Source organism: Rhea pennata, chromosome 19 (genome assembly GCF_028389875.1).
Source record: "Rhea pennata isolate bPtePen1 chromosome 19, bPtePen1.pri, whole genome shotgun sequence".
NCBI classification, from domain to species: domain Eukaryota; kingdom Metazoa; phylum Chordata; class Aves; order Rheiformes; family Rheidae; genus Rhea; species Rhea pennata.
Genome location: NC_084681.1, coordinates 11,545,609 through 11,597,662, shown reverse-complemented (window position 1 = coordinate 11,597,662; position 52,054 = coordinate 11,545,609). Strand labels below are relative to the sequence as shown.

General features: G+C 47.2%; 2 protein-coding genes across 2 annotated transcripts; one reads left to right on the top strand and one right to left on the bottom strand.

Annotated features, from left to right (window-relative positions):
* Positions 1-5,622: 5,622 nt before the first annotated feature.
* On the top strand, positions 5,623-32,014 carry LOC134149076 (bMERB domain-containing protein 1-like). Its single transcript, XM_062591871.1, has 7 exons — positions 5,623-5,719; positions 15,333-15,453; positions 22,095-22,168; positions 25,832-25,946; positions 26,976-27,049; positions 27,766-27,921; positions 29,567-32,014. The coding sequence occupies exons 1-6, from the start codon at positions 5,644-5,646 to the stop codon at positions 27,882-27,884; spliced, it is 579 nt and encodes a 192-aa protein (XP_062447855.1). The 5' UTR covers positions 5,623-5,643; the 3' UTR covers positions 27,885-27,921; positions 29,567-32,014.
* Positions 32,015-33,484: 1,470 nt separating this feature from the next.
* On the bottom strand, positions 33,485-44,669 carry CCDC42 (coiled-coil domain containing 42). Its single transcript, XM_062592117.1, has 8 exons — positions 44,542-44,669; positions 42,290-42,445; positions 41,840-41,945; positions 41,592-41,696; positions 40,789-40,986; positions 39,828-40,049; positions 38,273-38,431; positions 33,485-37,794 (listed from the first exon to the last, which is right to left on the bottom strand). The coding sequence occupies exons 1-8, from the start codon at positions 44,667-44,669 to the stop codon at positions 37,705-37,707; spliced, it is 1,164 nt and encodes a 387-aa protein (XP_062448101.1). The 3' UTR covers positions 33,485-37,704.
* Between the last annotated feature and the right edge of the window lie 7,385 nt (positions 44,670-52,054).

The window sequence follows — 52,054 nt, the reverse complement described above, 5'->3', positions numbered from 1 at the left end:
TTTAACAGGAGTTGCACAGTGAAAACTGATTATAAAATCACTTCAGATTTTACTCTTTGCCTGTTTCACTGTGAACCTTAAACACATTTCAGATGCTTTTATGTAGAAATACTTTTTTGTCTTGTACCTCGGTATCAGTTCATGATCAAAACTGAGCTGTGTCACTCTCCTCTGAATTCAGTTTGATTAAAACGAGTTTGGGAGGCTCTAATTAGAGTGTTGAGGAACTTGTTCTGAACAATGACAAATCTTTATAGCTCTTACAGTTTAAATTGTGCCTAGATCAGTATATGTGTGTTTCAAAGGATCTAAATAAATCTGTTTTAGTAACGAGACATCATTCACCAAAATTGAAGAAGTCCGCTTATATATGCTCACTTTGCTCATAGTGAAACAACTTTTAGGCCTTTCAGGTAGTTACATTTGCTGATACAACTGAAGTGAGCTCTTAGTAACTAATTGCATCAAACACCTTATATTGCTTTTTAAACTTTTGTTCTTAAATTATAAGGAAGCTGCCAAAATTCCAGATTATAACTTTTCCTCAGTTATTTTATGATGAGATTTTGCATATGTTTCCTTCAGAGCCTATCTGTGTGAAGCTCACATCTGTGATTGATTTAAACAGTATGTCTCTTTTAGAATATGAAATTAGGTAAAGCTCAGATGTGCACCGATCTATAAATGGTAATTTTTCTTGTGTGTCTGATTAGAATACCAAGATCATCCAAAGTGTTCTCAAAAGGTTTCTGAAATTCAGCAAGCTTTCACAGTTTTTTTTCTTCATAGACTGTAGTGAAATATAACAAAAAAAAATTATAGGAAGGTTTTTGTATTTTTGTAATGAGTCTTTTCTCACTCTTGAAGCAGGTAGATATCTTATGGTCCGTTTAAATCGTATTTAACTGTAGTTTCACAAGAATAAGAGATGATGATTTTGATAGTAGTAGAGTACTTCACATGTTCTGAATCTTAAAAGCTAGAGCTCTTGAAGTGTCTTCTCCTCCATGGTGGAGCGTAATGTCATTAAGGCATGATCTATGCTATCTCAAGTGCTACTTCAGACTTTGTATAGTTATCACTACAAATCTCCATATTATGTATTAGTAAAAATGTTTCTGTTTCTTTTTGTCTATCTGTAAAATACGCGCAAGATTTTACCAGTCAGATTTGAACTTGTAGGTAAGATTACATCATGACACCAAAATTCTGTGCCTTCAGAAAATGGGTACTGTATACACTTCTTAGTGTGTTAAGTAGCTCCTGACCATTACTAAGGTGAGTGCTAAGTAGCGCTAATGCAGAAATGAAAAAAATCTATAATAGATGTGTCTATCTTGCAAGAGCTTAATGCTCTTTAAAACTTGAAATTAGCATAAAACTTGAAATTAACTTGGCATCTGTATCACCACATTTTTCAAGAGAGAACTAATGTAAAGAAATGTCTGCTCCAGTTCTGCTCATTTAGATGGTACGTTTTCAGGGAACAGATACACTTTTTTCTGCGTGGTTTTTCTCTGAGGCCACTGGTTTGCTGTAATACAAGTCACTTTTCTGGCCAAAGGCAGTTTCCGTCTTCAAATTAGGTGGATTGCTGCTAGAACCAAAGCACAAATTTTAGTGTGAGGCAACTTAAAAATTAACCTTTGTTTCTCTGTAATACTTAGAAATCTTGCCAAAACAAAAAGCAACAGAAAACAATGTAGATATCTTGCGATGACTTTACCAGTACAGCAGATGGGGAAGTTGTCAGTACAGCTGCATTTTTTAAAAAATTTGAAAGACATTCCCATTCCTAATGAGGCTGAAAAGTCAAAATTCCAGAGATAATTACAAAGCTCAAAAAAGTAGTTATGTGTTAACACTTTTTTTTTTTTTTTTTTTTTTTTTTTTTTAGGGGGAGGTGGTCAACAAAAGGAAGTTTTGAGCCAGAAAACACAATCACATGTTAAAATAATTCTGATTTTAAAATGTGAATAGAGAAATGTGATCTTGAATTTTTGACACATCCTAAGGTCAAGAAACTTATTAAATAACTCCAAATCAGTTCTACAGATAAAATATGTTTCTCTCAGGAATCGTCATTCAGTTTCTTGGGACTAAACTGAGAAAATCTTACCTTGCCAAGTGACAAATTGAAATATTAAGCTTCCTCTTATGATCAAGATGGGACTAATTGAACTGGTAGTGAATGGCTCTATTAGCATCGCCTTGGAAGTGTTTTTGAAGACTGATTTTTGTTGTATGTGCCTTAGGGGTATATATGTTGTCTGCTGTTATCTACTCAAATCATTTCTTTAAAGATCTCCAAATGACCCTATCTTAATGCTCTCCAAGCTGCAGTTTAGTTTTCCTAGTATTTGTCAGGACCTTTCAAGTACCAGAGAAATTGTATTATTATTTTTTTATACTGATAATGTTCTTTTCTTAAGTTTATAATGCATGTGCACCTTCTGATCAAGACTTTTGATTTCTGTGTAAATAAGTGTGTGCAAGGAAATATTGATGCTTTTAAGAAATATTCTTCTTGTACACTGAAATGTTTTTATTAGTGACTCTCATTTAGACTAATGTGAAAAGATCTGTTAAAATTTCTTAACCTTGGATTCTTGGAGTCAGAGTATAACTGGGTGAAGGAAAAACCACAGACTTTACCTGTGAATTAGTTTGTACAAGACATGCTGACTGGTACCAGTCATACCAAGTGGTATGCCAGATTTGTGTTTACTTCTGTAAAATGGATTTTTATGTAATGATGACTTTAAGTATGGCAGACTAAATAGCATATGTTAATTGGATTGTAACCTCTGTATGTGACAACTGTTAAATTTAATCACAGATTTTTTTAAGAATAAAACAAGTATATAGAATGTGTTAAATTTAGCTTGCAGCCCACAGCAGATCTAGCCAGTCATGATGGAAGTAATCCCGCATAGTATTCAACTGAAGAGTTGATTAAAATATTTACACATTCATTTTGTCTACATTGTGGCACAATCAAAACAAGGTGAGTCACCTGAGATCAGAGTTCATAATTGCATTGATGGTGGATGCTCATCATTTAATGAGATGAGTAACAAGTGGTGGGCTATTCTTACATTTCAAACATTTCTACATTTTCAAGTGATTGCTATGGTGCTGCTGCAGCTGCTCATGATTCGTGTTCTTGGAGATACTGCATCTGCATTCCTAATCCAGATCAACATCTCTTGCATCTTTTGTCTTGCATAGAGTCTTAATTTTTATTTCCTTTTTTGTTGCTCAAAAGCTTGTGTGCAATAGTTCTGAATTCAACAACGAATAAACCTCTGTTTCCTTTGAAAGTGTTCTGTTTTAAAATATTTGACTGAATCAAGACTGAACAGCTTTATCTGATTTTTGTAGATGAGAATTCCAGGATTTTGCTTAAATTTATGCCAGTTGCAGGAAAGGCATTTTATATGGATTGTGCTGGAACCTGTTTCACTGAGAAGGGTGGCAGTTAGATGGACAGGAAAATGCTACATGATACCCACAGCTCAAACCTATACATCTGCTATCACATTTGGATATTCTTATGCAAAGAATGTGCCTTTGAACCCATCCTTTATGTTGACATACCTCTATTTTGCTCACTGCAAGCTCATTTTATTGCATACTTTGGTATCAACTTCTAGAAATCTTGTTGTAAGCCAGGCTAGTGGGGACAGGTAGATTGCATCAGCAGCTGTAGGATCAGAGACCAGAATCTAGCAGCTGCTCCACCATGCCAGTGCCTCACCACAGAGCTGCAATCGTGCTTTGTGCTCCCTGGCTCTGTGACTGTGTGTGGTGTTTTCCAAAATGTGATGGAGGGTGTCTGTCCCTGAGCCCTGGGGAGTGTGGTGAAGTCCCTTCTGGAAGGTGGTATTTCCTTGATTCAGTCCCACCTCTCATTTTAAACTAACACTGTTGTACAGAAACTGGGGACATCAGTGCCGCTCTCAGGCACGTCCTGGAAAATAAACACATCCCCTCCGTGTTTTTTAGGAAGAAAATGTTGAAGTGTGGGCCTTCGAGAGAAGGTAACAGATTATGAGCTCTGAAACCCTGAGAGTGGTAGGTTTTAAACCGCATAGCCCCTCCCCACCTTATCTGTATTGTGATTAAACTCGCTGTTGTTTTCTTGTAGAGGAGATATTTCTGATGGAAGCTGTAGCTGCCCTAGGTATCTAGCTCCGTCTGTTTGAGGGCCCATTTGCCCGCTGCATGCTGTGCTCCATGGCCATGTGCCTAACCCCATAGCATTCCCAGTGTCCCACCCAGCTTTGGCAAAGCCTGTTCATCTTTATTCACAGGATTGCAACCAGCCTAGGTGCCATACGTGTGCCTTCTCTGGATGGCTTAGAAAATGCCATTTCTACACTAGGTGTCTGCCGACACTGGAATAAGAAGATGATCTCTCTACCTTTTATGTCAGTATCCTGTAGGACATGCCACATTTCTTAGCATCATCATCTGGTGTGATAGACAGGGATAGTTACATTTTTTATTCTATAATAAAATTATTTGCCCTCTATATAGTAGAGGGCTGAGAGTTGAAGATGTGACAAAGATCTCGATGTTGGAGTTGTAGCGCGTGTAGCTGGAGCCTTCTCACCAGACTCTCCCTCTGATGAATTTTCTTGCAAGTGGTTGCACAGGCCACCTTCAGTCCAAGGCAAAATGCCCGAGCTGAACAGTGAAGATGGAGTGCAACCCTGTGGGCAACTCTCGAGGTGAGCAGGGGACTGGGGGCATTGGCAGGAGAGGAGAGTTAAGGCCATGGTGAATGTGGCCTTGTTGTCATCATCTGCACTTCAAATGAATTTAATTTTATTTATTTAAGGACAGTCTCCTGGCACTGTTCTGGAGCTCTTTTGGAGCTGTGTTCCTCAGAAACAGGAGCAAATGCCTGGCCAGCATCCTCCTGCTGAGACATGTCCCCAGGAGGGGCTGCTTCACGGTTTGTTTTGAAGATGGGAAGCAATGAAATGGGCCCTTCTGGGAACAGGCAAAGGATGAATTAGGATTGGATTGTTTTTGCGCTAATGCTGTTGAAGATCATAGCATGGAAAAGACTGATCCTTTTGAAGAGGGGCGGGAATGGGCCATGGGCAGTTGTTGTCTACAGGATCGGCCATGACAGCGTTCCCGGGCTTAGCTGAGGCTCACACAAGCGTCGCGTCCCCAAATCACAGCACTGCGTAGCTCCCGCTACCACCGGAGCGGGAGATGGGCTCAGAAGGGTGCTGCTGCTGGGAGAAGCCAAGCCGCGCTGCTCCGCTCCCCCAGCAGCGGGAAGGCCGAGCTGGGGGCCTGGAACAGGAACCTGGGGGGCCACGGAGGTGCGAAGGCCGCGGGCAGCGGGCAGTTCCCGGCACGGGAGACGTAAACTGGTGCCGGTGCCACCCCAAGGCGGTGGGGAGGAAGGGCCGGGGGGGCGGCGGTGGGGGGCGAGGGGGGGCCGGCGGGGCGGGGGGCGGCCGGCAGGGGGCGCTGCGGCGGCGGAGCGCGGGCGCCCCCCGCCCCTCCCGGCTCGGCTCGGCTCGGCTCGGCTCGGCTCGGCTCGCTCCGGGGGAGCCGCCGACGGCGCGGGCGGCGCAGGGCGGCGCAGGGCAGGGCTGCCCGGCGCCGGGTCGCGGCATGGAGGGCGGCCGGGCAGGCGCCCGGTACGGATCGCTCGAGTCCACCCGGTGGCCGCCCGCCGGCACGGCGGCAGGTGAGGCGGCGGGGCGCGGCGGCGGGCCGGGGCCGCGGCCCGTGCGGCGGCGCGGGGCGGCTGCTCCACGTCCAAACTTTGCCCCGGCTGGCTCCGGGACTCCCCTCCTCGGCCCCGGTCCCGGAGCCGCCGGACCTGGCCGGGAACGGGGAGCTTCATTCGTTAAACGGAGCCCCGCGGGGCTGCCCGGCACCGGGGGGGACCCTGCTCCGAGGCCATCGGGCGTGGAGCGGGAGGGAGGGAGGGAGGAGGTGATGGAGGGGAGGAAGGACGGAAGGAAGGGGAGGGTCGAGGAGGGATGTGTGAAAGGAAGGGTGTCTGGAGGAGAGGAAGGACGGAGGGAAGGGAGTGGATGGTGGGGAAGAGTGAATGGAAGGAGGGATGGCTGGAGGGAATGACTGGAGAGAAGGTGGGATGGAGCCCTCCGCAACGCCGCAGCTGAGGCTGCCCCGGGAGAGGCTCGGAGCCGCCGTGCCGTCCTGCCCGGTTGCAGGCAGGACCGTGACCGGGAGCCCGAGTCGCGGCTAGTTCCTCCCGCATGAACCGGGGCGGGCAGACGGCGGGGGGGGGGGGGGGGGTCGCCTGAGGCAGCAGTTCCCAGCCCTAGGTGGGAAGGAAGTGGCCCGGTGCTGCCCCGGGGAGGGGAGGATCCTGCAGCCCCGCTGCCAGGACATCCTCCATCCGCTCTCCTTCCCATCCCTCTCGGTGCCCTCCAGTCCCTTGTACTAGGCAGGACAAGAGAAGGCAGCGGGAAGACAAGGACAAGGCAGGGAGGAAGCTCCAGCTCTGCCCAGCATCCTGCTTGGTACTGCGGGGGGGGGGGGGGGGGGGATGGCTGTTGTCTTCTCCAAGATGTGTGTGGGGACAAACCCCATGGATCCTGGTGTTTTGGCACCTTTGCACCACCTTCCACTAAGTTCCCTGGCAGTGCTGGCACCAGAGTCCTCATCAAGGGAACAATTCAGTCTCCTGTTGTGGGCTGGAGGGAGGCAAGTCAGCTGGGGGAAGCCAGGGAAAGGCAGAGATGCAGGCTTGGGGGAGGCTCCCAGTGGGGCTCCATCCAAGACAGGGGCTGCTCAGCTTCATGGCAATCTACCCAAACTTTTAGTCCTCCTTTGTACCTTCCCACACAGCAATATATATTCCCTCCTGTTTCCCCCTCGGAATACTCTCTACCTGGAGACCCCATCCTTGGGAGAGACCAGGGCTGAGCACTGCTATCACCTGGATCCTCTGTTCCCAGCAGCCAGGTGACACCAGGGTTGTCCAGGGAATCCTCAAGCATTTGCTGAGCTCAGGGAGCTGGATATGGCCTAGGCATCTCCCCTTGGGTGCCTCCATATGAGGATATTGTGGCACTGATGTTTGCAGGTTCAATGCAGTTTTATAAACTTCCAGCCGCTGGGGGGGGATCCCCAGGTCATGCAAGAACATGGCAGAGATCGGTGTGTTTTTCAAATGTTGCCCCATGTCACTTTGCTGCTTGCTGCCATCACAGGGAGTCTCAGGCTGAACCTGTGGAGCACTGAGCACACGTAGCCTCTCACCTCCTTGTCCTACTTGTGCTTGGGGGCCTGCTGTGCTTGGGGGATGCCGCTCTACCTGTTGATACCCCAGTGGGTGACCCAGGCGAGCACACGTACAGCAGCAGGGTGTTGTGGAGGGGCTTCACCCCTTGTCGTACACCCAGCAAGTCATTCAGCAGCACCTCACCGGAGATCTCTGATCTTTTCTGTGGCTATCTGTCATGGCAATATCTGGCAGTCCCATTGGCACCAGTTGTTTCAGAGGCTGTACAAATACTTAGCCAGAGAAATCCTCACTGGTTGCAATGGGCCAAAGCTGTGCTTTTCTCCCAGGTTTGCTAGTAGAGAGAACTGTGGCACTAGAAAGGGAAACGGTGCTATGGTCTGCAGGCTGCAGGTAGCTGTGACCTCTTCCATCTGAGCATGAGCCTGTCCTCCAGGAATGGTGTGCTCTGGCTGCATATTGACAGCTCTGGAGTCCCCCATCCCCTCCTGCCAAGTAGTGCAGGTGGTGGGGACTTGACTGCCTCTGGAAAAGTTACCCTAGAGTTGGGCAGAGTTTACCATCATTCTCTTTGTCAAGCTTGTAAATCGAGGGTTGATTCAGATTGGCTGAATGCCGCCTGCCCGTGTTTTTTTCTCTGGCAGTGGAAAGCACATGGCTAAGTTAAGGGCCTCTTGGGATGGAGCCTAAGCAAAGAGCTTTGACCCCCCTTTCCTCTAGGGTGCTGTCAATCAGTTGCCCAACTCTAATCATGAAATAAATCACTGGAAACTCAGCCTGTGCTGGTTGCTGCTGTGACTCATCTCAGGCTTGCTGCTAGCTGTCTAAATGTTTTCACCAAAGCCATATGGAGTGAAAGTCTCCAGCTATTATACTCCTCATTAACAATACTCTCTTCCCCTGGGCCATGTGTGATGATTAGAGCATCTCCAAGTTTAAATCAAAGCTTTCTTCTCTTACTCGTTTGCTAGGTTGAAATGGTGCCTGTCGGGGGATCCCTTTGCTCTGGCAGCGTGGGGCTGATTTCTGTGCCCAGCTCTGCTGTCACATGCGCAGCTGTCGGAGCAAAGAGCCCTGGGCAGTGTGAATGTACAAATGGGTCATCCTTCTCCATCCCTGAAAGGAGGCTCAGGACTGTGAGCTAGATCACAGCTCTAATAAACTTCCCTACCATAGGTGTTTGTTGGTACCAGGCATGTAGAGGGAAGTGTAAGAATCCCATTTTCTGCCTTGGCAAAACCATCTCTAGGGAGATCATTTACTTAGCTGTCTGCCTGCAGAACTTACCAGGTTTTACTCCCTCACATGCTTCAAGTGTCTGTGCTTGCCTCTGGCCACTGCCATGTAGTGTCACTTCCATCACACAAGGTTGATGGGTGCTTGGTGTCCTTTGGTCTTGCGGTTATCACAGGAAAGATGTTACTTGGCCCATGCCTGTAATTGCTGGTGTTTGGGAACTCAGCATGAGCCCATATCTGCCTGGAGAAAGCATTTCCTGAACTAGCAGAGAAGATCCATGCAAATCCTGATCAGTCCTCCCAGGCTGATCTCATTACATAGATTCGTAGAAGAATTTAGATCAGGAAGAACTTCTGGTCCAGCCCTCTGTTCAAAGCAGGTTTCATAGTTACATCAGGTTGCTCACAGCCTTGTCCAGAAGATATCTTATACAGAGGATGGAGATTCTACCACCTCTCTGGTCCCTGTTCCAGCGTCCAATCATTCCTACTATCTAACTGTAATTCCCTATGTTCCAACTTGTGCCCATTGCTTTTTGTCCAGTCCTTATGCACCTTTGGGAGGAGCCTGGCTCCATCTTCTCTGTGTCCTTTGGTAGTTCAGGAGAGCTATGACAGCCTCCTTCATCTTCTCCAGGTTGAACAAATGTGCTTTTCTCAGCCTCTCCTTGTACATCCTCTGCTCCAGCCCTCTGACTTCAAGCAAATGTTCAGTTCTTGACAAGGTGATCCTGTGGTCTGGGGCAGATGCTGGCAGATAGAAGGGGTCTCCATCAACAAGATCATCTTTACATCCTATCAGCAGTCCTCAGGATACTGTCTTTTAGTTACCTGTACAGTTCCATCTGTTTCTCATGAGCATAATGGATGGTTCTCATGCAGTGGCATAGCTGTGCCCCCTTGTCCAGGTATTTCCTACACCCTGCAGCATCTCTCCTGTCTTACCCTTCCAAGCTTTGGGACCAAATTCAGTGGAACAGATGCCTTACATAGGACAGAGCTTCTCTCAATATCCAAAAAGCAACAGTAGCAGCTCAGGGGGTTTATGATCCCTCAGACTTTTTCCAGCATTCACCGAAGATACAAGAGGCAGCAAAAAAATGCTTAGGATAGTTTTAAAGGAAGCAGAGGGAAGAGGCTGGGGCTGGATGAGGCCAGAGTGGCAGAGGCAGAATAATGCTCCCTCCTGGGGTTTGTGGACTGAGCTAGAGGCTGAGAGCAGCAGGAGAAGGATGGGCCTGTAGGACGCCTCAGCTCATGATAGTTGTCCGGCACACACTTTCCTCTGTGTTGCAGAGCAGCAGGGTTGGTGTAAGGTTAGGGCAGCAGCTCTGCAGTTTCAACCCTGCTCTTAGCCGTTGCAGTGTGGTTTAACATACCATGTCCTCCTATATTCCTGTACTGTGGTGACTCCAAGGGGAGATTTGTTAATCACGAATGACAAAAATATGCACAACTTTTCTATGACCCTGACTACTCTGTTGTCCCCATGCATGCTGAAGGTCTTGAAGAAGAGGGCTTCAGCTGCACAGTCAGGGCAGCTCCCAGTCATACCAGCCTCTGGCAGGTGGCCCATTCCAGGAGCAGGATACGCATGACCAAGGGAGTGCATGAGGTGCCTCTCTGTCACATCCCTCTGGCTTCAGCAGAGGAGCCGAGGTGGGCAGCCGAGCTGTGAGGTGGGCTGCCAAGAAATGCCCTATGTTGCTCTTCCAGCCTCCATCTGTTGCTCCTTTGAGAGCTTGGCATGATCAAGACTCATGTTTAGAGGAACAGCTCTAGTCTGTGGGCTCCATCTTCAACTCCAGGTTCCCTCCCCAGCTGCAGGTCCTCTCCACAGCTTACTCATTCTGCAGGATCACTTGCTTGCACCGTAATTCCTCTGATTCTGCCCTGCTTTAACTAGCTCCAAGCAAGAGACTTTCTCTTTAGAGTTTCTTGTCCATGAGTTACTACTTTGGTGAACATTTTCCTGGCTTGCCTGAACACAAGTCTTACCCAAAGAATGCAGAGTGCCACAACCCCAGTCACACCGTTGACCTCAAGGCCGAGGCAAGGGCTGGGGAGCTTACAGCTTCTTTCCTGCCACAATCATAGGCTGGACATTGCCTTGTTGCATGGTGTGGACCTGCCCACCATCCTCATTTTGGGGGATGCTTCTGATCTGCAGCAGGAGCAGCAGCAGGAGAGGAGACCAGGAAGGGCGAGTGCAGCTTTTCGTGGGCAGGGTGGTCACAAGGCAGACCTTGAAGGGTGTGCTAACCTCCTTGAGTCTCAGAGGGTTACTGGTAGGATGATCAGGATGCCTGCGTTGCTTCATGCATACCGGGAGCTGCCCCAGCTTTCAAGCCAAGTGATGCAGTGATTACGTGGGGCTGTGAGGGGATGAGCTTCAATGTGAGCATGGCATTTGAAGTGGTAGTACCTCAGGCTGCTGGTGGCTGTCAGCACATATTATGGGTGCTTACCAGTGCTGGGTCTTGCTTCTTGTGGTGATTTGGTGCCACAGCCAGTTTCCCAGCCACACCATGTCCTCTACCTCTTTGAGAGGGAGACTGGGGACAGCACAGAGCCAGGAGCTTTCTTGCTGTTGTATGCAGCTGCCTATGGACTGAAATCACTTCCCACCCTGCTGCTGCAGATGGAGGAGAGCAATCCAGCACTGCTACATCCTCCCTTTGTGTGCAAAATTGAGGAATCGCCTCTCCCATCTGGAATGGCTTCTGCTAATGAGGTCATGGGATGAGAAGGGAGAAGAGGCGACGCTGACACCTGTTTCAAGCCCTTGAGTTCACGCTTTGGGAAAGAGCTGGCTGATAATCTGAGCCAAATACTTCTGCTACCAATAATCAGACTATTCCAGGTCATTCCTCCACCCAACACAGCCCAGAAGTGACAGCCCACCCTTCCCCAGATCCACTCCTGTGCTCCTGTGCTACTATGAGTAATTAGATTTGTCCTTAGCTAATGAAAGCTGCAGTAAACTCATCTTTGCTTACTGGAGCATCTGTAAAATAATCAACCTTGTCATTTTAGCCTGGTCATAGAAATGACACTTCAAGAAATGCAGCTTCTTCCTGACAGGTCTAGAGCTGCACTGAAGCACAGCCTAACCCCAGGGAATGGCTGCTTGAAAACACAAGCTGGCTGTACTGTCTGCAGCCACACGTATGTCATTACCTACTTGTCTGTCACATCTGCAGGGAGAAGTACCCGGGAACCACAGCCGGTGAGCAGATGGCTGAGCCTCCTTGACCCTGGTGCAAGGCCCTGGGTGGTCAGGGGGTGCTGGGTGTGAATATATCATATGGTGAAATATCCAGGGTCACGAGGAGCTCCAGAGCAGCTGAATAGCAGTGAAGCTTGGAAGCCATGGGCTTTCAGCATCGTGGTCCCCTAGCAACTCTGTCCAGACCCCTAGCAACTGCAGGCTGGTCCCCTAGCAACCACATCCCAGTCCTTAGCAACCCCATTCAGGCCCTTAGTAACAGGGCTAAGGAAGGGTTTCTCAGGGAAATTTGCAGGAGATGGATTGAGCGAGATCTGATGGAGGGCAGTGAGTCCAACCCCACGCTGCATCTGATCCACGTAGCCATCAGTCCACCACCCAGGGCAGGCGCTGGGTCCCAGGAGCACAGTTTAGGATAGGAGAGAGTCGAGGGCTCACAATGCTGGTGTTGGGTTAAATGTGGCTTGCATGGCTGGGAGAAGTAGGAGATAATCTTTAATTAACCCTAGTGAATTCCTAAACCAGAAACTGCAGAAAACTGTTCTCCAAATCAGTCAGGCTTATCTAAGCCACTCATATTTCCACTATTAAACCTTCTCTGCCAGTTGCCTTGGAAATGTGCCTCACTCTGGGAATGAGTTCTCAAACAATTTTAAATGGTGAGTAGATGACCAATATGTGCTAGCTCTTTTGCCATGTACCTTAATGCTGACCTAACTGTTCCTGCCCTGTAACTCTCAGCCCTGATCTGCTTCCTATTTGGGGTTCCCAGGTCAAACACTCCAGCTCTGACATCTCCAGTTCCCACAACTTGGTTGCCTGAAAAAAATCTAGCTTCCAGGGGTGGTACTCTTTGGCAATGTCTCCCCCCTGTCCTTGCATAGGCAAAGTCCCAGAACTCTAGGGAAAGCAGAGTTTCAAAGGGGAGAGCTGCCCCATGGAGATTCAAAGGAAGCAGAGTTTGTCCCTGATATATGATGATTTTTTAATGTTTTCTCACAACCTGGCTTTGCTGAAAGTGCTGAGGTTCCCCCTCCTCCCCACCATATGCATACACTGCAGGAGAGCCAGATTAGCCCGCATGTGATAAATATGTTACTGCACATCATTGATAATAAGTCCTTTGATGTGTTTCTGAGAGCCAGATATGACCGGGAGGTGGGAGCTGGCCTGGAAGGGAAACCTCAGATATCCTTGTAAAGTGAGCCGCAACGTGCTTGTGTACATCTGTGTGATAACCTTGTGTAAATCAGTGTGACAGCCTGGTGTAAGTCAGTGGCACATCCTTCCACTTAGGACAATGGCAGGAGAGAGGGACAGCCAGATTGGAGTGGTGCATCAGGATTGCTGGGCTCTCATCCTGTCTGTGCTGGGCTGGCTGAGCCCACCACTGCTCTCTTCTGAAATAGAAATAACAGCTCGTTTTCCCCAAATCTTGTTGGGAAGCTCAGATATTTACAGGTTGCTGTGGATGAGGTTATGGAAAGTGTGAGGTGTTTGACTGCTATTATGAGCTACTTACAGCAGGGTGGTGTCGTTTTTTGTGGGTTTTTTTATTTTATTTTATTTTTTTTTTTGCATGGCATATAGCACTGTGCATCTTGAACCCTGAGCAAATGACATCTCCTTTCCCTGCCTCAGTTTCCCCAAGTGGATCGTAAAGGTGATGCTCACTGCTCCAGAGGGTGAGGAAGCTGAACTAGCCAGTCTGGGCAACACACATGGGCCACATCTGGAGTATTATATCTGATTCCGGGCTCTCTAGTGCAAGAGAGACACGAAACTACTGGAGAGAGTCCAGTGTAAGGCTCTAAAGATGATCAGAGGACTGGAGCATCTCTCTTCTGAGGAAAGATTGTGAGAACTGGGCCTGTTTACCCTGGAGAAAAGAAGATTGAGGGGGGATCTTATCAATGCCTATAAGTACCTGAAGGGAAGAGTGTCAAGAGGATGGGGCTAAACTCTTTTCAGTGGTGCCCAGTGGCAAGACAAGAGGCAACAGGCACAAATGGAAACACAGGAAATTCCACCTGAATATAAGGAAGAACTTCTTTACTGTGAGAGTGACAGAGCACTGGAACAGGTCTCCCAGAGAGATTGTGGAGTCTGCTTTGCTAGAGATACTCAAAACCTGCCTGGAAGTGATCCTGTCCAACATGTTCTAGGTGATCTGCTTGAGCAGGGAGGCTGGACTAGATGATCTCCAGAGATCCTTTCCAGCCTCATTCATTCTGTGATTCTCCCAGTAAGTTGGGAAGGATGGGGACTTCATCCAGCATGTGCTAGGAAGGGAACAGTTGTGATACCTTCATCTCCATGACTCTTTAGGGAACCACTCAGTGCTCTGCATGGGGCCAGAGTTTGGCCTTGGCATGTTTTAGAGAAGGGTGTGTGCACAGGCTTGTGTCTCTGGCATCTGTACATGTGCTGGAGATGCCTTAGGACTTTGGAGGGTCCAGCTCTAACGCATGCTGGCTGTTGCAGACAGGTGAGCTGGGCTCCCGCATTGATGCAACCTTTTAAACATACCCGACAGCAATAGTTTAGCAGCATGTGCAAAACAAGCACTGCCAAACCTTCCCTGTGGAGCAGCCCAGCATGGCATTTTGACCTCACTTAGTTGGTCTGGGACATGGCTGTTCCGAAAACTTGCCTCTTAAAACTTCTCATCTCTTGTAACTTCTTCTGGTGCTGGCAGGGACCAAAGCAAAGGGCAGAGTGTCCTCTGCTTTACTCATCTCAGTTTCTGCTGCTCATTCCCAGCATAGCTGTGTTAGGCATAACACCAGCAGCTTTAGCAGTTCTGGATCACAGGAGATACACGTTCCTCCCTTCAGCAGTTTTTAACTCCCTTGGCTTCCTGCTGTTCAGCAGGGAGGAAGACCCCAGGAATTTCTAGGCTTTTTAAGCAGTCCAGAGTCTGGCACAGCATCAGTGTGGGCACGATGTGCTGCCATTGCAAGCTGGTGAAAATGGTGTTTGTTTGTCAGGCTTGGAGGGCTGGAAGCTCAGACAAGGTTGCCTGCTGGCCTCCAAGGTGTTCCTTCATGCAGACGCTTCATGCATATTGCATGCATGTTTGGAGCTGTGCACAGCAAGCCAAGTTAGTTCTGATACTAATGCAGCAATGAACAGATCTGTTTCAGAACCCAACAGTACATAAGTCAAGGTGAAATCCAGTTGCCTTCATCTCTTTGCTCTTGTGTATGACAGTGACTTTCCCTGTGGGCCAGTGTCTCATCTTGCTTGTACCCATGCAAATATGCAGCGGCACTGCAGAGGTCATTGGAGTTGCATTAGGCTTGGAGCTGGCTGGGTGCTTTGCTTGCCACCTTGGCTGGGCTGTAGAGGTCTTCTCCCAGCAGTGATGGGTCCCCAGGCCCTAATCTCCACTGTGCTGTCTCCTCTTGTGGCACTGACAGGGCAACCCTCACCTGCCAGCAAGGGGCCTGGAAATGAGTTTAAAATTGTGCATGTGTTTAATGGTTTTGCTGATCTGGGGCATGGATATGTCATGTTTACTGGCAGGGGTCCATGACAGCTCAGCCCGCACTTTCATCCTCAGCATCAGCTTAACATCTCCTGCTTGCTAATGTGGCTCCTGTTTCATTGGCAGAGGATGAGATTATTTCCATGGCTGACTCAACCACAACCATTGATGATATTGAAGGGGAGCTCTTCAAAATCGAGAGGATCAGAGAGATCCTGGTGAGAAGGGAGTCAGAGCTGCGATACATGTGAGTATCCTGCCCATCCTCCCTTTCCATGGTCATCCCAGCGTTTTTGTCTGCCTAATCAAACATGAATCTTCCTCAGGGAAGGGCAGAACTAGGATCATTTTCACCTGGAAAAACAGCTTCTCCCATGGTGGATAATCCTGTCTCAAAATTTAATGCTCAAAAACATTTTCACTTATTAGCATTAGGTGCTGAAAGCCATTTTGTTGGCTGAATAAGGTGGAAGAGCTGTGGTCACCACCCAGACACACTGGTAAAATAAGTCCCAGAAAAGGCCTCCTTTTGATTTGTATGGTTGGTAAAGGACTCATCAACTGATCTAGGTAGCTCAGTCTGGGTAGCGCAGTGCTAGGTAGCAGGAACTGAAGGCAAGCACCAGGATGTTAGCCACTGCACAAGAGCCAAGGGACTCCAAAGATGCCGTTAGGTTGGTTTGTCCTCCTTTGTGGTCACTATGCAGTCCTCATGGCAGGAGCTGTCTTTGCGTCTGCATGTGCTGTGGCCTGTAAATCACCGCAGATCACTTTCCATTCGAAAACCAACTATCCTCCTAGCCTTGCTCTTGGAAGAGTCTTGATAAAATCCTTGTTATGAAGTGGCACAGGCTCAAAGATACAGAGACTGATTGTAGGCAGCGTCCCATGCTTGGAGGCAAATGGGAAGGACTCACCCCTCCGAGTTTGCAAGTCAAATCTGCCAAAGTTGCAGTCACTCACCTTAGGCCAGAGCAAAGGGGAATCCTGTCTCCACAGGGCTCAGGAAACAAGCTGCAACTGGGGGAAGCAGTGGGCAGTGAGTGAGACAGAGCTACTCTCCAGAATGCAAGGGCAGTTCTGCACATAGCCGTGGCATTAGCTGCTGCATGACCCTGTGGCATCTTTCGGGCTGCAGGCAGAGTACTGAGAAACACTCACAAATTGCTTCAGCCCCCTGGGGTTCTGCTTCAGCTCTGGGGACTCTGGGCAGGTGGAGCATGCTGGGAGGGGGATGGAGAAGCAGCCTGGCCATGCCGCATGCTACCAAATTGCATTGATGCAGGAAGGTTGTGCTGGTGGTGCAGGGCTTGGAGTAAGCGGTATGGATAACATGACATTGTGATGGTTGGAGCCAAACAAATTTCTGTGCAAACAGAGTTTATAGCACAGTTTCACTGAACTAAAACGTGCCGTATTCCACCACAAGCACCCCATTCTCAACTGGTTCATATTCTTCTGCTGGTGCATAGCTCTTGTCTTGGGAAGGGACCTGAGGTTTAGGTACTGAAATTGCTCGTTGTTGAATATCCCCATAGCTGCAGCTTGCTTTCCCCTGCAGTGGCAGTATTATGCATCCTCTTAGCTCCTCTTTTACTCTTTCCTTAGTTACTGGGGGACAGTTTCTCCCTCATTAACAAGCCTCAGCACCTGGTGCCCATCTCTGCATTGCATCCTGCTCTCCTTGCCCTGCACAGCCTCTGCAGCCAGAAATACAGAGAAAGATTTTCTTTAGGGCCCATTTCACTGGTCAAAATAGTCTTTGAGTAAAAATCTAGAGTGCTTTGAGATTTAAGGCAATCAAATAGTGTGTTGCAGTGGTACCAAGGGGCACTTAGGAACGTTTTCTTTGGATGGTCCATGAGGAAAAGGGCTGATTTACCCAAGCTCTAGGTTATCAACACAGTCATCTCTACTGAACTTTTCCATTCTGGATCGTCCATGTGGGAAATTTGGGTCAAAAGCAGTGCTAAGGTCAAGCCAGCCCTGCCTAAAAGGCAGAAATAAAGCCAATTTGATGCAGAGTGGTATTTGCAAGAGAAAAGCTCACGAAGCAAAGCTGTGATGAAGCCCAGGCTGCACACCCCCTCTGAGACCTCAGTGTCTGCACTCCTATGCTCTGGGTTGCCAGACGGAGACAGCTCAGAGAGGAAGGGGGAAAAGGTTCAAGGGTCCAGAAGAGTCATTTGCAGCAGAGGTAAAAATATAGCCCTTGTTTCTGCCTCTACTCTAAATGTGGCTACAGACACCGCTGGAGGGATGGCCCAGCTCCCCACGTGACTCTGCTTCAAATGTACAGGGTCTCCAGCTTGTCCAGATCCCGCCATGGTCCATGAGTGGCCGCGTCGGGTGCAGGCAGCCTGCCAGACAGAGCTCTCACATCTACTGCTCTGCCTTTACAGCTAAGAGCGCGACGGGAGGGCTGACGGTTCCTGGCTCCCACCACAGCTTTGTAGGGCTGCACTGTTACACTCAAAATCCTGATATGAGCAAAAAGGGAGCACACCATATATACAAAGCAGAGAATTTATTGTTAGTCTCATCTAAAATCTAAACAACCTAATCAAACTGCAACAAATGTTATTAGTTGAGTTACTATAACGCTAGCGTTCGTAGTCTCAGTTAATGCAGAAAAGCTTCATTAATACAATTAAATTGCTATGACCAGACCAGTCCTGAGATCTCATGCTGTCAAGTCAATACAAAGCCTGGGATTTTTTAATGGTAACAGCAAAAATCGTATTTACTGGGCTGCAGCACTTGACATGCTGCTTGTCTAATCTGTTTGTATCTCCTCCAGTGCCTGGACCACAGGGAACACAAGAACCTGGTAATGTCCACATAAACCTGTTATCTCGGGTAGCTGTGCACTGAACTGTGATTTAAAGGTGTGATTTGGAATAGGGTGATTTGAAGTGATGACCTCTCTGAAGCTCAGGTTCCCCTGAAATATATTGCTGAATGGGATTTTTGGAAGTCATAAGAAGTGAGGTGCTTAAGTGCTTTCCATGGCAACTGGTACCTAACTCTCAAAGGCGCTGTCAACAATCACATCTACTGTTTTTTCTTATCCCTTTTTTTTGGTGCACATTTGGGAAGTAGAAGGAAATCACCTACTGAAACTGTGTACCAGAGTGGATATGACTGCAAAATTAAGCACTTGAAAGTTAGGAGTCCCCAGAATTATGTATTTGAGCTGTTCGCACGCGTTGCAAGGAAGTAGAGCATTGCTGCCAGCTTTCCGGAGTGCACCGCTGGGGAGGAGTGTAGCTTTGCAAATCCATGAGAGCTGGGTCCTTTGGTTGTTGAAAGAGCCCTGAGGATTGCCTGGGCCTTGCTCAGTGCTGGCTGAGGAACACAGGAGGTGAATGGCTGTGGGGAGGTAAGACTTATCCAAAGAGCTAAGTCACTGCTGAAGAAAAGGGATCCCCCAGGACCGGGGTGCTTCAGGATAGGGTTAAAAGCACAGGGATCTCTGGCTACAAAGGGGCTTTTTTTTTTTATTTTTTCCAATGGGAGAAAAAACCCCAAAAAACTCCTTATATTTAGAGGAGGACTGCAGGGTGCAGGCTGGCCTGGGGAGATGGACATCTCTAATGACCAGAGACATGCAGTGCCTGTGATGCACTGCCATATGGAGATGTGACCTGGCTGGTCAGTCAATAACTGTCAGTATTTTGTTCCTGTTAGAAATGTCAGACTAAAATGTTCCAACATTTCTGAGATGTCTGTGCTATGGAAAACGTTAAAGCTCCCAATATTCCTCTTTCTCAGAGCAAAAGGAAAGGGCAACATTTCCTGTGGGAGAATCGTCTGAATACTTTACATGCTCTGTGCAGGAGTCTGGTCCCAGGGCCATATGAGGGATATCACGGCCAGGGCTAATGTTGCAAGGTTTATCTCAAGTGGTAGAAGCAAACCTAGCTCCAGCAGCAGCCTTCTGAGTGCTGGTCTTTGCAATCTCTCCCAAGTTTTATTTAAATGAGAACTTTTGTTACTGCTTATTTATAATTTCTATTATCATTTTTTAACAAGCTTTCTCTCCAAATTAACTTTAATAATATTTCAATTATTTGCTTATTTCAGTTTTACTAAGTGAATTGCTAATAAGCTTTTCATATTTTTAAAATAAGAGTGATTACGTAAAGTAAGCTTAGCTGCATGTGTACAAGTTTGTGTGCAGTAGACACATCCTGTGCTTCTTGAGAAGTGGGATATAAAACAATAGTGAGAATACTGAGGATGGAGAGGCCATCTGTAGCAGTACAGCTCTGGTAGGATTTAACCTGGGGTTTTACGTGGACAGGGGACTAGAGAAGGCAGAGCAGTGCAGACTAGTTACTGTGGATAGGACATAAATCCTTTTGTGCCAGAGCACCAATGAATTTCTAATGGATGGGTCCTTGGGTCCTGATATGCCTTAGGGTATACCTGAGAGCATCCCATCCTCAGGACCAGCCAGGACCCAGATGGAGGTGTGAGTGGGAGGACTGAAGCACGGAGCTGCTCTGATAGCCTGTGCAGGGAATGAGCTTTGGGCTGTACCTGCTTTCTCCTTCAAAGTGCACTGCCATGTTCCTGCAGCCCTGTAGCAATAGACCCTTTGAGGGAGGGACAGTCTGTTAGATGTCCTGTAAAGACCTCCTGTTGATACTCTTCATGCAAGCTGAGGGCTTTGTGATGATGAAATGAGGAGCAGTGGATGGAAGGACAGATTGGCACACACAGCAACCAAATGTTAGCATGGGTGAACCTGCTCCGTGCCTAATACAGGACTTGCACTAGTCTCTAAAGCAAGAGAATTTGTAGTATGCAAACAAATGAAGGCATTATCAGATGAAGCTAAAAATGACAAAGCCAAAAGGAAATCTTCTCCTTTGTCTAGGATGTTCTCCTCCTACAGCGATATCTCACAGGGTCCCTCTTCGTCAGTCTGTTTATTTTCACTTCCCTAATTAACATTTCTGGTGTTCTCCATTCAACTGACAAAGCTGCAGGTTTGAGTAGCTCCCAGCAAATATGACTCATCCAGGACAGAGTGAATGGTGTGACTCAGTTGAAGTGCTGGCAGGATTATTGAAGATGCAGAAAGTGCTCTTAGCAACACACACTTCAAAGTGAACCACAGACGCTTCTGTCCAAGGTGCCACCAGCTCATAAGCCACAGATTGTGTAGTATGGCTTATCATCACTCACAACTGTGAAGCTTGCTACCTAGAAATCTCAACTGTGCTCTTGAAGCTTGGATGCTTTGCCATGTGTCTTGCAAAGCATGCAAGGAGTCCTTCTGCATTCAAGGCTTAGAAAAACTTGTGAAGCTTGAGCTAAGATGCTGGAGTGCCTGGTAGGGCTTAAAAGGAAATATGACCCTTGAGTTGCCTTTCTTGGGGTGGAAAATGGATCAGGTGATTCTGTGTAGCTAACATTTGGAAAAGCCACTCCACTTTGAGGCACAGTGAATCCTGAGGGGCAAAGCAAGGAGGTCACTAATGTTGGAGACTGCTGTCATGAAAGAGGTCAGGAGGTGGGGAGCAGAACATTACAGGGAGACAGGGGTTAGTGCTGAGGACATTTGGAGAAGTGGCTTGTCTCATCTGCTGCAGTGTCACCTTCCTGGGGGAGATGCTCAAGGATGGCTTGTTTTGTGGTGGAGAGAGGTCTCAACCAGGAGCACTGTCTGCTGTTGAGGTTTTCCTTACCAAGAGGGAGTAAAGCCCTTCAGACTGAAGAACTAGTGCTCCCTGTGGCCAGACACCATCATTCTTAGGTCTTGTCCAAGTGGGGCTTTAGTGAGGGCACAGACATACTGTATTTTTTGAGATAAATCAACAGATAAATTCAGGTGAATCTTGTCAGCCAGTCCCAGTGAGCAGCCAGATGCACTTGAGCCGATACACTCGTGGAGAGAGCCGAGCCTCTGTGATGCCTTCTCTTCCTGAGGTGACATTAAAGCTGCCTTTCCAGCACACACAAGGCTGTGCATCCCCCAGCCACACTGTCAGCAGCTGCCGCTGACATTTGAGTCTGGATCCTAGGGGCCCTCCTAGGGCCCATCCTGATTGGTATTTCACTGCTGTCCCACGCTTTGAGCCACAGATTTCATTGCCTATGGCTTTAGCAGTCTCCTGTTTAAATGACTTCGTTTCTTAATGGGCACCTGCAAAGTTTACACATTGTTCTCCCTGTGTTGTGTTTCTTTTTCCTTTTCCTTTTCCTTTTCCTTTTCTTTTTCTTTTTCTTTTTCTTTTTCTTTTTCTTTTTCTTTTTCTTTTTCTTTTTCTTTTTCTTTTTCTTTTTCTTTTTCTTTTTCTTTCTCTTTCTCTTTCTCTTTCTCTTTCTCTTTTTCTTTCTCTTTCTCTTTCTCTTTCTCTTTCTCTTTCTCTTTTTTTTCTTTTTCTTTTTCTTTTTCTTTTTCTTTTTCTTTTTCTTTTTCTTTTTCTTTTTCGCTTTTTTTTTTCTTTTTCTTTTTCGCTTTTTTTTTTTAATTCTGCAGAAATCCAGTATGAAAATGTAAGACCCTTTTATGTGGCAACAATTTCTGTTTGCTTTTGGATTTTACTATTTGGGGACTTCATTTATTTATTTATTTATTGAGAAGAAACACAGCTGCTATTGCATGGTGAATGTGCCAGGTTTTAATAAGGCATCATTGTCATTAGAGTGATGAAATTTTCGCTTTGCCAACAACCAGTGACACAACCCATTTAGTTCTAATAAAAGCTCTGAGATGAAGTGAGCTATCATTCCCTGTGGGAAGGCAGGTAAATCTGTGCTCCCTGATGCGTGTATTGAGCTGACTGCCTTCTGAGGTTGTTGGGTTTTCTCTGGAGGTTTTACACCTTTCCTCTCTCCATCTTTCCCTCTGTGGTTTCATTTGTGTCTCTGCAGGATGGATGACATTCAGCTTTGCAAAGAAATCAGCCGGCTGAAAAAGGAGCTTCAAAAACTCATAGCCCTTCCGGGTAAGGCTTTGTAAAGTTTCAGAAAGCTGCACACTGCATTTACAGTCAACAAAAGTTTTCTGCGACATTCAAGAAGCTCTTGAATAACTCTCATTCTGGGATGCTCCTGGAGACACAGGTGCTGCAAGCAGGTAGTGCATAAACAACAAGGAATGTAGTTCCTGAGGTCTGACCTGAGATCTTTCTTAGGAGCTTGACTGCTTACAATACTGCAAGGAGTCCTTGCCCCAGCCTGGACTGAAGGGTAGAAAGGAAACAGAATAGGAAAAGAAATAGGAGTCCTTTGAGAAGGAGCATGGGTGTGATATAGGAGGAAGAAGGGGAATGGTTGAGTTAGGTGTCAATGAATGCCGGCATGGTGGGACCTGCCATGTCCACTAAGGAAGGTCCCCAAATGAGTCCAGAAAAGAAGAACGGGATGTCTTCAGACTATACCATAGAGGGGCTTCTTTGGAGGTGATAGGAGGGCAGATGCCATCAAAGGCCTGAAATACTTGAACAGCAATGAATTCTTGCTGTGGCCATGTCAGAAACATCTGTCACCCACTAGGCGGATGACAGCTGCTGCCTGGACAGGCTGGACTCCCACTGACAGCCAGGGTAGGATGGGTACTAGGGGCATGTCATGCCAAATGGACTTGGAGATGTCCCTGATTTAGGTCAGTTCTGCACTCAGGATATGGAAAAGAGGCAAACAGTTAATGGTAATGTGTGAAAGCTTCAGCTGGAAGGAAATACTGCTTTCTTCCTTCATTGCCTTGACCAGTGCCTCAATGTCCCTGTAACAGCCAGCAAACCACATTTCTCCCTTCACAGCCCAGGAAAGGTCAAAACTAGGGTTCTAAAGAATCCTCTTCAGCCAAAATATTCAAATAAAAGCACACAACAAACTGCTCATGGTTTGAATGAGAATGAGCAAGAAAGATTTTCTCTTGAATTGTTTCCATGACTTTTCCTAAGGCTATGCCTCCTCCTGGGACATCCATGTTCAGCCCACCAGTAAGGACTTTACCTGTGTTTCTAGGACGAGATGGACGACATATTCCTGCTTATTTGTTCCCATGAGTTTGGGCATCCAAGCAGTAAGATCTGGACCTCAGTTGTTTCCACTACAAGAATCTCTCTGAAGATCTTGAACTTACTGAGACCAGTGAGTGTTTAGCGGGGGGGAATGCCTGAATCTAGACAACAGGCCAGATGTGCACATCTGTTTCCTAGAGCAGCAGCTCAGCTGATAGTTTTTTTTTATGAGATGTTATCTCAAAGCGAAGGACATCAAGAAGTCTTGACCCTTTCTAATGCTTTAGCGGTGCTGTGCCATGTGTGCTTATGAATCATCAACATGCAGACTGAAACAGGTGAGAGACTGGCAGCTGCTTAATAAGCATATCTCAATCAGTTTTAATACATCCTGGCAGTATCCAGAGGGAAGTTCACACTGGGGAAGTGAGGATTCGGGCGTAAAGGTAGGACCTACTTGCAAAGTATAGATCCACATCTCATGTGAGTTTTTAGTTCAAACACTTTCTAGTTCATAAAATAAGAGTTGACCTAAATGGTAGCTCAGAACTAGAGATAAATTGGAACTTCTCTGAGCCTCGAGAAATTTGACTGTCTTTCTTTCATCTGCTTTGCTTTTTCATTTCTGACCTTTTCAGCATTCCCAATTTCAGCTGAGAGCAGAAATGCTGATACCATGCAGGATACTCTTTTTGTTTTTATAAGTTGACTCAAGACAGTGCTGGAAAAATGCTGTAAATCATTAATTTTGGGAGACAAAAAGCAGATCAAAACTAAAAATGAGTATTGAGGTCTAATTCAGATAAGGACTCAAGCATATTGGTGGTTACTCAGAGCTCAGCCTGACCTGTAGCTTGAAATCTCACCAGATCAGGTTGTCTTTAATAATTCAGAGGCATACCACAGCGATGATGGACTCTGACATCAGCAAGTTGGAAAACAAGGTGTGGTGTTTGTGCAGTGGCTATATTTACTCTGATATGCTTTAACTCATGAGTGCAGATTGTTAATTAACTACAAATAGCTGATATGTTATGTTTGTGCACCAACCGGATGACTCTGATTAGCAGGACATCTGAATGACATTGTAAGTGCTCTTGTTCCCACCAGAGAGTTGGGAGCTGCTACACAGAGGCCATGGCCATGGCCATGTGACTTTGCATTAACTGTTCATGGGAAGAGGCCAATGGCTGTGGCCCATACCTCAGTTCAGATCAGCTTTCTCTGTCAGGAAGCCTCAGCTCACTCATACACAAGATCACTTGTCACACCAATGATATGAGAATCCTCTATTTACTGCAGATGTTTCTAACAACATGATGATTGTGAGAAGTTCATCCTACTCAGACTCCCACAGCAACACCTCAGATCAATATATAACAGGCTTTAAACTACAAATCAATATGCAGTTTAGGTAAGTGCTGAGACTCAGCCCACAGGTTTGCTCCATACTGTGAATTTCACTGCATTTTTATTTAGCTGAAGGAAGACTGGAGATTGATCCACCTTGTGCTGGATTGATTTTGAAGCTGGCTACTGAATTCAGAGATGATATTAAATGGCTGCAGCACAATCACAATCTCCACCCAGCGTAGCTCTCCGATTATATTTAACTCCCCTTAGCCCCGTCTCTGTCATCTTCACATATCTCACTCACTATTTATACCAGTCTATACAGGGCAGGGCTTGATAGGGATGTAAGAGTTTCCCTGGTCTCACTGCAGAGATACATGGCAAAAGTGGGTTGCAGAGTGTTAAAGGTAGGTCACTCTGTTGCTCTGCAGGTGCAGGTGACAACCAAGGCTAACACATTCAGAGTGGTAGTTTGGCAAGCACTTTTGGTCATCCGTGTCACTGCGATGAGAATGAGACCGGTGGAGGATCACAATAGTTTGATAGGTCGGATATGCTGGATGAGATCACAGTGACTGAGTTCAGCAGGGAATGAGACCACATAAAGCCAGTGGATCACATCAATCTTCATGTCTCTGTATGTGTGGGTAAATAGTGGTGTAACATTTTCCCAAAGCACATGATCATTTTTGATAATTTTGATAATTCCCTCCAATTCCTTCATTAGGCACCTCAATCCATGACCGGCCATGTGGAGAACCCAGCTCAGAGGCAGCCAAATAGGGTCTCTTGAGTCCTGCATAGCTCAGATCTGTGCTGAGACCATGTGGTTGAGTGTGCTGGCATGGGAATTGCAGGCTAAGCACATCCTGACTGAAGGTTGACATCTGAATTGACATCTCTGATCTCCCTGGAACCAGACACCTAGTCCTTCCAGCAGTGGAGGATGAAGATACCTGGGAAGTGATGATCTTTCCCACTGCTGAGGCCATTTTCCTGAGGTTCTCCTTCTCTGAGGTTCGCTGTTGCATCTTGCACTACTCAGTTCCATGAAAATTTTGGGGAACTGTTCAAAATCCAAAGTTTGGCCTGGGCTATCCCATCCCAGCCAGGGTGATTTAGACAAGGATGTTGTTTGGTTAGTGGCCTGTGTCTGGATCCAGGTGACTGGCTTGACTTTTACCCCCACTATCATATCTGCTCCTATGTGGAACAGAATTAGAGCCAACCTGGTCTCAGATTGGAGAGATGTCACCTGTCAATGTGTTAAATGTGTTCCCTGTGCTGCAGAGACTGAGAAGTCCAATGAGGAGAAGCAGAAGGAAGAGGAGCTGGTGCAACAGATACACAAGCTGGTGGAAACGCGGGATTTCCTGGTGGATGATGTGGAGTTTGAAAGGCTCAGGTAGCTTGGTGCCAATTAGTCCTATTTTTCTGGAGCAATTACTGCCTGGCTGGATGAGCTGTGTGTACAGTGCGTATAGCAGGTTGAAGAACAGAGCTCCATGGCTGGGACATGCTCCCGAACACATTACCTCCAAAGTGGTGATATTTTAGGTATAGCTTGTATGGTATGTCTTTGGCCTCCCCGAAGCAAGAGCAAAGGGTAGTAGTAAAGAGAGTCTGTCATGTTCCCTGGGTGGTTCCTGCTTGAGCAAGTAAATTTTGCACCCACTGCCCTTCCTGCCACTGCTGGGTCTCCCCAGGCACTCCCAGAGCAAGTCTTGGAGCCAGTGCTACACAATGAGGTACTGATAGTCCCAAAACACTGTTCCAGGCTGTCTGCAGACACAGGCAGAGATTGCTGAGCTAATCACACTCAGATCATGCCTTGCAGCTTTCTGAATGCTGCAGACTAGACGCGCCCCCTCAGAGAAGAGCTGAACTTGTGACATATTCATATGACTCTAGAAACAGGTTGAAGAGGGCAAGACAATTATTGACTCTGGAGATAGATAATGGAGAGATGGGCATGGCTACTCAACTAGCTGAGTCTGAGAAAAGTTTGCAAACTGGGTTTTTGCAAGGAAGAGCAAGAAGAAAATAGCCACTTAGCACCTGCTGTGCTGGATCCATCTGCAAAATATGGCTCACTTGTGAGCGTAAACATGTGTCAAAACCACCTTCTTCAAGAAGGCTGTTTTGCCTCCACCAAAGCAACAGGAACCTTTTGCACCTGTTGCTAGCTCTAGAGGGCTCTGATTAAGCTCTCCAAGAAGCATATAGGGGACTTTCGCTGTTGCAGACAGAATGCTCAAACCTTGCTCCCGTCTCTCCAAAGAGCACTGTGATGGGTATACAGTCACAGAGCAAAGTGGCTTGGCCAGAAGTTGCTCTCTCAGCTTCTGGTCTGTGCTGTCATGCCTCACTGGATGCTCCTGGTTGCCTCACTGTTCCTTTCCTGAGTGGTAATCAATCATCTCCTTTATCACAGGGAAAAGGAAGAAGACAAGGAAATGGCAGAGTTCCTGCAAAGTAATCTCTCCAAAAACTACCTCCAGAAAGCAAGTAAGTGGTTAATGAGTTTTATTCCTTGCATAGAACTTCCCTGGCAGTTCCTCCACTTCACTTCAGTTCAGTTGTCTGCCTCCAAAATTTCATTGTTCTATGTGGGCTGTTTTACTTGGAGGCCATCTGCTATTGGTGGAGGGTATGGTGTGAGAAAATGGCAGCTAGGGGGTGCTGGTGCTTGGCATCATGTTGTGGAAACATCCCAGATTGGTATGGATGCTATGCTTCCATTTCTCTCCTGACATTTTCACCCAGCATGTCCTATGAGAAATGGGATGGGTAGAAATTCTTTCATCTCTCATGTACTTTATCTGACTCTTTCTAATGAGCTCCTTATATCTCATCACACTGCTGGCTGAGACCACAAGTTGTGGTGTATGATCTGCTCCTCCTCTAGTCCTGGTCTCTGAAGCAGGTTATCTTCTTCCGTTTGCCTCCACCACTTGTGGAGAAACACACCTCTCGTACAGTGGGAGGCATGTCCAGTCCAGGGTCCCTGTGTGCCTGTCCTGCCTTATGGACAGACACACCTTATGGACACCTGGGAAGCACATTTGGTGGTGGGCATGATGATGGCAGAGCTCGTGTCCAGCTGTGGGGAAGAAGAGGTGCAGCATCCCAGCACTGAAAGGAGCTCTAAAAAGAAGCAATGGGCCTTGCCCGTGACACTAAGCACATGCTGACCTTGAAGTTAATTATGCCTCTTTCCATAGCTCCTGTCAGAGAGAAGAAAATGACTTCCAGGGGGCAGCAAACCTCCGCACCATACATGACCAAAACAGGCCTCACCTTGCTCAAGGAGTGCTGTGGCTTCACCTGTTCTATCATGTAGGCCAGCCCCCAGCTCCTCTGCGCAGGACATGATCACGGTAACATACACGTCCTAGGAAGCCAGGCTGGGTGAGAGAGGCTTCCTCAGGGTACAGAAACTCCCAAATTCCCATGTAGGAGGATGAGTGAGAGTAGCTAGGAGATGTATGGCTTCTGGCACAGCAGGCATGAGCATGAGGGAGCACCAAGATGCATCCTTGCTCCACAGAGGTGTCAGCAGAACAAAAGTTCCAGAGCCCCACTAAGCTTTGGAGAGAGTAGGACTGCAGTCATGGCTGGAAGGAGGCTGAGGAGATGGAAGATTTGGGTGGAGAGGGAAGAGAGATAGAGGTCAAAGAGGAGTGGGGGTGAATGCACTTAGGGGTGGTACCCTGGGCACCAAGACATCTATCTGAAACCATGAAGAAGAGGGAGCTGTTGATCAAATGCATCTCTTATGTAAATGCTTGATACTCATGGAGTTACACCACTGATGTCCTTTGTCTTCATGTAGCATCTTTGAAAATTTGAGAGATCATCAGACCTATCTCTCCTCGAAGATCCTCACATGCCTTCTCTCTGCCCTCTAGATCTTTTCTGTCTTAGCAGGTTACAGTTAAATCACTGACATCTGCCGACATTACCTCCAATCACAGGTGCCCAAACATAAAATGATGAGTCCTTTATATTTAAAATAGAGTTTGCTAAGGACTGAGCTATGGCAGTTGTACAGGGGTCTCCTGTCACTGCCCAGCTGTTGAGAAGCAACCGGTTGCGCCTCTGTTTATTTGCTAACAGCTCAGGGCATAAACTCATTCCTGAAAGCATAAAATGAATATTGTCACTTGACTTTGTAAAAATACCAAGTAATGGCAGACCATCAGTAAAGAGGTGTTTCTTACCAGTGCAACCTGGTGTGCACTCCCTCTACTCAGCTCAGGAGCAGACTAAAACAAGTGTGCTCATGGAGGTAGATGGTTGGATCCCCACAAGATCAGCCCTGCCTGGGTCAAGCTACCTCCCTACCCAGATGTTCATATGCTACACTAGTCTGCGCAAAATGTTGTCAAAATTGGTGTCGATGGGTTGCAAGCAAGTCAAGCAAGGTCCAAACATCTTGGTGGGAGCTGAAGCAAAGGCTGTACTCATGGTAGCTTGAGTTGAGCTCACTCCTAGCAGAGGGTGGTATGGAAAAAGATGAAGCAACCTGCAGCTGAGATAAAATTATGTCTACAAGCATACACCTTGATATGGTTGAATTGACATTCTGGGCTCCAGCATCAGAAACTGGAGCACAGACCTTAAATCTCATCATGGGGCAGCTGGCAAGGAAGGCAGGAATTGAAACCATCTACCCACTGAGCTCTCACCTTTCTCTGCCTGGGCTCCACCCAGTAGCTGGTAAGCGTGGCCAAAGCTGAGCTGGGTCCTGACTGACAACATAAATTATAAGCGCTGTATAAGAAGATGATGTTAATGGAGGTCCAGTGGATTGTAGTGTTTCCACAGGAGAATACACTTCATCCTTTAATACTGCTGATGACTCTTCCATGTGTCAGGTGGCCTGACATCGAAGGGTTAGTGTAATTGGCTCTGAGCACTCTGTAAAGCAGGATCAGCTCTCCAGCTACTGGAGAGGGGATGCACCAAGGGGATCCCATGATCACAAACCCTGGTTTCTAATCTCTTGCCTTTCCTCACCAGGTCTCCAGGCAGAGTCCACAATCTACTCTCCTCTGAGAGTTTCATCTTCCTGTCATTGTTCATGCTTCCCACCGCAGCACCAACACTGAAGAATTTCCAAGCAGGCTGGTGCAAGCTTAGATGATGGCATGTTTTCTTGGTGCCACATCAGCGGTCGTCTCCTTCATGACATCAACAAACACTGAATTCTACCCAAGCTCAGGTTGGAAGAGGCATGTGCAGCAGCAGCAAGAAAGTCCATGACAAAGAGAACCGACGTGATTGTTTACCTGAACAGAATAATAAAACAAGCACTGGGAGCTAATGTTTGGATCCATGATCCAAAAAATGCTGTGGCCATGGATGAGCTCTCATCCTTGGCCCTTGTACCATCTTGTTGGGTCTCTTTTATCTGGACTCTTTGTAGGGAATGTCTCTATTTTGGATTTTGTTGTCTGCATCGGTTTTAATGCAATGTGATGGATGGTTCTGGGTGGAGTTGTGGAAAGTGGCACGGACAGTGCCCATAGGCAGCTGAATGAAGGGTTATTTCTTATGAAGTTACTACTTGAGCACAGATCTGCTGTGTTGAAGAGTGAATGAATGAGTTGGTTCCCCACCTCACTGCTACTGGATTCAGTTCAAGCTCAGAAAAAAAATGGAAAATTAGAGCAAAAGGGAAAATAAGAGAAATTCAGGAGAAGAATGGGGCAAAGTGCAGAGGGAAATGAAAACCAAACAAGAAACTAAAAATGTAGCAGGGAAAATGAGGAAGAGCAGATGAGAGACAGTGTCACTGCCAGGAATGTCAAGTCTTGCCCTCTAGTTTCCCAGGCAACGCTTCTGGGCTTGGCATCATGAGCTGGTTATAAAGCACTGTGTGAAGGATGCACACACCCCAAGGTGTTGCAGTCTATGCTGTCCCTTCTGAACACTCACTTGTCTCATGATGGCACAGCTAGAGCTGCTAATGACTATTTTGGGAGGATAGAGGCTCTCTAGCTGGCTGTGAAGCTTCTGCCCTGCGTATCCTTCTGTCCTTTAGGATGGCATGGTTTTGCTGGGTGTCCTGGGGTAGCCTCCCAGATGGGTGGCTGCCCAAGATCTCTGATTGTTCTCTGGCCAAAATACTGAGGCCATCAACTCAGTCCTACTGCAGCTTGCTATAGGGATGTGTTCCTGCCTGGGTCACTGTCCAATATGCCTTTGCAGGTGAGCTGGTCATATCCCATGTGGCTCTTTTCATTGCGTCTCCTGCTATTTCTGCACTTGCTAGCATGTTCATCCTTATATAACACAAAGCAGGTGTGATCCTTCCTTGTGCAACACCATAAGCAGGTCCGAGTTCCTCCTGCATTTCTTTATCAGCACTGCTGTAAGACCCAGTATGTGAGACCCATTTTCTAATTCTGCAAGAGGGCTGCCATTTCCTTTTCCTTTCTGAACAATCTTCTCCCCAAATGGTTTTTATTAGAAGTCAGAAAAGGCCACAAACTCTAAAACAATCCCTTTTCACTCACAGGACCAGGTGTGAGGCTCAAATCAGCTAACATGGTACTTGGTCATCTGCAGCAAACTTGACCCTGTTCTAATTCATGTCACTTCTGAGCTGACCTCAGTGGTCTCCGTCTGGAACCTGCCTTCATTTTGTGATGCTCATTATTGATGGCTTATGGCATCCTACAGCCACTGCTTACTGATTCTGGTGCTCTCTTTGTTTTGGAGCACCTTGATTTCAGGCTGGAGGGAAGGCTGGAAAGCACTGGAAATAGCAGAAGTAAATTAAGTCACAGAGAGCTCCCTTCTGTTCTGCTAACCTGTATAACAGAGAGACGTGCCTCCACACTGCAGATCACACCTGAAGCTGTTGCCCAGGCAGGAGTGGTGGGTAATGTCATAGGCTGTGATTGGTAGCATCAGACCTGAATCTGATGGGACAGATTGGGCCTGTGTTACTCCCCATTCTTCTAGATGCTGTCCAGTGACTACTTTTCTCTGTCACTCTGTGGTCACCCATGTGGTACAATATGGATGTTTGCTTTGATCCATACAGACCAATGGTTGAAGACCCCCACTGTCCTTGTCTTCCACAGGATCTTATTGGGAAGAATGAATAACTGAGCCGGTTTGCTTGGTTGGGCCAAAAGCAAAGAAAGGCCTTGGATTCAAAACTTTCTCTCCAAGCTGATCCTTACCTCCACCCTATAAGGCCTGGATTTCAGTTGCTGGAGCAATGCTTGGGTGGGCAGAGAGGAGTCTCTGAGAAGGAGATGGGGAGAAACCTGTCTTGGTCTGTACTGTGTTTTCTGGTTGTATTTGTGTAGGTGATCGTGGAGAAGGAGACAGGCTGCTGTCCTGGTCATGCAGTCATATTCGGCCTGTATTTTAACTGATGGCAAAGGTGCACAGCACACAGGAGCAACACTCTTTCATGTACATTTATTTTAACACAAACAAATAAATACCCGTTGGAAGCTTGACTCTCAAATATTTTCTCCTGCCTGGGACCTTTGCAGTGAGGTATCTCAGGCTGTGTCAGAGCAGGGTGGTTAAAGTGAAAAGAAACAAGATCCCGAAAAGCAAGGCTGGATTTTTGAGTTTCCTGGTATTGCAGGAGTATAGACCAGCTCCTACTGCTACAATAAGATATATAACCTGTGCCTTTCTGGCCATCAGCCTAACATTTCTCTTTTGGGCCAGGCTGAAAAATCTTTGGAAACACAGGAAACTGTCTCTCTGGGTTAATATTCTTTCAGGCCTAGAGAAAACACCCACCTGTTTTAATTTATTTAATCACTGATATCAGTCTTTTTTTTCCTCACCAGGCCTTGGTGGTACCATTTACAGATGATTTCTGGCACATCAAATGTCTTCCACATGTGGCATTTTGCTTGGTGGAGCTCTGGAGCTCTGAAGTGGTCTGGCTACAACATCTCTCCTGTGACCTTCAAATCTTCCCCCCACCCCCATCCTATCCCCAACCAGCCTGCAGTTCTCTCAGGATAAGGATCAGGAGTGGCAGCCCTCCAAACTGGAGGATCTCATGGGATTCAGTGTCATGTGTGTTTGGGACAAGTGAGTAAACAATGTCTGAGAAAAACTCTCAGTGCAGCTCCTGGCAGCTCCTGGTGGGCATGCTGGGGAAGATATGGTGGTGGGAAATGGGCAGAACAGGAGCAGAGAGGCATGATGGACTCTGTGCTGTACCCGAGTCTCTGCTGATGTGTAGGACCGGAGACGCTTGCAATCATGAACACATGCCACATACGATTTTATGCCAGCAATGACTGAGAGGGGAGCAGGCAGCTCTGGCACCCACATCCTCTCCTGGATCAAGCAGCTGGAATGTGTATGTGCAGAAATAATACTCTAATTCAGGTTTAATAGCATTCATGCCTTTGCCATCTGGCACCCCATAGTGCTTGGCATGCCAAGCCCAAGTAATTGCTAATTATGGGGTTAACAAGCCGTCAATGCCTTCCCAAGTCGCTGCTGAAGAGAGAGGTTGTTGCTAGCACAAGGTTGTATCCATCTGTTTGCAGAGTATTTAAGGCAGGGAGGTAGCAGGTCTTCAGGTGAAAACATCATAGGGGATCTGGAGTTGAGCTGTGCCTCTCTGTACAGCTGTGCTCTGTATTAGAACACACGTGTGAACACATGGCAAGTCCCATCACTCTGGCCTGCACACTGGCAACAGGCACGCACAAGCACAAGCTGACTCCAGCAGAAATCCCACCATCAGTGCTGGGGCAGAGCGACTCGATGGGGCAACTCGCAGAGCAGAGAGTACGAGCATTGCCAGCTCCTGCCCACACTGACAAAATAGCAGGCTTCTCCAAAAGAAATGTTGACAGAGTCCAGATTACACCAATAACAACATTTCAGTGTGCTGGGAATTTTCCATCAAAAAGAAGCAAAACAGACCGTAGGTTTATCCAATACTTTAATCATCTCTTTTCTGTGCCAAAGGGGAAAAAAATTGCAAACAAAATCAAAAGTGAACAAAAAGCCCTACAACCCGAGCCCTGCAATTCCATAAGGAAAAGGCAGGCTGTTAACACACAAAAAAAACCCTGTTTATTATACAGAATGTCACAGAACTTTAATTAAGTAATTTTAGTCTTTGGTCACATTGCTTTTGCTTCACGCAGCCCAAGAAGGAGGATGGGCTGGCAGAAAACACTGGGAACTTCGCCTTTGTGATGTTTAGCATCCTGTGCTTGGGGAGTGGGTCCTGCCATCTCCTTTCCTGGTGCTGAGGTCCTCGTGCCAGGAGGATGGCTCCAGCATGCAAGAGAAGGAGAAACATGGTGGATGGGCAGGAAACCCTGCTAACCCTGATGGTCCCCTCTGTGAAGCAGGGCTTCAGGACCAGTGCAGTCCAGCTTGGCATCCTCTAGCCTCTCACCAGTGATGAGAGTGGAATTTGTCTTTCTGTTCGGCTTGGAATGCCTCAGGTGGGTGGCTTTGGCTTAAGTTAGAGAAGATGATTTCCTTCCTTTCAAACTCTCCAGGAGAAGGACGGAGGGTGAATGAAATGAGTTTTATTGCATGGAGCAGCCAGTGCCTGTCCCCCACACTCCATAGCTCATTGGTTGGTTTTGCAGACAAGCCCAGTCAAGGATCCCTTCACCTCAGTCGTGACAGGGTCAATGCACATTTTGGGTACACTCCTTTCCCCCTCGCCTCATAGGCACCATCTCTTGCCAAGGCTTCTTGAAGAGGCATCTTTAGGGGCTCTTAGTCCCATGAGAAGAGGTGAGGAACCCAGGTAATTTAGACAGCATGCAGCTCTCCAGGGCACAATCTGTGCTTCACAATCTGGTCAGAGCCTCTTCTGGCTCCTCAAAATGGGCAAGGGGGAAGCTGGAGCTAGAAAGAGAAGGGGCAGCTGTGTCATCTCCTGGGATGGACATAAATGGTCCCTTTGGATACATCACTGCTGAGATGAGATGCAAGGACACAAATGCCCGACTTCATCTGTGCTTGGATGAATCATGAGCTGACTTTTCCAGGGCAGGCAGTAGGTCTCAGTATTCTCACTAATTCCTCTACAACACATTTACCCTGAGATCTCTGAAGGACTCAGTGAGACACACTCCTGCTTGTTTTTTCTCTTCCGTTTGCTTCTATGTGCTTCCTCTCACAGAGCAGCAACACAAAGGCCTTGATCTAGGCCAGCACGAGTGGTGGAAGCATTATTTTCTGTGGGGCAAAGGCTCTCAGATCCAGCCCACATGTGGCAAGCTGCTGTCTCTGAGGAAATTGCCAGGAGAGTGGATTTCCATTCTTCTTATGAGGCCTGGCCCTGGGACTGAGCGGTGAATCACTCCATCTAAACTGAATGGTATATATTTGCTTCTCATTGAGAAATCAATTATCAGTGCCTTGAATTTTCTGCATTGCCTGCCTCTCAAGGCCACCACTGCAGTTCCAGAGTTGCTGGAGAGCACGACTAGGCTGAATGTTTCTACTCGCTGAGGAAGGAGGCCTTAGCATGGCAATGGGAAGGATCTGCCCCTGTTTGAAGGAAGTCCTTTCCATGCAAAGAGCTGTTGCAGACCCATAGCCCCTTTTCAGGGTCTTAACCAAAGACAGGAAAGCTCCCATTTACCCTTACCCCGTCTCTTCTCCAATCTTATCGTTTCACTGAGTAATGCTACAACCTAAAACCCTACAACCCTCAGTTCCTGTTCCTAAGCCATGGTCCTCTCTTTACTCATGTGGCTTCTAAACACCCTTTGCTTCTAGATGGCCAGTAATCCAATCTCTGTCATTCACCTACTAGATGATGCTGGGCTTCTACACTGCTTCTGCTCCCAGATTGGGCTTCTCTTTTCTCCTTCACCCTGGGTTCCTTGAAGCAAGGACTGTGTAAGTACACCCATCACAGCAGGGTCCAGACCACAGTAGTGGTTACTTAATCGCTTATATAGGACATTAATCTGAGCTCCTAGTCTGAGAAGTAATACGGCTCTTTGCAAATGTCAGCACCCTCAACCTCCCAGCCCACTGCAAGGCAATACTAATGCCAGCACCCTCTCTGCACCCATGGGCTCTGTAACTTCTTCTCCCCTCCAAAGGCTCGGGTTGCTTGTGGTTAAGGCCAGCGCTGGTACAGCACAGCGGTGTAACCTAGGGTCAGATTGCTGACAAAACAGGGAAGGTGTGAGATGGAGTTGTGTGAGGAAAAGCTGTCAGGAGCCTGCATTTATGCTCAGGCCTTTGGCATTGCCTTGCAGGTAAGCCTGTGCCCAGCCTTGTACCTTGCTGATTCTTGCCTTGCTGACTTGACGTTTTGGCTTCATCTCAGATCTACCTCATCGCTACAAACTAGTGTGGAAATTATTGGACTTCAGCCAAACCTGCTCACCGTCAGGGATCCGCACTCCTGTTCTTGCTCCTGTACCATGGGACTGAGTCCTGTTGATGAGGACACTGCCTTCTTCCCTTGCTGTCACCTTGGCTGCTTCCCTTGAGGAGCAACTCACTCTTGCTCCTTTCTGACAATTATTATCCCTTTTTCAGAGGGATAATATTCATACATTATATTCATAATATAATCATGAAAGTGTAGGCATATGGTGGATGAATGCGATTATAACTACTTTTACTTTTTCTTGCCAGCTCAAATGCAAACTGCCAGTCAACTCCCACTACTCTGGGGAGCTATTCAGAAAAAAACACAGGGCATGTCTTGGCCCACACTGTATTACTATGTCAAGGTTTTAAAAAGAAATGATCTCCCCTTCCATATACAGTAACAGATAAGCAATTGCTGCCCTTGTCTCTCAAATGGAGGCTTTCACTGTTATGTTTTCTTCTGCAATAGCATCATCCTGAGGACATGCACAAGGTCATTTTCTGGTGATGGATGGTAACTCACTAAGCTTCAAAGACATAAAAAGGACCTGAGTTCAAGAGTCTTGAGCTTTCAGGATGAGATCTTGCTAAGGTCTGACATAAGATACTGTTTTTCTAATTGAGTTTATTTTTATGAATTCAAGTTTGCAAAGAAAGCAACAGCAAAGATGTAGAGGGAGCAGTTTCTGTACAGACTCCGTGTCAAGCATTCCAGTCCTGAACTCATTCTTCCTTTGGTTTCCAAATATGCAACCTACCTGCAGCTCTGAGGTGTACCTTTTTTTCCTTATAGCTTATGAAAGCATTGCTTTTGAGGGAGTCAGTCTGTGTCTTCCTCACTCTCAGATGAAGTGGTCAGATGTCTGAGTAAATCTTAGGCATTTTAAATATGCATCAGCTGGACTTGAACTTCTCTGGAAGATACATTAACCAAATCCACTTCACTGGACTCAACACAGGAGTAACTACTGAATAGGAGGGAGCAAGAGCATATCAGCAGTAATCTCTTGGCTGCAAAATCTATAAGCTGCAAAATCTATAAACTCATTATGGATCAATCTATAATGCTTGATCCATTAGAAGGTCCTCCTCAAAAGATTCTGAGCCTGGACTGAACTCTGTAGTATATCCTCAGTGTCATTTTTTAGTTCTGTTGTGCTGTATTCATCAAAAATTAACACTCATTATCAATAGCTAAATGCCTAATGTAGTAGCCTAGGTTAGTTCATCCTTCATCTATATCTACTTTCTACACTTTTCCTAATAGCTAGGAGGGGTATGAGTTTTGGTATATAAGGTACGGCTCTGCAGAGAAAGCCTCAGGGACAAGCAAATAAGAATTCACAGATGTGCTGATGGGAAATCTCTGAAGCTCTCTGAAGCAGAGTCTCTGACTCTGCTGTGATGTCCCTATGCAATATCTCTGAGCTTACACTGGATGAGAGGCCTAAGTGTGAAAACTAGGACTAATTTCCACCTGAGATGCTGTCCCAGCCTGCCCTTGCCACTTTGCATGCTTTACTGGCATGCTGTCTCCCCCCAGGCAAAATCCCGTTTGCTAGAGAATGCATACCACCATGGTCCTCTGGACCAAAGCTGTGAGATGGAGCTGACCTGATGAGTCCAAATCTCCCAGTAAATGAAGAAATATCTTAAATATATTGTTATTTTTAATAGTATGAAACTTCACTAACATAACCTGTGCTGGAGTCTATAACACCTTTAGAGTCCTCTCTCCTTCTCTTGCCCTTACTACCCTACTGAGCAGGTCAAGTTGAAACACCTCTTAAAACTCCTCAAAGTGTAGCTGCTTGCTGGCGGCTAAGATGGTCCTTCCTTTTCACCTCCATACAGATGTCTGTGAGGTCTTGGATAAACTGTTGAATCTAGGGTGTGCAAGAGAGATGTTAAAGCTCAGACAAATGTAGAATATCTCTTACTGTAGGGACAGGAGCAGGAGGTAGAGAACTTGCTGGCCCCTCATGGCAAATTTCACCCAATGAAAAGAGGATAAGACACTTGGTTTGCACTATCTTTGCTGCTGGAATGGGCTATTGTGGGTGAGTCTGAGTTCACGGCATGGGTGAATGGAGACAAACCTTGACCATAGATTGATTTTCAGGTTCTGCCCCAGCCTGCTTGGCTCCCACTTCTTGTGCCTCTACAAGGACCCACACCCTGGTCTGTGTCCCTGGACAAGCTAAGCATTCATGATGTCCCCATTCCCTCTGCCCTAGAGATTCCACACAAAAGGGAAGGGCCTTCTGGACACCTTGATTTCTCTGGAACCTCCCCTCCCTTTGGGCAACTGAGGCTCATCAGTGATCCCTTTACTGAGCAGGAAGAAGGGGACCGTGTTTGTACCATGTCCAGCTGTCTGTGAGTGTCCTCCACTGGCACATTCAGGCTCTCTTTCAGCTGCTTGCTCACACATTGGAAGAGGTTGAGGGTGGCCATCTTAATGGTGCCGAGCATAAGGGTTTTCTCGGCAGCCGTGTTCTGGATGTGGGCCCAGTGAGACTCCTGAGAGGAGAGAAGATATGCAACATGTGAACATGGCACAATGAAGATGCTACTTCAGCACTGAGCTGGAGGTGGCTCAGTTTGGCATGGTGGAAGCAGCTCCAGGAAACCATTATGGATGGTGTTTTCCCCAGGAGTCTCCCCATCCCTCTGCCAGGTCCTGTAGTCCTCACTCTGGCAATATCTTCCTGACAACCTCATTTGTATGCCCAGGAGCAGAGCATCCTCCTGCCACCCATCCAGACCAGCTGCTTTCCTCCTCTGCCTGATAAGATTCATATCCTAGAGCTTGATGTATTCAAAAAGAGAATTTGGCAAGACACTCTCAGAGTGGCACAAAGTGAACAGAGGCTAGCAGAGCTGGACTGGAACAATGAAAGGTATGATGCCTGCTTCAAGAGGGAGGCTTCTCCAGAAAGGCTGGGAGAATCTGAAGAGATATAGCAATGAAAGGGAGCAGACTGGATCAAATCGGAGTTAAAACAAACAAATCCAAAGAAGTAGTAACTCTGAGTCTTCATTAGAGGCCACTCAGAGAGAAAGCAGAGCTAAAATCCATCTTGCAAGTATGGAGTGGACAGAAATATGGATAGGCTGACATTTGGAAAGGGCTGGAGATCTGATCTCTTCTCCTCTGTGGTCCTTTGTTCTGAAATATCCTTGAGCATAGATCTAAGGACATTTCTAAACACTGAACAGGAGTTATGGAGTTATATGCCTCATTATGAGGGTTGGACTAGATGATCTCCAGAGGTCCCTTCCAGCCTTACCAATTCTATGATTCTATGTCTATAGACTGGGTGCTGTCTACTGCATGACTGTGTTTGTTTGGACAGGGTAAGGATGGCAGAGAAAGGATGAGCCCACATGGGCAGATGTTGCGCAGAGTAAGAAAATGAGTAATTATAATAATTAACAAAACCAGTTTCACTTGGAGGTTTGAGCAATTGAATGGTGGAGACTGCAACATGTGACACACTGAAGCCCCACTATGAGGATGCTGCTGCAAGGAATGGTAAATGGAAATGAATGTGACTAGGCTAGATAAATCCAGTGGTATGTGGTGGAGTGTGCTTGGGATTTGTGTTGAGGTGGACCTCCCTAAACCTTGGTTAGCTTGTCTCTGTTGGCTGAATTCAGTGTAAGTGCAAGCAAAGAGTGAAAGGTCATTGTGGCCTTAGGAGGACTTGGTTTTAACTCCTGACATCACCTGCTCCAGACCTCATCTGTCATTCTTCATCTTGGAATCACTTACAGGGACAAACTCAGGTATTTTCTCCAATTACAAGGGCTGTAACTGGGCCTTGCCATGCCCCAGGAGCTTAGGGGCAAGCCATCAGCTGGTCTTGGCAGCCAGGTCATGGTGATATCCCCTTGCCCTTCCATATTTCCTCACCCAGATGAGGACCTCACTGTGAGCCTGGTCAAAACGTGTTTGGAGCTGCGCCAATTCATTGTTATACTGCAGGATCTTGTCTTCTTTCTCTTCAGTGTACTGGGCCAGGAGCACTTTGGCTTTCTCAATCATTTCCATGCGTGCCTGTGCTGACTGCAGCAGGTCCTCGTGCATTCTCACCAGCGTCTTGTGGCGCCCGATGACTTCCCGGATCTCCTCAAACTACAGCACAGGCCTTCTAGAGTTAACATTCATCCTGCACTCCTTCTACCGTGATGGTAAAGTCTCACACTGTTGACCACCCTGCCATGATGAAGTACACCTCCCCACCAAGGGAAAATCTTCTTTTTGATGGGAGACTATCACCCTGGCTGGTCTGTGAGCATTGCCACATTCCAAGTATCTTTATGCCAGCCCATTTCACTGATCCCAAGGCTGTCACTGCCATAAGCATGGGGAGATGTCATGCCCTATTGCCAGCAGAGCAGTGTTCTGACACAGCATGTACCATAAGCACTACTGCAACTGTCAGTGCTGAGTCACCTGAACACAGGAATGGGCTAAGTAAGGCAGCAGGAGTATGAATGATGCTCAGAGCAATGCCCAGGCATCTTTGCACAGGGGACAGTTTTTCAGATGTCTGTCAGGGTTCCCATTCCACAGCTGTATTTCACTTCTCCCTCACCATCAATGTGACATGAAACAACGATGCAAAGGGGATCCCATTCACCTCAGTTCTGTGCTCTTTTCTCTTCTAACATATTTTTCATATAGTTTTTTCAATACTTTACCTCCCTTGATTCTGGTCCCTTTGTTTCTGTCTGGTTGCAGGCACCCTTTTCCCAACCCACCTGAGATCTCTGGGTTTAACCAAGCACTATGATTACCCTCATCCTCTATGTCTAAAGCCCATGCGAGCCCCTTCCTGAGGCCATGATCTGTATCTCACATCAAAACTCACCTCTGAGACTTTCACCACATCCTCCAGGTACTTGTTGAAGATGGAGTACTTCTGCAGGGCATTGTAGATTTTCTGGTGTTTACTTTTCAGGGCTTCCAGTTCCCTCCTAGCCCTCAAAAGCTCCTTCTCCCTCTGCATCTTCATCTCTCTTTCCTTACTTGCTTTCTTTAGAGCTCGGATTCTCTTCTCATCGTTTTCCTGGTGATGTTCCCCCCTCCCATCAGCATGCAAACTCACAGACAAACATACACATACATGCATTGAATTCCACCCAGGCACCCAGGTATGGGAAAAGGAAGGCAGAGGAAGATGGAGGTGGGTTGCTCCATGCACTATGAGGTGATACAGACACAGAGGAGAGAACAGGGCTGGGAACAGATTCATGTCCTCCTTGACAGGGTCATCCCTCCAGCACTGACCCTTCAGTCTTGGGGACAGACATCTGGGATGGCACCCAGTGGTTTTCAGAGTTGCTGGTATCTGTCCCGGAAGGATGCCTCAGTGTTAACCATGCAAACAGGGTCAGATCCTTATGGGGGATGCCTGAGACCCTCAGGGGATCACAGTGTTTTAGAATGAACACTCTCCCAGGCAGGCCCTCTCAAGACTTTCCAAACTTCCAGTGCAAAGCACTGAGTGTGTCCTGGGCCCTGTGTGCTGCCATTCCTGTTTCTCATGCTTTGAGGCTTAAGAGAGATTGGGACAGATAAAGGTGCACTGAGGCTTTTCCTTCTTCAAGGAAGGGGAGGAGGTAGTGTTAAGGAGAGGGTTATGTTAGCTGAGCCGAGCCGAGCCAGCTGTACCTGTATGAACTTCTCAAATTTCTGTGTGTAAGCTTTTAGCTGAGCCTCCTTGGCTTTGAGATCACTCCACCGACAGTTTATGGCTTCCATCCTCACCTTGAAGGCCTGGCAGTGTTGAGAGAACATGACACGGCTGCTCAGAAGAGAGGTAGTCATCTGAATGCTGCTACCTTCCAAAGCAGCATCAAATGCTGGTCAAAGCTGTAAGTCATCCCACTCATGGTCAGAAACCCTCTCATCTTTCTCACCTCTTCCTCTGCATCCAGAGCTTTTTGAATCAATCTGGCTTGTTTTTTCTTCTGCTGGAGGCGAATAGATGGAGACAGAGACTCTTCCTCTGTCTGTTTGAATTTCCTGCCACAGAAGTTTCCCTAAGGTTACACACTGGGCATGATGCTGCCTGCATCTTGGGAGGGTGTTGGATGCCTCTGCTCTGTCAGATACCACTGTATCTGCCTTAGGCTCAACCTAGTGATGTCTCTCTTCCACCCAGAGTGGTCCCCCACAAAGCAGGGATCCCACTGATAGAGCCCAGGGAGAGATGAGCGGGTATTAGAGGGAAGGAACATCGATGGGGAAGGGAAGGGACAGTACAAGGGGAGAGAAGGAGTGAGGATTTGCCATGGTGGGGGAGGAGAGAGATGGAGGAGACAGAAGAGCCTGAAGGAAGACGGAGGAGGATGGAGGAGCTCCCTCACGTGAGCAAAGGCAGAAGATTCTTTTTGTAGTGCATGCAGAAATATGCTGACAGGTCCTCGTTGTCCATGGTGGCCATTGCTCCAGCCACCAAAAGGGCTTGGATAGCCCAGGTCCTCCCAGTGATGTCTTTATCCTGATTCAGCCCAAGAGCTGTCCTGCAAGTCTAGAGGCTGGGTAGTGTGTGGAAGATGCAGCCAGGAAGTAGATGAGTCCCTGATGGCCTCCTGCCTCTGCTTTCCCAGGGCCTTCACCCCTTCCTGGTCAGCTGACGACCAGTTAGAATGGAGTGCCGGAGGCAGTTGGAAGATGCTTGGGTGGTTACTTGGCAACGTCCCTGCTCTGAAGCAGAGCTGATGCTGCACGTGCCCCTGCTGTGGGACTGACCTCTACATCTGGACCAGGTATTATGCAGGCTTCCATGACCTGCTCTGCACCCAGCTTCCTGTGGTGCACTGGGCTGAAGGAGAGTCTTGCTGCCCTATGGGTTTGAGTTGCTCTCTTGGGGTGACCTTCTTCCCATGAGGCCCCCTACTAGCAAGGAGGGCAATGTGTGAAGGAAGAGCCATTTTTGACCAATCTGAGATGTTGTGTAGCTTGGGAAGGATTTGTACATCCTGCTGGGGTAACGGATTGCTTCTGGCTGCTTTTTTGTTTTTTGTTATTGTTTTCTTTCTTTCTTTCTTTTTTTTTTTTTTTTTTTTTTTTTGGTTAGGGCAAGGCCTTTGAAAGACGGGCAAAGTCCCATTGCCCATCATAAGGGCACTGTTTGAGGGCCACATAAGGGAAAGTGTCTCAGTGGCTGTGACCCTGTGGTCTACTCCTTCTGCAAGAGATGTCATCATCTGCCATCCACTTCTTTTAATCTCCAGCTTCCTCAAGCCTAACTTGCAACAGCTTTGCTGTGATCTACTGAAGCTGAAACAGTCCTGGATTGAAGGCAGAGTTATGATCCCGCAGGCAAAGAAGTCTTAGTTTCTGATACAACCCTGACTTTCTTCAGAAAAAATATTTTCAGATAAACATCACCTCTCACTCATTATAAACTACCAAAAGCTGGGGAAAGCTTACCAGATCTGTCTGGCACTTTAAACAGCAAGAAGATGTATGGCTTTGGAAGGGATCATTTATTGTTTGAGAGATGCTTCATTTAGAGACAAATGACCTAAGGCAAAGCAGGAAATATGTCTGGCTCTTATTGCTGAGATTCAGATCAGTCGTGACAGCAACTAGTTACTTCCCCTCTGTCCACTCCAAGGTCAGCATGAGGCTATTCCCACTCCTGAGGGCTAGACAGATGAAACCTGGGTATTCTAGAGAAGTACTCAGCAGGGAAATGTCTCTGCCCTGGGAGCTGGGCTCATGCCCTCTTGTGAGGTGAGAGGTCTCAGGACTTTCTCCAGCAGACAGGGATCCTCTCTGGTAAAGTCCTGCCCACCCTCATGTCCCAAGAGCTGGAAGAGCTAATGCTCTCCAGCAGAGCATGGGAACCTCTGGGAGCACTGAGACAAAGAACCAGGAAAAAATAGGTCCCCTGGAACTGGGGCAGGGTCTCTCTGTGAAGTGACAGTGAACCTTCCTTTAACACAAGCAGAGTTGCATATCTGTATCTATGCTCACCTTCCTGCAGCTGAACTGTGCTGGCTGAAATGAAAATAAAACAGCTTTTTGGAAAAGCAGTTTGAAGTAGGTTTTGGACATCCCAATCAGTATCTCAAGCAATTAAGGTTTATTAGCATTATTGGAGACAGACATTTCCAAGGGGAAGTGCTGGCTGACTTCCAGTCTCACTTAGAATCCGCCTTTATATGACGTTTTGTCATATAAATGACAGATGGGCTCCAGGGAGCAGGCAATGTCATCTGTTACCTCTCCACTTGCAAGCACATTTGACACCTGAATGCCTACCCCTATGCCTTTGCCTTCACAGTATTTCTTTTGTTCCCTAGGAAGCGCTGCTCTTCCACAGCAAGGATTTGAAGTGCAGCCCATAATAAAATCCCTGGGGTTTTAATTTCTCCTGAAGATACTTGTCGGAGCTGTTCCCCCTCAGCATTCACTCTCCTTACTGAATACTTCAAGCAATGCTACCACTAGCAGAAAGCTTATGAATGAAGAAGTCACTGTAGAAGATTTTATTCTTGCTGATCAGAGGAAGTTGCAGCTGACTCTGAGGAGCGTGACTCAAATGGTAGCAGTGTCAGTGGGGCTTTGGGGAGCGCCCAGTACAGCTATGCCCAGGGAAAGCTCTCACTGTGCATCCTTATCACCATGTGTCCACTGTGGGGAGTCAGCAGTGCCCACTAGCACAGGTTTAGCACAGCTGAGATCCAGGCTCAAACCATTTTTGTTACTCTTCATTTCTCTCAGGTAGCATTTCATGGACTAGTGATCACCACAGATACCGTCTGCTCCCGCCTCTGCCTCTACCTTGCTAGTTTCAGAGGCAGCAGAGCTGACTCTGTTGGAGATCTCTGTGTTTCCATGTGTACACCTTGCAAAATATTGTCCTTGTCATGATGGGCTCCTTTACTAAAGTACTGTAGTGATAAGCATAAAAGATGTGCTCTGCAGCAAACAGGTCTGGTGCCATGATCTGAGGCCAAGAGTCCCCCAAATACTGCTTAGAGGGGTCATCTGCTACATGAGACAGCTGGCTGAGGGAAAGGTAAGGCAAGTCCAGAAGATACAGCATGAGATACCTTACGTTTATTGAAATACAAAGATTTGTGCTCTGTAGGAATGTGTACCGTTGGCTTTTGGTGCTGATTTGGATGTCCCCAGAAATAGTTGCTGTGACACAAGGGGCTGAGTAAAGAGGTCACCACATCTTTGGGTTGATCAGAATTCATGTATGTGATTCTGAGGAGCCAGACTAATCTGGCCATGGAGGTGGTTGGCCCTGCTCAGTTTTTTTCATAGCAAGGACCCAGATTTCATTCAGTGGGTACTAATTTGGTCCATGCCTATCCTGCAAAAGCTAATAACTGGTGCCCTGCCCTGTCTCAACAATGAATAGCCATGCTCAGCAGGTTCGCTTGGAATGGATGTGATAATAGCTTTTACAAACTATGAATGGAGTTACCCTTGAAGAAGTAAACCCATTCCTCTGCCAGCATGCAAAACTGTATCTGCCTCCAACCCTTCTAGCTCTGCTAGCTTAATACTCATCTCACTGGGTATTAAGCCCACGCTTTTGACAGCTGTTACCTATGGTGCTGACACTAATTCAGGCCAAGCAGATGTTTGATCATACCAATGGCTGCTGTGACTGTTACTCTTTTCCTATTACAGCCAGGAGGGATTATAGGGTCTGTCCCCTTTTGGATGATCCTCGCTGCAGATGTCTAATCTAATTAAGAGGGCTGGCTACCTTTGGCTGACAAGACATTCCCCTGACATTTTGTCTATTGCAGCTATGGGTGAGTGGTGGTGATCATTCAGTCAGCTCAGATGAATGAGCATCTTCATTCATCACGTGACTATATTGAGCTGAGCATTGATGAAGTGCATGGGTTTTAATATCAGCTATTCTTACCACTTACAGCAAGGACAGTCAATGGGTGTGGAACAGCACCGGGAGGCAAATTACCCCCATGGCACAGCAAAATTGTTACCCAAGAGACCTACAGGTTGCTTCAAAGCACCTTCTCAGGGCTGAAGTTTGCTCATGAGTCAATCTCACCTCTTTTGATGTGGTTGAGGGAAAGAGGGTGGATCTAGGTGCCATAGAGCAGACTTCCTTGGGAGAGGAAGAGTGGAGCACCTTGCTGTTATGTCTTTTCCATGCTGCTGCGTGACATTCTGTGCTGCCTGTGCAGGTTTGCCCAGGCCAATTTTGCAGTAGCAACAAAGCTTAATGTCATATCCAGTACTTCCAAGCTCTCCTAGAGCCCTTGGTGCTCCTGTTGCCCCAGTCCAGAAGAGCTGACTGCTAGAGGGGACACAGATCCAGAGCCATCAGGAAGATTAATGAATCAAAAGGGAAACTAGTGCCACACAGCCACCCAGGGACACTGGGGCAGCCTGGAGGTCTCCTGCATGAGAGGCTTGAGCTGGGCCAGATGATGCCAGCCCTTGTGGTCATCTTAGCATAGCAGATGGGGAGGGGAGGAGAAAAAGCAGTGCTTGGTAGAAGAAGGCATTGGTCAGGCTGAAGAGAGATGAAATGCTGTGAAGGTAGGAGAGGGAAAGACAGGTTGATCCCTCCACATTGTGTGCATGTTCTTCTGCAGGTACAAAGAGGTTGGTGACTGGCTGACCTAAAACACAGACTGAATTTTAAATACCAGTGCCATGAAGGTACCTGCCATCTACTGCTGTGGTGCCCTAGGCATGCAGGTCATCCTGGACTGACTCCCTCCTCCATCTTGTATTACTGTCATCCCCATGGGGCTGTCAGACTGGCAAGTCACCCCAAGCCACCTGCTCATATAGCATACTGGAGCTGGAATAACTGGCATAGCAAAGCGGGAGCACTGGAAGTGGTGTCACCTGCTCAGAAACCAAGAGACTCTTTCAGTGGATTTGTTTCCTGAGACACCACTCCCTCCTGGATTGGTGTTTGGCGGATGGGAAATTCTCTGTGCTGGAAAAAATCTGCTTCTCCACCTGGAGGAAAGCTAATCAGAACTGAACAGAATGAGATCAGACACCGTATTTCGCAGCTGTGGTAGAAATAACTGCAGACAGCTGGGTTTTTTTCGTGTTCCCAATCTCCGTTTTCTGCTTTTATCCTCATATCAAGGTTTTATCTCTGCTTCTTCGTCAAATGCTTTCTTCCTCAATAGACTGTGCATTAAAAAAAGACTTTCTTTCTATTATACTCTCCATAGCAACTGCATCAGCTTGCCATGAATAAATTACCTCCAACTTGACATCTCTTATTAGAATACAGAAAATGCCGTTTCTGAGTCATAGTTACCCAGTAGGAACCTTTTCTGTTCATCCCTTAGGTACATCCCCCATCTTTTTACTCTTTGAAGGAAGTCACTTTTTTTCCCCTTTAAATCTCCTCTGTGCTTGAGAGACCCTGAAGCTGAAGGCTGATGGAAAGCCAACACAGACTTTCCCTGCTGGCCTTCAGAAGCTGCTAGCACAATACAAAATGCACTTGGCAATAGCTGGTTCCTCCAGATCAGACTTGGATCTGTATTGGCATGACCCTGAATGGCCAGATTTCTTCTTGGCACTTCTCATCAGCTGTTAGGTCCCTATAGGAGGTGCTTGAGGAAGAGTATTAGCTTTTCTCCAGGAAGAGCGGCATCCACGTCTCAGTGGTACAGAGAGCTTGTGGATATTAAAGCATGGGATCTTCACTGAATGACAAGGGCTTTTAGGAGGAAAGACTCTTGGAGGAGAGCAATTCCCACATGCAGCATTGGCCTGTGCCTGTCTGGAGCTGAGAGGAGTTTCCTGGTCTGCTCTGGGAGTCTGTCTAGCCTGAGATACTTTCAATTTGCCAAAAGCACTTGGATTTTCTCTGGGATGGTGTGACCATGGTCCAGGAGAGGGAGCACTCACTAAACAATGTGCAGTACTGGACATCACCCAAGGACTTTCCTGTCTGTTCCTGATCCCTGATGTAGTAGGTCTGGCAGTCACTCACATTTCCATCTCCTGCCCCATTTTCTTGCTCTGGGATAACTCTAGGAAGCCTTTCTGATGTGAGGCAGTTTTCTGGCCCTTCTGCAGCAGCACACCTTTCCTATCTCTTGTTCCCATCCCAGTCTGCCCCCACAGTGTGAGTGCCATTGATGCTGAAGGCAAAGCAGGATAAATTTGTTGATCTCTGAGAAGGAAGAGGTGGGGGAACCTGAATCACTGCTCAGTGTTTCTCCCCTCACCACTGTGATCCCCTGCTGTGTTTCTCTCTGAGTCATCCAGCACAGCAGGATTTCAGCTTAACCCCTGGAAGACAGTATTGACTGATGATGAGAGCACAGAACAGCACTGTTTTGCCACCATACATCCCTGCAATAGAAAACTCTTGATCGCCTCTGTTTCCCTTGTTCAGATCAGGGTGATGTTTTCTGCTACGGGTCCTCGGCTTCGAGTGTCAGCCTTGGCTCTCAGTCCACCCTTCTGGGGTTCTGCAGGGCCATCACTGCACTTTGCTTTGTCAAAGTGCGGATCTTTTGCACACACTGAAGATATCAGTGAGGTGGGAGCTCTGATCTTATCAGCATGATTGTGTCATTCCAGAAAATTTCCCTGTTTTAATTATGAGGAATGAAGTGCCATTGCCTGAGTGTCGATATAGGGATTTCTAAAACCTGAACTCCTGAAGCCATAGGATTATGAAAGACTATTCAATCTCCACTAAATAGATATTTCTAGTTAAAGAACAAGCCTCTGAAGACTCATAATCCTGAAGGCGAGTGGATAAAAAGCCAAGATACGATATTTTGTAAATGTATGAGCTTTTACATAGTTTTTTTTTCATTATCTAAGACCTGAATCATGGGTTTTGCAAGCTTAGCAGTAAGCCTTCCCAAAATTTTAGAGTACAGCATCACCTTTGTGGTGTCTCCTGCTATCCTGCTTCACAGTGTGGCCTTGAAAAGAGGTGTCTGCTTTTCCCTCTTGTGTCATTGGGAGAGGCTTTTTGGATTCCCTGAATTTGACACCTTTCTGCTGCTGTAGTGGCTTTCTGCATGCATTAGACTCCACTGTGATGGCAGTAATTTGTTATCCAGTTTCTCTCTTGCAAAAGGTTATCCCTGTTCTCATTTAGTTGGGTTGCAAAAAGGAAACATACTGGCAAGCCCAGTAGGAAATAGCATCCAGCTGTGCAGGCTTTGTTGGAAAGGGCTGTTGCACAACTTGCTGCTGTGCCTGGTGGTTTGGCTTCTTGTTCCCATCCTGGTGTGGTCCATCCTGTTTAAAAGAAGGGTGCCTACACATGATGGTGAAGCAGGATATAGCATCTGTTGACCACTCTCAGAGCAAGAGAACAACAGCCTGGATTTTTGGGTGAAGAAGACAGAAAGGGAACACTTCTTCTTATTGGAAAAGAGTAATTCAACACAGTTGTCCAGGGATGCTTCCATTTTAAAACCTCATTTGCTGAGTTAATTTTTATAACAAGTGAAAGAGTTTGCTCTTTTGCGCCTGGAGTAGTCCATAAATCAAAAAAATAAGGACAATGCAGTAAGAATAAAAAACAAACTATGACTCAGAGTCCAGTCATCCCTGTGGCAGGAGTAATTGCTGGATCATGTTAAAATGTGCTTATTCATTTGCACAGAGAAAGAGCAGACCGTATCTGATGAGGAGGACATGATAGCTGGAGGAGGAGGGGTGAAGTTACTTTCAGCCTTTAGATGTTGCCTACTGTCCAACTTTGAGGGTTGGTTCTTGGGCCCACCTCTCTGGACACAAAAGCAAAGCAGTAACAGATATTTACTCTTCTCAGGGCCCTGAAGGGATGCACCTGCATATACTGAGGGAGCCAGGGGATGGTGTTGCCAGGCCGCTCTCCATCATCTTTGAAAGATCATGGAGAACTGGAGAGGTTCCTGGAAGAAAGCCAATGTCACTCCAGTCTTTCAAAAAGGCAAGAAGGAGGACCCAGGCAATTATAGGCCAGTCAACCTCACCTCCATCCCTGGTAAAGTGATGGAACAGCTCATTCTGGATGTCATCTCCAGACACATGGAGGAAGAGAAGGTGATCAGGAGTAGTCAGCATGGATCCACCACTGGGAAATCCTGCTTAACCAATCTGATAGCCTTCTATGATGGAGTGACTGGTTGGGTAGATGAGGGAAGAGCAGTGGACATTGTGTACCTTGACTTCAGAAAGGCTTTTGACACTGTCTCCCGTAACATCCTCCTACATAAGCTCAGGAAGTGTGGGTTAGATGAGTGGACAGTGAGGTGGATTGAGAACTGGCTGAATGGCGGAGCTCAGAGGGTTGTCATCAGTGGCGTGGAGTCCAGTTGGAGGCCTGTGGCTAGTGGAGTCCCCCAGGCCTCAGTACTGGGTCCAGTCTTGTTCAACTTATTCATCAATGACCTGGATGAAGGGACAGAGTGCCTCCTCAGCAAGTTTGCTGATGATACCAAGATGGGAGGAGTGGCTGATACACCAGAGGGCTGTGCTGCCATTCAGAGAGACCTGGTCAGGCTGGAGAGTTGGGTGGAGAGGAACCTCATGAGGTTCAACAAGGGCAAGTGCAGAGTCTTGCACCTAGGGAGGAATAACCCTAGGCACCAGTACAGGCTGGGGGCTGACCTTCTGGAGAGCAGCTCTGCAGAGAAGGACCTGGGAGTGCTGGTGGACAACAAGTTGACTGTAAGCCAGCAATGTGCTGTTGTGGCCAAGAAGGCCAATGGTATCCTGGGGTGCCTTAGGAAGAGTGTTGCCAGCAGGTCGAGGGAGGTGATCCTGCCCCTCTACTCAGCCCTGGGGAGGCCTCATCTCGAGTACTGTTGTGTCCAGTTCTGGGCTCCCCAGTACAAGGGAGACATGGAGCTACTGCACAGAGTCCAGTGTAGGGCTACGAGGATGATTGGAGGAACTGGAGCACCTGCCCTCTGAGGAAAGGCTGCGAGAGCTGGGCCTGTTTAGCCTGGGGAAGAGAAGCCTGAGGGGGAATCTTATCAATGTGTACAAGTACCTGAAGGGAGGGTGTCAAGGAGATGGGGCTGAACTCCTTTCAGTTGTCCCATGCGACAGGACAAGAGGCAATGGACAAAAATTGAACCACAGGAAGTTCCACCTGAATGTGAGGGGGAATTTCTTCACTGTGAGAGTGACAGAGCACTGGAGGAGGTTGCCCAGAGAGTTTGTGGAGTCTCCTTCTCTGGAGATATTCAAGGCCCACCTGGATGCAACCCTGTCTAACATGCTCTAGGTGACCCTGCTTGAGGAGCAAGGTTGGACTGGATGATCTCCTTCCAACCCTGCTGATTCTATGATTCTATGATTCTGTGAGGGGACTTGACTCCTGAGGGGCCTTTTGGGGATTCATTGGAGGAGGCTGGATCCGTCAGACACCACTCATCCTCTCTCAGGCCTTGCTCTGGGGTCTCACAGATGACCCCCTAGGGACTGGCACACATCCTCACCGGCACAAGGCCAGTGTGCAAGGTTTAGACAAACAGGCTTCCAAAAAGGCAAATGAGCCACCAGTCTCAAGCATTTGGATTCCACCGTCTCACTAAGGACTGGCATGTCTTTCACCAGCAAAATCTTGAGCCAAGCCAGGAGCTTCCTGTACAGCCCATGCTACATGGCAAATGCAGTGAAGGCTCTGGTTCCACTTTGCAGGGCACAGGGAGAGGCTGAGAGCCTGGCACAGGGACCCACTGAAGGTGCCTGCAGTCTGGGAGGCCAAACCAGAGCTGTCTTCCCAATTGGTCAATGGAGCCCTCTCCTACAGGCTTCCAAAAAGGGAAATGGGCCAAAAAAGTTTGAGTCCACTGGTCTCAAACATCTGGATGCTGGGGCTGCTGCCTGTCTTCAGCATGGGGCACTCAGCCACTGTGACCCCTGTCACTCCCAACCTTCACCACATAGGAGTTTTCCAGCCCTCATTTTTTTTTTTTTTTTTTTGCAAGCTGATGTAAAATTGACCTACTTCTAACTTAGCCTCCTTTCCAAGAGACAATAGAGGCTTCATCTATGGCAGTCATGCTTACACTATGGAGATGGAGACTACCACAAGCCCAGGGACCCAGAATTCATCTATATATTACAATAAAGTAGCTTTTTCTTGTACACCCAACTATAGAACTTCTCTCCTGGCCAGATTTTAACAA

Bases quoted from the DNA above. Each gene is read 5' to 3' on its own strand.
- LOC134149076 (XM_062591871.1), top strand. From the start codon at position 5,644: ATGGAGGGCGGCCGGGCAGGCGCCCGGTACGGATCGCTCGAGTCCACC. The intron at 25,947-26,975 runs GTAGCTTGGTGC...CCTTTATCACAG, and splicing joins GTGGAGTTTGAAAGGCTCAG to GGAAAAGGAAGAAGACAAGG. The intron at 27,050-27,765 runs GTAAGTGGTTAA...CTCTTTCCATAG, and splicing joins AAACTACCTCCAGAAAGCAA to CTCCTGTCAGAGAGAAGAAA.
- CCDC42 (XM_062592117.1), bottom strand. From the start codon at position 44,669: ATGAAATGCTACCTGAGAGAAATGAAGAGTAACAAAAATGGTTTGAGC. The intron at 40,987-41,591 runs GTACAGCTGGCT...GAACATCACCAG, and splicing joins AATTTGAGAAGTTCATACAG to GAAAACGATGAGAAGAGAAT. The intron at 38,432-39,827 runs GTGAGGAAATAT...CTCTCCTCTCAG, and splicing joins ACAGTGAGGTCCTCATCTGG to GAGTCTCACTGGGCCCACAT.